The following is a 72,089-nucleotide window of genomic DNA, read 5'->3' on the forward strand; positions in this document are numbered from 1 at the left end:
TTTTGAGGTTTCGGGACTCAGACTGTCTTCCTTGCTCCTCAGCTTGCAGATGATCTATTGTGGGACTTCACCTTGTGATGGTGTGAGTCAATACTCCTTAATAAAATCCCTTTCATATATACATTTATCCTATTAGTTCTGTCCCTCTAGAGAACCTGTCTAATACAAGGTCTTCTTTTTAAAATGCATAAACTGTTGTGCAAACAGCATACTTTCCTACTTCCACATCTCACTTGGGTGTTTCTTTTGCACAGGCTTTGCCCCAGATCTCTGTAACGTGGAGATTAGTGTGGAGTAAGAGTTAACTCTTATCTTCATGCCTAAACTTCAGAGGTGTTCTCTGGCCATCACCTTCCTCCCTAGTTTTGTAAGATGTCCTTTATTTATTATATCATAAACCACATTGTATCATCATTTCCTAATGTCATTTTTATAATGGAAAGTCAGTCTCAGCATATTAAAGAGCTAGTCTTATTCTCTAAAAATGTATTTTAGTTATGAATAATTCTTGCAAAAGAGCACTTGATGCTTATTATTACTTAAAAATTTAACAAACATGAGGATGAAGATAGATATAAACTGATTATCGCCATTTTGACACCAAGTAAATCTCCCTGAAATCAATTAGCTGCTTACTAACTCAGTCAAGACCAAGCCAGAATCTACTCCTTTAGTTTGATCACAAACACAAAAGAAAGTGTGGAGGCATAAATTGTGGATTCATCCTTGATTATAAACTTATCATATAGACAATTTAGACTATACTTATGTTTTATATTTTAAAATAAATCATAAAAGTGAACATCTAACTCAATTTTTTGGAGAGATTTTTCTAACCCATAGAATATGTTTTGGGCCTCCCAAGGGTCTAAAAACCACAGTTTGGGAGATTGTCCTGGAGACTAGGTAGAACAGAGAGTAAGAAAGATAAGATTGGGAACCTGGCCAACAGGTTCATACCTGTTATTCCAGCACTCTGGGAGGCTAAAGTGCGAGGATTATGTGAGGTCAGGAGTTCAAGACCAGCGTAGGCAGCATAGCGAGACCCTGTGCCTACAAAAATTTTAAAAAATAAAAATAAAAAGGGCATAGTGGCATGCACCTGTAGTACTAGCTACTTGGGAAGCTGAGGGGGCAGGATCACTTAAGCCTAACGTTTTGAAGTTACAGTGAGTTATGATGGAGTTTCTGCATTCCAGTCTGAGTGATAGAGAAAGGCCCTGTTTTGTTTTGTATGTTTTTGTTTGTTTTAAAATAAGAAGCTAAGTAACTCTCCTACAGCAAAATATTTTTACAGAATTCTGAACCAGCCCTGTGAAGTGATGATGGTTGGCAGATAATCTGCAGAAGAACTCCGAATATAGTGGACATAAAAAGATTTATTCTGGATTACAAGTAAATGCCATCCAGACAGTCAAGACAGATGTAATTACCGCAAACTGGTGAAGACAGAGGAAGAAAAGTAATTTTTTTTGTTCAAAGATTATTGCTTGAAATTTCCTTACGGCTAGGCAACACTGGACACTGATTTGATTTTTATTGCAATGCAGTGATAACAAAGTCACATATCATTAAGTTTCCACAGAGGACATTGAAAGGAAAAGTCTCTCTTTTTTAGATGTTGTTACTTAAACATTGGTCTTTAGCCAGGGTCAAGAGATTTCTTTGCCAGCTTCCTGGCTTTCCTGAAGCCTCCAGAGTTGGTCTCTCTAAGCAATATGCCTGCAGGACAGGGAGGAGCAAGGTTTGACAAAACTAGCCTGTGTGACTTCCCTAACCTGAGAATACTTTCAGTCTCAAGAAATGCGCAGGACTGGATTTAGAGAGAGAACGGTTGTTATCTCTGAGAATAAAGTGATGGGTGCACCCAAGCATGGGCATGTTTGGTGAGTCTTCTCATCCCTTGGCTTTTTGCACTTATGTTTCTTAATTATGTTTTAATATAACACACATGCAGTACTTTGTAATTAAAGCCAAAACACAAAAGATCACTGCAAAGCAATTCTAAAACTCCTTAATATCCTTCCTCTATTTTCTTGTGGAATGGTAGCAGTCATTCAAATGGAAGAAATGACCTTGTTTAAGCAAGAAGACCCCTTGCCTGTAAAGGACCATATTGCCATTACTTCAAAATCAGCTACTGCTTGACCACTGGGGTAGATTACTTTTGAATACTTTCCCCAAGAGGGCTTCTCATTAAAATGGCTTTGCCTCAAGAGCTAATGTAGAAACACATTTCATTCATTAATTACCTCATGGGTAGAAATTGCTTCCTAAACTTTATTTGGAAGCAATTTTCTCCCCTTAACTTAATTTCCTTTCGTTCACCAGGTTCAATTGCCTGTGATGAATACAAAAAAGAAAAAAAACAGTTTGTGATCCGAAGCTCCCCAGCAACAAAAATTGCATTTCTCAATTAGGCCTGTTATTAACCACCTTTTCTACTTTATGTAAGGATTTACAACCCATCTTGAAATCGCAGACCTTTTATGTTCTCTCCGAGCTTGGACTTTTTTGGACCTATTTTAACACAATGGATGTTAATGTGTCGGCATTCGATAAAGCAATGGGCAAAAATAATCTGAGAGGTGAAATATAAATGTATTCAGGCTGACCTAAACCCATAAAACTTTAAAATCATAAATAGGTTGACATTATAGCTTATCAATTAGCTTATCGCTAATTCCTACTCTAGAGAAACGTGTATTGAATTGGTAGCTCAATTTTGCTACCAACTATTAAGAAATGTCAGATGGAGCTCAGAAAAGTAACCTCATGTGGCATAATTCTATATCTGCCACTTGCATCCCTCTTTGAGGAGGAATACATTCTACCTTTCAGAATAGGTATGAGTATGGATCATTGATTCAAGAAAATCTCTAAACCTCCTCTTGACCTTTAATTTTGACTTAGATCTAGCAAGGTGAAAGAAGCTTATTACTCTGGGTTTTCCAGAAAAACACAAACAAATACGATCTCTCTCTCTCTCTCTCTCTGTTTCTCTCTCTCTCTCTCTGTTTTTCTCTCTCTCTCCCTCTTTTTCTCTCTTTCTCTCTCTCCCTCTCTCTCCCTCTCTCTTTCTTTCTCTCTCTCTCTCTTTCTTTCTCTCTCTCTCTCTCTCTCTTTCTTTCTCTCTCTCTCTCTCTCTCACACACACACACACACACACACACACACACACACAAGCATATCTGGGAGATATTGCAGTTTCAATTTCAGACTATCACAATAAAATGAATATTTCAATAAAGCAAGTCATACAAATGTTTTCATTTCCCACTGCATATAAAAGTTATGTTTATGCTATACTCTCAGTGTGTAATAGCATCATGTCTAAAAGATCAATGTACGTACCTTAATTAAAAAATACTTTTTTGCTAAAAAAATGCTAAAAATCATCTGAGCCTTCAGAGTGTCATAATCCTTTTGCTGGTGGAGGGTTTTGCCTCCATGTTGATTGCTGTTGACTGACCAAGGTGGTTGTTGCAACAGAGTTGGATGGCTGTGGAAATTTCTTAAAATAAGACAATAATGAGGTTTGCCAGATCAATTGACTCTTTCTTTCATAAGATATTTCTCTGTAGCATGTGATACACTTTAATAATGTTTTACTCACAATAGAACTTTTGTCAAAACTAAAGACAATTCTTTTAAACCCTGCCACTGCTTAATCCACTAAGTTATGAAATACTCTAAATCCTTTGTTTTCACTTCATCAATGTTTATAGCGTTTCACAGGAGTAGATCTCATCTCAAGAAACCACTTTCTTTGCTCATCATAAGAAGCACTTCCTCAGCCATTCAAGGTTTATCCTAAGATTGCAGTATTTAGTCACACCTTCAGGCTCCACTTCTAATTCTAGTTCACTTGCTATTCCTACAACATCTACAGTTACTTCCACCCCCGAAGTTTTGAACCCCTTAAAGTCATTCATGAGGGTGAGAATCAATGTCTTCTAAACTCCTATTAATGTTGATACTTTGGCCTCCTCCCATGAGACAAAAATGTTCTTAATGGTATCTAAAATGGTGGATGCTTTCCAGAAGGTTTTCAATTTAATTTGCCCAGATCCATCAGAGAAATTACTATCTATGGCAGTTATAGAGTTATGAAATATATTTCTTAAATAATAACACTTGAAAATTAAAATGACTTCTTGATCCATAGCTTGCAGAATGGATGTTGTATTAGCAAGCAAAGAACAGTGCACTTATCTCCTTGCTCGTCTGCATCAGAGCTTGTGGGTGACTAGATGCATTGTCAATGAGCAGAAATATTTTGAAAGGAATCTTCTTTTCTTAGCAGTAGATCTCAATAGTGGGTTTAATATATTCAATAAACTATGCTGTAAATAGATACGTTGTTACCCAGGCTTTGTAGTTCCATTTATAGAACAGAGATAGAGTAGATTTAGCATAACTTTTAAGGGCTGCTATAGTTTGGCTCTGTGTCCCCACCCAAATTTCATGTCAAATTGTAATTCCCATGTGTCAAGAGAGGGACCTGGTGGGAGGTGATTGGATCATGGGGGTAGATTTCCCTCATTCTGTTCTTGTGATACTGAGTTCTCAGAAGATCTGATGGTTTAGAAGTCTGGCACTTCTCTCTCTCTCTCTCTCTCTCTCTCTCTCTCTCTCTCTGCCTTGTGAAGATGTGCCTTGCTTCCCCTTCACCTTCTGCCATAATTGTAAGTTTCCTGAGGTCTCCCCAGAATTTTCTCTTTCTGCTACATAGTCAGGCTGCAAATTTTCCAAACTTTTGTGCTCTGTTTCCCTTTGAAACATAAGTTCTAATTTCAAACCATCTATTTCTTCATGCATATGAGCATACATTTTTAGAAAAAGCCAGGTTACATTTTGAATGCTTTGCTACTTAGAAATTTCTTCCACCAGATATCCTAAATCATCTCTCTCAAGTTCAAAGTTCCACAGATCTCTCTAAACTTTCCCTCATCCTCCTGCCTTCTTTTGAGCCCTCGAAACCGTTCCAACCTCTGCCTGTTACCCAGTTCCAAAGTCACTTCCACATTTTCAGGTATCTTTGTAACAATATCTCACTCCTGGTACCAACTTTCTGTATTAATTCATTCCCACACTGCTATAAAGAATTACCTCAGAGTGGGTAACTTAATAAAGATTGGCAGAAGGTGAAGGGGAAGCAGGGCATGTCTTCACAAGGCAGCAGGAAAGAATGAGGGGGATTTGCCACACTTTTAAACCACCAGATTTTGTGAGAACTCAGTCACTATCATGGGGGAAATCTGCCCCCATGATTCAATCACCTTTCACCTGTTCCCTCCCCTGACACGTGGGGATTAGAATTCAATATGAGATTTGGGAAGGGCAAGGGATAAAATGATATGGCTTGGCTGCGTAGCCACACAAATGTATATGCACACACACACACACAGGTACTTCATCTCATTGTGTGTCTCATATATATATACACATGTATATACACACACACACACACACATATATATGTCCAAACTGGAACTTACACCATCAGTTCTCTTCGTTCTCAGGTGTTCAGACTCACACTAGTGTTATACTATCAGCTTTTCTGGGTCTGATATATATCAGAGCTGTTATATATCCCAATAATTTCCTCATCTTCATCCAAGACCACCTCAGCCTGAACTTCATTGTCCAAAAACACTGGCAGCTTTTCTGGGTCTGATATATATAAGAACTGAGAAAAGCTGATGGCATAAGTCTAATGTGAGTCTAAAGGCCTGAGAACCAGGAGAGCTGATGGTATAAGTTGACTCTGAATGCAGAAGACCAATGTCCCATTTCAAAGAAAAACAGAGAACCAATTCTACCTTTCTTAGCTTTTTTGTTCTCTGCAGGCCTTCATTGGATTGGATGAGGCCACCCGTAATGGGCAGGTAATCTGCTTTACTCAGTCTGCTGATTGAAATGTGAATCTTATCCAGAAACACCCTCACAAACACACTCAAAATAATCTTTAACCGAATATCTTGGCACCTTGTGTTCCGGTCAATTTGACACATAAGGTAAACCATCACTGAAGCCTTGATCCAACAACTGATCATAGAGAAAAAGGAAAGAATATTTATTTAGATAGAGAGAAAGAACCAAGCAACTGAGGGAGTTGGGTTTTTTTTTTTTAAATAAACTTTCTTATTGACGAGTAATGTTTTTTTCTAATCATATACCAAATGTACATTAATGGTCATTGAAATAAGCAGAAGTTTATACGTACACAAAACCTTTATTATATCCAAAAGTTGACATATAAGGTAAACCATCACTGAAGCTTTGATCCCAATAACTGATTTTAGAGAAAAAGGAAAGAATAACTTATTTAGATAGAGAAAGAGAACCAAGCAATTGAGGGAGCTGAGGGTTTTAAATAAGCTTTCTTGTTGATGAGTAATGCTCTTTCTAATCAAATACCTAATACACATTAATGTTCATGGAAATAAGTGGAAACTTATGTACACAAAAACTTTATTATATCAAAAATTTATATACAAACAGGACATGTACCACATAATAATACCACTAAATTTGCATGTATATTTAGGTATAAACCATTAATTTTTGTAAATAGTATGTTGGTTTCAATTACTTTATGAATGTTATTATTTTAATAAATGTCCTGTCTTTGAAGCTCGTTAAATTCATTCCATTAGCTTGATATGTAATATTGCCACAAATTACTAGATTATAAAAACTCTGATTTTATATTTATAAACAAAATGATAAACTCCTTCAGAAATATATATGGCTTATACATGTATTTAAAATGTTTGACTCACCATGACTCAAGTTTACCTATATATCAAACCTGCACACGTACCCCTGAACTTAAAATAAAAGTTTAAAAATTACATTTGACTCTTTTAATAATGAAAGACACGAAAACTAAATCATTAGCCCTCCATTCCATCCTAAAACACAATGATGTGTTAATAGGAAGGACGACCAAATACTATGGCAAGTAGCAGTGCATTTCTGCTCTTACCAGTTAAGCCCCACACATACTATATGTTTGTTCTCAAACCATTTTATAACAGCAATACTTGTCATTATAATCACATAATTTAATTACATGCTGCTAGAGGAAAAAAAGTGGTATTTCCATGAAAGTTAGTTGAGTGCATAGAAAGTTTTACTAAATGTAAGTCAGGGAAAAAAATGGTTGATATTGAATTACATATAGGTGAGATAAACTGTAAGAGAAAGGGAAACAATAAAAATCTAGAAGGACTATGCATTCACAGTACTTTTGGTTTTCTCTCCCCTTTCACAGAATAGAAAATAAAAATCATAGAAGACGACTTATGGGAGTGGATGACTTCTTGCATAAGTATGACTTATACAAGAAGATCTGATCAGTTATTTAAAAAGAAAAAAAAATTGAAAGATTTCAATCCTGATGGAAATCCAAATTTTGCCATGTAGGGTTTCTAATAACATACTTCAATAATTTATGTTTAGCCTGTATGAAGCAACACTTTGTTGTTTGATGTTTGTATTAATTTGCAGCAAATCTCATTAACTGGCCCATCTTTGATAACAGTTTTTAATTTTTCTAGCTGATAATGAGTATGAGTGATAATGTTACATTCACTATTCACTCACCTCATTTCTCCTCTATATTTCCCCAACTCATTGACATGGTGCCTGCCCGTGTGACTGATTTTAGCCAACGGAACGTGAATAAAAGTGATAGGGCGTCAGTTCTTAGGTAAGGCCTTAAGATGGTTGGCTCATTCCTACAAGCCCTCTTGAGCATCTGACACCCACCAAGAGAAGATCATGCCCCAGACTGACCATCAGCCTGAGTTTTCCTTCAGTCCGAGTCTCAAAATGAGAGACACATGCAGAAAACCTGAATCCAACCAGCAGCCTGTAGTCTGGTGATGAGTCCCACTGAATGGAGTGACACCGAAGCTGAGCTGTAGCTAACATGCAGAGCAGCGATGAGTGAAAATTAACAAAGTGTTGTCAAAGCCATTGAATTTTGTATTGTCACACAATATTTTTGCATCAAAAGCTGATTAATCCAGCTTTTAACCAATTTTGTGACTAGCCTACACTTTTAAATACTTTTTTCATGCTAGCATGTGTATTTAGTACTCCTTTTTTTTTCCCACTAAAGATGTTACTTGCCCTTAAAATTTTTTGAATGGATATTATTTAGAACTACATCTCTTTTTGCAACACCTCCAGAACACTACTTTCAAATGTGTTTGTAATTCACTTGGATTTGCTTTAACAGACACATGTCCAAAATAGGAAAACTGCCCATACATGAAAATATTAGGAATAAAGGCATCTTAATATATTTTAAATAGGTTTAAATGTCTAAGTGACTCATCTATTATTTTTATGACTTCTTGCATTATCCCAACTTTTTAATTTAACCTACAACTAGTCACAATAGTATTTTATATGAATATTATTTATTGTATTAAAATGGCAAAGGATATATACTTGTTATTAGAGAAAGTATGAAGAATTGGGCAGTCTCCATATACTCTAATAGCTGAAGAACAGACCTTTGAAAGTGGTAAGCAATGTGTCTCTGGTCACACTGTAAAACATTTGGAAGGAGCCATTCTGTCCTTTTGTTTGCGATACCCAGCACAGGACTTGGTACATTTTTGACAATTGGTAAATATTTCATGAATGAAAGAATGTACAAGCCTGAATGCTGGCATGGATACAACTCTCTAAGAATGTATTTATTGATGCTTTTTCTCATACTCTTGCTTGCTTTCTCATGGGAGTATAGTTGTTCCTATAAGTATACCAGAGACAAAAAGAAAAGGTATCAGGAATAATAAAAAGAAGAGAGCCGACTGATTCACTGATCGACTAGTTTTTTCATAGTCTATTGATTAAATGTCAAATAATATCCATAAAAATTGAAAATCTGCATGCAATCTGCCTTCCTACAATCAGAACATTTCCAAAAATATTTACTTCTGTCTAGTGTGCCTGAACCCATCTACTTCTATCAGTTGAGTTGTAGGCTTACAAGTATATTCATTGTAAGCTTGATTATACTAGTGAATAATTATAAACAACATAAAATGCCTGACTATAGGGAATTTGTTAAATCTATCATGGTGCATACATGCAATGAAATACAGCATGTCTTGCATTTAGTAAGAGCTCAATAAATATTGTTGACTCACTGACTGCAGTCATTAAAATCAAGGTTGTAAATGTATATTTATTGACATTGAAAAAAATCCGTAACATGTTAAGTCAGGCTAACAGGTTACCAAGCGGCATGTATAACAATTCTATTTCTATGTGAGGAAAAACAACATACATATATTTGTCTGTATACATAAAGAAAGTTGAAGGATTTTTACCTGAATGTTAAGGGTTGTTATTTCAGAGGCAGATATTTGTGTTGTTTTCTCTTTTCAACTTAATGTTCTTCCATTATTTCCTGATTTAGTTTACGATGATCATATATTATTTTATAATTATAAAAACAAAAAGACAACGTAACTTTGAAAAAAGTTCCATATGTAAAGTGTTTGGGAATGGACTATGTATAAAGCCAAGTCAGCTACAAATGGGTAGCTTAAAGATAAGGAAAGAGGGAGTTCTCCAGTGTCTGGTTTGTCATGTTGTTTATGGGTGAATTTATAAGTGACATAGGTGGAAGAGGGGCTGGAAAATTTAGATTTTTCTACTAGATCCACAGTCTATACTGAACTCTACCTTCATACATAGTAATGGTTCATCACTTATCCTACAAACATGGCAAAGAAGGTATTTTTGCACATTATTCCTTAGGCTACTAACAAGAAAATAAAAATCAGAAAGAGACAGGAAAAGTATAATTTTAAAACTGAATCAGTTCTCTATTGCCCAAATCCTCTCCCCAGAAGTCAAATTCCTAGAAAATACACAGCACGCCCAGTGTATGCGATGTGATTTTAATAAACTGTTGTCATTTATCTAAAATTCAAATTTAACTGAGCATCCTGTATTTTTATTTGCTGAATCTGGCAATTGTACTGACCAAGAGTAAGTCTGGCCTCATTTGCTCATTTAGTAGGAAGTAATCAAATCTGCCTGCAGGATTATTGTGAGTGTATCAGAGGTATCTCTTTTACTTCCCTTCTCAACCTCTTAGCTTTTATGTCAACACTGACTCTGCCTTGGTTCATCCAGCCTTAACACTGACAGCTTGTAGTGTAGCAGCTTTGCTTTTCTGTATGAGGTCTATTAGGGCCATTCTCATTCTATCCTCAATAGAAGAAGATAAATACTGGTACTTTTGCTACGTAGAACAAAAAAAAAAATCCTATTTTTTTTTTTTTGTCTTGCTCTACCTTCTGCCCCCAGCCAAGAAGGCACTAATGATATGATTCTAATCAATCCCCATTATTATCTCTTGGTATGAGATGGCGTTTTTCAAAGCGTATGTTTCCTACTGCCACACAGTACTGCATAATCCATCATCCTGAAACATAATGACTGAAAATAATAGGATTAATTTTGCTTACAAGTTTGCAGACTGATGGTTAAGGCTGAACTTGGCTGGGCAGTTCTGGTCTCTGCTGGGGTCACACACATGTCTGGCATTTGGCCGGCTGTTGGCTGGAGCAACAGGGGCCACTCACCCATGCATTTTCCATATTTCATCAGGCCATCCTGGTCATGTTCTCATGGCAGTGGTAAAGGTGCAAGAGTACAAGCGGAAATATTTGAGCACTAGCCTTTACTAAGTACTTGCAACTTGGTCTCTTTGGCACAATATTAAGTCAGTGAGCTATCTTTGCTAATGCTCAAACAACCAAGTGGCTCAATATGGGATTCTTAGAATTGTTCACATTTGAAGAACAACCTATTCTTAGGCATCCCAGATGCACCTAATGAAACCAATAGTCCAGCATCTCCCCAAAGAGGGCCTAGCAATAGTTCTGCTTGGAACTAAATGCGGTTCACATTTTCATACTCACAAATTGATTTTCAGTCTGACCAGGCAACTGTAGCACTGTTTCTTAGTGAGTCCATCAAAATTATAAATCTATTTAACCTTTTTCCCTTAAACTTCTATTAACTACACAATATGCACTGCATAGATAATGTTAACACAGAATGAAATGGAAAATAAGGTCTTCATCCATCCCTAATCTAATTGTAGCAACTTGCTGATAACTAATGAAAAGACCAGAAAGTAATCATTTCCTCTTTTGAATGAGGAAGAGTTTTGCAGCTTGACTGCAACTATCTGAATTGCAAGCTCCATTTGTTGAAACTAACATGAAAGCAGTACATTTGACTCTTCTGAAAATCACTATGTGAAATTGTTTGAAGACTATTGTAGAAATTTATATTCATCTTTACCTTCTCATAATCATTATGTTATATCATACTTTATAACAAAACAAATATCCTGAATTTTATAAAATTAAAGCAGAATAAAATGTTATTATTAAGGTCTTTTTTGGATGTTACCGGCAATTAACATTTAAATGAAGATTTAAATTATCCATAGCACAAGATTGAGGGAAACAATTACATTTAATTAAATTTATAACTCTCAATGATCAAAATAGAAATATAACAAGAATTGCTTACTATTTTTTTCTTACAGAATAAAAGACAATTTTAGTATTTTATTATTTTTCTATATATTTGATACTATATTAAGATTATGCATATAAATCCAGAAAAATGGATAAATTCTTTTTGATTTTTGATTCTGGTTATGTGAGCATATGTGTATCCCATATTACCAAATATACATAATGTAGAGAGTTTTATTGTAGTCAAGTGAAGTGCAATGTTGTCACTGAAGAGACATGTTTAAAAGTATTTTTGAAGGTTTAGCTTGAATTCTGTGAATTACCACCTGTTTATACCAACTAATCATGTAGCACTGTCAGAAAAGATTTTTCTTCTTGTTTAGGCATACCAATTACACTCTAAATACTTTTTGAAAGAAAAGAAAAGCTAGTTGTGACAGTGTAAAAGGAATCTTGGACTTGGTGTCTGTGTCCTGCTTTGAATCTCCAAAACTTGTTAGTTGTATGACCTTGGACAAATGTCACCAGAGCTTTGTTTGTCTGCAGTTTCATGAAACGGTGGAAATAAAACAGTGGCACACTGCAAGAACTCAATAAGCTCTTACTGAACAACTGAAAGAGAAGGCACAGAAAGAAAATAAACAATGAGTTTCCCACCTACATTTTACTATGGAAATACCCTCTGGTTTTCATTGTCAATTGACTTTTTCTGGATTCAGGCATGAACAAGATCAATAATTTCTCCCTTGTTCTATAATATGGATAAGCAACAAATGGTATGGGAGTTAACTGCAAAAATGCATTTGTGAAACTATTAATCTAAACAGAATGAGATTATTGTATCAATGCTGTCTCTAAAATGTAGATGAAGGATTTGTCCTAAAACAGTTTATACAAATACCTTGAATTATTAGAAACAGTCATGGTTACTGATTATTCTAAATTTCTAGGGAGTGATATACACTTTCAAAATCTGCCAGAAGCTTTAGACTTACTTTACAGAACAACAAAAAATGTATACATAAACACACTCCCTTGGACATCCACAGGCCTAAGTGGTCAAGCTTGGTATCTGTGATTTCAGAAATATTGATATTCATTGTCTTCCATGAAATAAAAATGCATTTTGCCTCTTGATGTGTATAACAGTTAGCCAACTATAGAACTTTAGGGGACAGGCGATGATAGTGACAGGGGGCAGACAAATCTTAGGCAGGTGCGGCGGGTCCCCAGTAAAACCCCACCTTCAATCCAAAAACAGCCTGAAGGCTGAAAGACTACACTGCTGGTTCTGGATGAAACCCTCAACCCAGAGTGAGAACATCTGTTCCTGTTTGGCCCCCACTTTCCCAATTGGTTCTTTTTGAATAATGCTTTTTAAGTGATCAAATATTGGCTTTTCTAATACTACCTCTGACCTGCCTCTCCCCTTTATGCTCCAAGGAGGTTTGAAACAAACCAAAAACTCATTCAAAACAACAACATTCAAGATTCATAATATTTTAAAAAATGAATAAGTGAAACATACCTTTTAAACTTTTAAAATCAGTAACATTTTTCTCAATCTAATGGAACCAAAGCAAGAATGGATCTAATGTCAGATAAAAGTAAAAGGCATAGTGTAAAATGCATATTTCTCTAAACAGGATCAGTAGTCCATACAAGAAGGAAAGCATATCCTCTACCTCTTCCTGTGGCAGTTACTCTTGGATACTTGAAAACCAGCCTCATTTTTTTCTTGCCAGAAGATTCCACCTACCACTACAGAGGCTGAAAATACGGCAGGAGATAGAACACTGGCCAGTGAGACAGAAAAGCAGTTTACACCGACTTTTAGGAAATATTTATTTTTCCTTGAATGAAAGCATTAGGAGAGAAGAAATTGCTGCCGCTTCCTTTCTACTTTTGGATATTGTCCTATGAGGATAATAGTTGCACAACTGCAGTCACTTTGTGACCGTGAGTTGAAGACCAAGAGACACTGATACAGAATTCTGATAACTGATATTGCTGAGTCACTTAAGCCACCCTAATTTGCATATCTATAGACTCTTCACTGTGTGGGAAAAATTAGCCCATACTGTTTATAAATTCTTTTTTTGGTGGCTATTTTGTTCCTTGTGGCCAAAAACACACTATTGAACCTCTGATGCAGGATTTTTCTCAGTCACTTGTCAGCTGGTGACCCCTGACTGGTGACGCCCTTGTGCAGGCCTTGCTTGGGCCCAGGTTTGCCACAGGAGACACCCTGTCCACTCAATCTGGTGGACTGTGACCAGTGGCACTCTGGCATTGATCCCACAGCCAACATAACTATACACTCAGCCCCTGGTGGGAGGGGGTGTGTCAGGGAGCAAGTGTGTGGCCCAGCTGGGCACTCCAAGTGCTGGCACAGAAGCAGGCTCCGTGTGGTGCTTGCAGCCGGACCAGGCATATCACAAGCCACTCCTGTGGTATACCCCAGCATCCAGAATAGGGAGACGTGGTGATGCCTAGGCAGGGGTGCCCATGACCCTAAAGCCCCAGAGGAGATGTGATGTTACAGCGTGCTAATTAGCTCTTTTAGTCCTCCCATCCACACCCCAACAGACAGCAGCATGTTAACAGCTCTGTCAGCCCTTTGCCCTGCTCTGGTGTCTACAGCTCCAAGGCTGGCTCAACCCTGCCACTGCTTTCATTGCATGGGGTGGCTACCATCCACTGATAAAGGGCATAGGGCCATGATATTACAGCCTGCTCTGTACCCACGTTTGGTGGGTCCCAAGCTCTTGTCCTGTGTCCAAGAATAATGAGAATATGCTGACAATCGAAGAGTGAGGAAGGGGGAGAAGAATGTTTTTGAGTGACGAAACACCTCTCAGCAGAGAGGGGATGCGCAGGTGGGCAGCCACCTGAAGTCACGTGGTTTCTCTCACAGTGTGGCTGAGAGCGGGGTTTTTATGGACAAAGAAAGGGGAGGAGCAGGCCATAGGTAGTATTAAAAAAGGTGACATTCTGTCATTGAAAAAGCATTATTCAAAAAGAACCAACCAGGAAAGGGCAGGCAAACAGGAACAGACGTTCTCACTCTGGGTTGCGGGTTTCATCCAGAACCAGCAGTCTAACCTTTCAGCCTTCAGGCTGTTCTTGGATTGAAGGTGGGGTTTTACTGGGGACCCACCCTATCTGCCTAGGATTTGTCTGCCTCCTGTCACTATCACCACCTGTTCCCTAAAGTTCTATAATTAGCTGACTGCTATACACATCAAGAGGCAAAATGCATTTTTATTTCATAGAAGACAATGAAGATCAGTATTTCTGAAATCACAAATACCATGATGGAGATTCTTGATGGTAATGACAGAGATAGCCTATGATGCTACTGTTTTGGTTCCAACAGGGAAATTCTTTTTCTGTTTCAGAGACTCTCTAATCCCATCCCTTGGCAGAGGATTTGTTATAAAGCAAGCTTGACCACTTAGGCCTGTGGATGGCTGAGGGAGTGTCTGATTTGTGACGTGATGGAGAAAGGGAGGGAGGGAGGAAGGAAGAGAGAGAGAGAGAGAGAGAAAGAACAGATAATAAAAGCTAGAAATACCAGATCAGAGTAGGTAATACGTGTTGTGATCCGAATGAATTCTGAAGTTTTAATTTTATGTGTTTCTGCAGTGCATGTTTGTGTGGCTATGCTGTTTCTTTAAAAGGTTTGTATAGAAGGAAATAACAATGGTGACAGTAATTTAGCTAAAAACAAAACAAACAAACAAAACCCAGGTGTGCTCTTGCCCAGGAGGAAGTGAGGATAGCCTACATTTTCTTTTTCATTTTATACATCACTTGGAACTTACTGCAGTGATTCCACAAAGTCAGGAGGCTTTAAAAAGTTAATGAGAAATATATAAGAAAAGCCTGTTGTGTGCTATGTTTGAATATCTTGTAACGTCCAGGCTTTGTTACCCAGGGGAGCAAGGTTGTTTTAATGGCTTTCATTTTTATTGCACTAGATTTGCAGAAAGCACTCTAAACCTTCCAAGTTAATAAAGAAAAAGTATTGTGACCCTTGGTAGGCAAACAACATTATTTCAGCACTGGAATTTTTAAAGATTCTTCTTCTATTATTTGACCTCAAGGACTTTACATTCATTGTTGCAAATTCATAATGCTAATTGAGTTAAACCGTGGCATGGATTGTGATATTTTAGTACTATACCCTACTTGATCACAAAGGCCTGGATAATCAGGTTCACCCTTAACCATGACTTCTTGTGACTTCTTTCGTGTTGGTTTCTTGTAAAGTCAGTTGAATTGTATATTCGAGGTTAATTAATATGAATATATTTTTCTCTCCAACTAATTAAAAATCCCTTGAAGGTAGAGACTCTATGTTATATTTTTCTGTTTCCTCCAGAACAGGGTTACCTAAAGAATGTCCCATGGAAAACCACTTCCTTGGGAATGCCAGTAAATTTTTTTTTTAAAGTTATCTTCTTAAATAAGGTAGAAAAAACTGTTTGCTTCTTTTTAAAGCAAATCTTTATAAAGTATAACACTTCAGAACATTTAAAATGCAAACATACCCCACATCCCCGAGCTAGGTACATATATGTGGAATTTCCCAAACATAGCTGGACATAAACTTTTTTTTGGAGAGGGAGGGGCAAGTGGGGTGATAAGATACCTCTTAAGATAAAATATTCATTGTGAAATGTTCCTCTGTAATACTTATAATCTGAAAAATCATCTTTATATAAATAATATCTTGATTTAAGTGTTTAAAGAAATATTTAAATGTATGGTTTTATAAAAGCAAGAAACAAATTTGTTGGAAATAGCTGACTCACATTTAAAGCATTATTTAAAATTTATGTAAAGTGTTCATAGGCAAAGATTTCTAGTGAATAGCCAGTAAATCTTGGGACATCCTGCTTCCAGTATGGTGATTAGCTTATATCATTCAAACTTCTTGCTGTAAGAAAAAAAAAAAGTCTAGACAAGTTGAATAGCATTTGAGTGATACCAGGGAAGAAATGATTTAGAGAGCTAAAATCCTGGGGAGTAGGGGAGGGTAGGTAGATGAACCCGATATTCAATTCTGCTTTCTCCAGCAAGGTATTTGAGAGGCTGGAGAACTTTGGGCAACCTTGTGGTGCTCAGCAGGCTAAAAATTAGAGTTCCGGACTTGCCAAGGAAGAAGGGCATGAGAAAATACTCCAATCTTTCAGCTAGGACCTGTGAAGGGCAGTATTTCCGAGTAATGGCTATCCAAAAAAGACCAGCTCTCATAAAGACTGAAGTTTAGTTTTGAATCAGCTCACTTCCTAAAAGAAAGTACTCTTCCTCTCTGAGGTAACTGCCTGCCAAGGGCAAAGGTAAATCTTTTCTGGAGGAAAGTAACATCATCCCATCCAGCATCTCAAATTACTTCTGCAATTTTTTTCATAAGAAAAGGTCAGACAGACTTTGGGAGGCCGAGACAGGCAGATCAGGAGGTCAGGAGATCGAGACCATCCTGACTAACATGGTGAAACTCCGTCTCTACTATAAATACAAAAAACTAGCCGGGCGTGGCCTGGGGCGCCTGTAGTCCCGGCTACTCCGGAGGCTGAGGCAGGAGAATGGCGGGAATCCGGGAGGCGGAGCTTGCAGTGAGCCGAGATGGCGCCACTGCACTCCAGCCTGGGTGACAGAATGAGACTCCGCCTCAAAAAAAAAAAAGAAAAAAGAAAAGGTCAGATAGATATTCAATAAAAAATAGCAGGGTATACAGAGAAAGAACACTAATGTCTGAAATAATGGACAGTAGAAACAGACCCATAGGAGATCTAGATACTGGAGTTATCAGACAGGTCTATGAGAAAACTGAATAATATGTTCACAAGAACCAGAATCTATATAATGAGTCAAATTGAAATTATAGAAAATTTTCAGGAGAAAATGTTTAACTCTTATCCACTAATTCAACACTATTGACCATCTAATGTGAGCCAAAAAGCACAAAGAGAACAAAAGAGAAAAAAAGGGAAAGAAATTGTGGCCTTGAGGTACTTACATCCTTGTATTAGGTTGGTGCAAAAGTAATTGCAGTTTTTGCATTGTTGAAATTTGCTATTTGATATTGAAACATATTCTTAAATAAACATGGTTATGTTATACATCATTTTAATGCCCATTTCTCAGTTTATTTTATTTTGCTAATGACTTATTACTTGCTATTTATTTTATATTCATTTTAGACTATGGAAATGATGTTAGACAAAGAGCAAATGTGAGTGATTTTCTTATTCAAGTTAAAAATGGATCGTAAATCAGTGGAGATAACGTGCAACATCAACAACATATTTGGCCCAGGAGCTCTAACAAACATACAGTGCAGTGGTGGTTCAAGAATTTTTACAAAGGAGACAAGAGCCTTGAAGATGAGGAGGATGGTGGCCGGCCATCAGAAGTTGACAACGAACAGTCAAGAGCAATCTTTGAAACTGATACTCTTAACAACTACACAAGAAGTTGCCGAAGAACTCAACGTCAACCCTTCTATGGTCATTTAGCATTTGAAGCAAATTGGAAAGGTGATAAAGCTCGATAAGTGGGTGCTTCATGAGCTGAGTGAAAATCAAAAAAATTGTCGTTTTTCGTTTTGAAGTGTCAGCTTCTCTTAATTTACACAAAAACAATGAACCATTTCTCGATCGGATTGTGACGTGCGACAAAAAGTGGATTTTATACAATAACCAGTGATGGACCAGCTCAGTGGCTGGATCGAGAAGAAACTCCAAAGCACTTCTCAAAGCCAAACGTGCACCAAAAAAGGTCATGGTCACTGTTCAGTGGTCTGCTGCTGGTCTGATCCACTATAGCTTTCTGAATCCTGGCAAAACCATTACATCTGAGAAATGTTCTCAGCAAATTGATGAGATGTGCCAAAAACTGCAATGCCTGCAGCCAGCACTGGTCAACAGAAAGGGCCCAATTTTTCTCTATGACAATGCTCGATTGCAGGTCTCACAATCAATGCTTCAAAAGTTGAACGAATTGGGCTATGAAGTTTTGCCTCATCCTCCATATTCACCTGACCTCTCACCAACTGACTACCACTTCTTTAAGCATCTTGACAATGTTTTACAGGGAAAATGCTTCCACAACCAGAAAGATGCAGAAAATGCTTTCCAAGAATTCATCAAATCCCAAAGCATGGATTTTGACACTACAAGAATAAACAAACATATTTCTCATTGGCAAAAATGCGTTGATTGTAATGGTTCCTCTTTTGATTACAAAGCTGTGTTTCAGTTTAATTTAAAATTCATAGTTCAAAACTGCAATTACATTTGCACCAATCTGGTAGCTACAGACAAAAATAAACTACATATAAGTAAATAAATAACATGTTAGAACATTGTAAGTAACAAAGGAGAAAATAAATAGATAAGAAACTTCAGGTAGGGTGGTGCAGTTGGAGTGAGTGGATATAATTTAGATAGAGTTGAAAGGCAGGCCTCATTTAGAGAGTGACATTCATACAAAGCCTTGAAGCTGACATCCTCATAATCCCAATAAGTTAGGCTGATAATTGTGGGGAAAGCATTCTAGACAGAGAGAAAGCCACTGCTAAGACCCTAAAACAGGAAATTAACTCATAAATTCAAAGAATAGTGAGGTTATGAGTGTAGGTGGAGTGGAGTGAACTAGAAGGAGAGAAGTGGTGGTAGGAATCAGGAGGAGGGGGTTAAATAATATTGAAGTTTATTGATCAAAGGGACTTTGACTTTTACTGTAAGTTACATAGGAAGCCTTCAGAGAGTTCTGAAAAGAAAGGGCTATAATCTGTTGTAGTTTTGTGTTTGTTTGTTTGTTTGAGTCAGGGTCTCACTTGCCCAGGCTGGGGTGTAGTGGTGCAATCTCAGCTCACTGCAACCTCCACCTCCCGAGCTCAAGCGATCCTCCCACTTCAGCCTCCTGAGTAGCTGGGACTACAGGTGGGCACCACTGTGCCTGACTAATTTTTGTATTTTTTGTATTTTTGCCATGTTGCCCAAACTGGTCTTGAGCTCCCAAGCTCAAGCTATCCACCTGCCTTGACCTCCGAACGTGCTGGGATTACAGATGTGAGCCACCGCATCCGGTCTGACGTACATTTTAAAAGGACTTGCCTTGCTGCTCAATTGCAAAGACAACAAAAACTGGAGCAGTTAGGGGCTATTGTAGAAAACTAGGAAAGAGCTTAATGGGGTTCAGACAAAGTTGAAATAAGAATAACATGGAAAAATGACTGGATTGGATTCTGTTCACATTTTGAATTTGGAGCAAATACCAGTTTCTTATGGGTTGACTGTTGGATATGAAAGAGTAATTATTAATAGCCACCTCTTTCACTCTAAACGTTCTAGTGTAGCCAATAAATTATATGATCACCTTAGTTAAATCTGAGTAAACCTTTCTAGGTCATGGTGTATCATTATTTTAGTGTACTCGCTGGTCCTAAATTCTAATAATTCATATAGAATCATATAATCAAGAGTGATTTAATTTTCTCAATGATTTGGAAAAGTTTAAACACCATAAGGATAATCTATTTAATAAAGATTTTTAAACATTTAGACTGGACTCAGTGGCTTACGTGTGCAATCCCAGCACTTTGGGAGGCCACAGTGGGAGGATTGCTTGAAGTCAGGAGTTCAAGACTAGCCTTAGTCATATAGCCAGATCCTGTCTCTACAAAAAATACAAAAATTAGCCAGTTGTGGTTGCATAGTCCCACCTACTCGGGAGGCTGAGGCAAGAGGATCATTTGAACCTGGGAAGTCAAGGCTGCAGTGCACCGTGGTGGGGCCACTACATCAACGCTGGGCATCAGAGTGAGACCATGTCTCAAAAAAAAATATATCATTTTTGAATCTTTCTTGGAGTGGTAGTCTTTAAAGAATTAGTTTCTTAGTTTTGAGGGCTTGGTCAACTTTCTCAACATCTTTGACTCATTTTAACCATTCATTTCTTCTGTGAAGATCTCCTTAAACTATTTGAGCTTGTTAGCAATTTTTTTACAAAAGTATTCTTTTATAATTCTTTTAATTTTCTTATATTTATTTTTTCTTAATTAGATTACCTGATAGTTTATCTTATTCTACTATCATTAATTCTTTTCTTGGAGGAGAGTCATATAGCCAGCTCTGGATTTACTTATCAGTCTTTTAATTTACCCATTTATATTACTAATTAATTTTTCTTGCTTTCCTCATATCTTTTACTAAGAGTTCCATGTATAATATTTCCTAGAAATTTTTATTTTCAAGGTCTATATTATTTGATAAAGAGTCTTGAGAGTTATAGCTACATAAAATTGATTCTATTTTATGTAATGCTTTTGCCTGGAATATTTCTTTGTGTAATATTAGTATCATGGCTCTGGCATATTCTTGCTCATTCTTTCACTTTTAGATATTCTGGGTTATTTTATTTTAGAACTGCTTCCTAGATAATACACAGTTGAGTTTTGTTCTTTGACTCAATTTTAAATAATTAATTCCTTTCAATAGCCTATTCTATCTACAAAATGTTAGCTGTTTTTGTCCTCTGGTCTTACTTTGTAGTTTTAGTGCTGTCATACTATTTTCTTTTTATTCTTACCTCTTTGTTATATAATCATATTCATTCATATTTAGGGTGTGCGTGTGTGTGTGTGCTTATTTAACTGTGTTAATTTTGAAAGCAGATATCTGTTTGGAGTTCTGTTTGGGAGTTAGCTGTTTAATTAGCAATAATATGCCTACATTTATATTTTTTAAATTATCAACTCAGAAGTAAAACTATTTCTATTGAAATTATCCCACTTATGCCATTTTTCTTGAGAGCTTTCTGCTACCAATGGACTTTGTTAGAATTATTGTTATTTTAAAATGTTGTCACAGTCTATTAAAAGGGAATTTTATTTTTAACCATCTTATAGTTTTATATACAATATAAGTAATACTTTTATAACTATAATTACATATTTAATTTTATATTTATATTCAAATCAATTAAGTGCTTACATTCCTTTATTTATTTATCAATCAACAAATACTTCTTGAGGGCTTCCTACATGCTAGGCATTGTGCTGGACAAGGGAGATACAATGGAGCCTATGAAGATAAGACATTATCTCTCACCAAGAGAGACAACAATAACAAATATATGCATAAATCGACAAAGTAACCAAAACCCATGGAAGTAAACAAAATGACTAGTGGAGAATAAGCGAAAAGAGGCTATTTTAAATAAAGCGGTCAGATAAGAAGTTTTAGAGGAGATATCACTTAACTCAAAGCATGGGCAAAAGCCCACTATAAAAAAGCAAGGATAATAACATTCCAGGAGATAGGCGAGAAATGTACATGCAGAGTACCTGAGAGTGCAACAGAGCTTGGTATATTTCAATTTATGCCGGAGGTTGCAAATTTTTTGTGTGAAAAGTCAGACCTTGGCGATGACCTTGAGCAGTAGGATATAAATAACTCCCACAAGCTTAGTGTTCCAATAATGGAACACTAGGCATAAATAGGTTAACAAACTGAAAAATGGCCTGTGTGCTGCGGTAAAGTGAGAGACATCAAATGAAGCTGCGATTCAACATACGTCCTTCATTTTTAATTTCTTGTTTTCCTTGAATTCTGGAAAAAATTTAGCTACTGTCTTATGATTTATGGTATCTTACCTATTCTCTCCATTATGTCCTTTCAAAAATACAAACTTTTTTTTTTTTTTTTTTTTTTTTTTTTTTTTTTTTTTCTGACAGAATCTTGCTCTGTGGCCCAGGCTGGAGTGTAGTGGTGGGATCTTGGCTCACTGCAAACTCCATCTCCCGGGTTCACACCATTCTCCTGCCTCAGCCTCCCGAGTAGCTGGGACTACAGGCGCCCGCCACCATGCCCATCTATTATTTTGTATTTTTAGTAGAGATGGGGTTTCACCGTGTTAGCCAGGATGGTCTCGATCTCCTGACCTCGTGATCTGCCCGCCTCGGACTCCCAGAGTGCTGGGATTACAGGCGTGAGCCACCACGCCCGGCCCAAAAATACAAACACTCTTAAGTAAGAATTTCAGACCAAGCAAATCGTATAAATTCATGCTCCACAATGGGGCATGATGCTCTGATTTTCTTCTTCCATGAATTGATAGCAAGCTTCCGTGGAGTTTCCAAGAACAATTAATTATGATTTCTACATCCCCTTTCAACAATTAGGGCAGTTAAGGGCTATTTTCTAGTGGTGTTTGTTAAAACTGTAACTATTGGATATGTATCAATTAACGTCAAGAAGTGTTAAGAATGTAAGATTTTCACTCTACTTGCAAGCTAACAAACTTGGCCTAGTTTTGTGGATTTTAACAAGACATGAGATTATTTGGTCAGAGACAAAGGCCTTTATTGCTCATGTCACAGAAAGCAGTATGAGCTTCATGTTTCCATCAGTTTCTTCTGTAACTCTCATGTCCTGTGAGATGAAGCAGAGGGCCTTGTGTAATGTTCTAAATGAAAAATTATGCAGTAATTTTTGTTTCATGGCTGAGGAGCCCTAAGTTAGGTAACTAGAATCTTTCATAATCGGCAGTAAGCAAACCTGCCTGATGTTTGTTTCAAGAGAAATTACTTTTATTATGTTAAATACTAAGCAAACCTGCTCCTTGCCCCAGAGAGGAACAGTATCTCTAACTTCCAAGGCTGTTTGCTATATAAACATCCTTGGAAAGAAACTTAGGAATAAAAGGGCAGGGCTGGGTACAATGGCTCATGCCTGTAATCCCAGCACTTCGGGGGATTGAGGCGGGTGGATCACAAGGTCAAGAGATTGAGACCATCCTGGCCAACATGGTGAAACCCCATCTCTACTAAAAATACAAAACTTAGCTGGGCGTGGTGGCATGCACCTGTAGTCCCAGCTATTCAGGAGGCTGAGGCAGGAGAATTGCTTGAACCTGGGAGGCGGACATTGCAGTGAGCCGAGATAACTCCACTGCACTCCAGCCTGGTGACAGAGTGAGACTCCATCTCAAAATAAATAAATGAATTAATAAAAATAAGAATAAAAAGGCAGTTAGTGTCCCTTGCTCAACAGACATGCAGAAATGTGAGAGACTTATAAAAAATTGTCCCCCAGTAGTTAATTCCTAGGGAAGATTTTGGTTTTCTGTAATGTGATGTGTTCATACTGGTTTTCTGTTTTGCTCGTATCCTTCTGGAATGGCTGTACATTGCTGAAAACGCTGTATGCTTTTCTCTTAGCAGCCGTACTAGCATTCTCCATGAACTATTACTTCATGCTTAATGTCATGTCAATTACTGTAGAGTTTAAGTTTGATAAATATTTGCTTAACAAATCAATTCCTACCTCTTCTTAAATAACTTACTAAGCTCAGCCCTGCTTACAGAATATCATGCATGCTTATTTCAAAAGACCATTATGATGAAAATAAGAGTGTTAATATGTATTTGGGTTCTCAGTGCAATTTCAGAAACTAACATTTATTAATTAGTGAACAATTCTGAAAAGCCTTCCAGGAGAGATTTACTTCAAAGTAATAAAATTTTTATTTTATTTCAGTATATAGCCAAATAGGAACCAGTTTCACACAGTAGATTGGGTTATTTCATTAACAGGATACAGAATATGAAGGTAAAAAATCTAAAACCAAATAACAAACAAAAACAAACTTAAAGGATCGCTTTTCATCTTAAGCAAGATAGTAAATGAAGTTTCTATAGTCTTGGAGCTCTAATTCCATAGAAATGATTGGCTCTGGGAATATAAGGACATAGAAGTGAAGTTCAGTAATATAGACCATCCAACAAATTTTAAGAACAATCTCCTTGAAGATTAAGAAGGCATGAGTTCTTTTTTTTTTCCAGGAAAAGAGGCAACAGATGGTATAGAAATATAGCAGTATCATTAACCACAAAAGGAACTCACATTTGTTCTTTTCATCAGTCATCTAGACTGTCAACTCCTAAAGAGGGTTGATGCTCAATTCTACTGGTCTAGGACAAAAAAATAGACAATAGACCTGGACAGGTTTTCTAAGTCATAATGGAGAATGTCAAAACAACAGAATTTAGGCTAAAGTTATATTATAATTTTATCCATTTATGATTTTTTTCATGGTGAAAGAATGCTTAAGTTGATCTATTTTCAAAACATACATTCAAAAGGGTGAGGCTAGGCAGGTGAGATACTTACATGCTTTAGAATGAGTAATATGTGTACTGTATGCTAAATGGTATCTTAGAAACTGAAAATAAAAAATAAAAAGTAAATCACAACATTTTTTTCTATTAAAAATTAAAATCTTGATACAAATTTTAACAAGTAATTACAGTAATACAAGCGCCTTTATGATTGAGACATGAAATGATCACATTTCCTATTCCTTTATCAGTGGTTAAAAAACTGATGAATGATCACAATTAGATATATTAGCTACATGTTCTCATATATTACAACTTATTCTAGAAGTTATTAGGGTCATTTCAGGGAACATGAAATTTCGCTTGAAGAGGATATAGGTAGACAAGATTCCTATATTGGCAAATGTTCATTTATAAAATATCATAATGTATCTTATACAATTATTCTCATGCCACACAAAAATAAAATATTATCTGGATAGTATGTGACAAGACCTTTCTAAAAACTGATGTCAAAAAATTTAAATTTCTTTCCTAATTTGAACTCTTTTTCTACCCTATCTATAAATCCTTTTTACAGAATAACGTAGACTGGTCCCTTCCTCTCTCCTTTCCTTTCTTTCTTTATTTCTCAAATAAATGTATCCCCACAAAGTGAACTACTACTAAAATAAACTACTACTGATACTAAACTATGCGTCTCTTGACAAAAGCAATTGTACATTTTCCATATTTGCTTTCTCAGTATGGGTCCAAGGTACCCTCTGCGTGATGTGCCTGACACATAGATAATACTCAACACAAGTTTGCTCTAAGAATGCCATCGACTAAAAAACTTGGATAGCTCCAAATGTACTGTTATTTACTTGCAGTTTAAGTAATTCTGAAATTGAATGTGATGTTACAAAAAATTTTAGGCTTAGATACCAACTGGCTTGTTGCATCCTCATTGACCCTACATATCCTCCCATTAGAATATCCTGAGAAAAATGCAAAATGATAGCCCCTGAAACTAAGATATTATTTACTGATTCATTTCATGTGTTTGATATATATTTATTGAGTTCTTACTATATGAAGTCATTATTCTAGATGTTGAGAATAGAGCAGTCACTAACACACAAATTTCCTGACTTCAAGTTTATATTCTAGGGCAGAATATTTTCTAAATAGGTAAATAAATATGCAATGCAATGTTAGGTAGCAATTGGTACTGTGAAAAAAATATATAAATCATGTAAGGATATAGAAAATTTGGGGGAAGGCCTCTTTGGTGAGATAATATGAGACTTGAATAATGTGAGGGAAACAGCTGTGAAAATAGCTAAGGGAAAAGTATTTGAGGCAGACAGAAGCCAATGCTTTGAGGTGGGATAATGTTTGGCAAGTGAAGAAGGAGTCAGCAGGGCAGTGTGGCTGTTGCTGAGTGGCCACAGTGTGGGAGTCAGAGCGGTACTGGAGAAGTAGTCAGAGGGCAGATCACGTGGGGCCCTGGAGTTCATTGTCAGATCTTTGGACTTTATTCTAACTGAAATTGGAAGCTCTGGAAGGATTTTTGACAAGTGGTTTATGTATTTAGATTTGCTTTAAAAGAATCACCTTGGTTGCTCTGTGCTAAATAGACTGTAATAGATGAAACAAGAGTTGAGCATGGAGAGAAGACTTCAAAAGAAGCTTCTACGAACTAAGGCAGGGAAGGGATTGAATTGAAAAGTTGAAGGCCCTAGAGAAAAAAAGATGGGAAGAGGCTTCCACTTGGTCCCTCCATGTACTCTTCTCTAGAAGGTACCCAACGGTACTTGCTGAAGACATTTCTTTGTCCAGAACTTCTGGGTGATCCAGCAATAAATTAACCTGTGATAATTTAGAAAATTACGCAGCTTGGCTGCAAAGTACTCATCATCGCATTAAAGATGTATGAACAAGCAAACACAAACCAATAGGAGGCAATGACAATATTTCCACAGAACAGAATATATTTTTAAAGGATTTTACTCAAGCAAGCAGTAGGCAATTTGCAAAAACACAAGCTTTCTCTTCTCCATTAAGTACCAGAAACAAGGAATGGGACGTTTGATGGCCTAAGAGTATCCTGTAGTCATGTGGTCAAGTGGACTAGTGATTTCTGTGATCATGTGGGTGTTAGTTATTTTGTTTGTTTGTTTTTAGATTGAAGAAGGCTTTATGATTCAGGCACTTGTAAACTGGGGACTAACTTGCATTCAGTATGGAGTTTTGGAATCAGAAAGACCAGAATATAAATCTCCCGCATCTGCACTTGCTATTTATGTGATCTTGGACAAGTCACTTGACATTTCTGGTCTTCACTTAATCAACTATAAAATAAGAACAACCAAGGCTGGGTGTGGTGGCTCACGCCTGTAATCCCAGCACTTTGGGAGGCCGAGGAGGATGGATCACGAAGTCAGGAGATCGAGACCATCCTAACCAACATTGTGAAACCCCGTCTCTACTAAAAATACAAAAATTAGCCAGGCACGGTGGCACACACCTGTAATCTCAGCTACTCAGGAGGCTGAGGCAAGAGAATCACTTGAACCTGGGAGTCACAGGTTGCAGTGAGCCAAGATTGTACCACTGCATTCCAGCCTGGTGAAAGAGCGAGACTCTGTCTCTAAAAAAATAAATAAATAAATAAATAAATAAATAAATAAATAAATAAATAAAATAAGAAAAACAGTGGCCACTCCACCAGCACATGGATTTTGTGAAGATCAAATGGAATAATGTGACTGAAAGCTTTCTCTACTGTAAAGAAACATTTGATTCTAGTCGTTATTACCATCTTCATCATTATAATTCATTCTAAGAACAACCATGTTAATGGATATAACAAAAAGATGACATTGATGCAAATCATCTAGATGATCTGCCAAGGTAACCAAAGAAACTTTAAATTTTTCTTCCCTTTGGCAATGGATTTTTTTTTTAAAGACATATTTTTAGAAAAGTACTTTAAAAATGAGCTTAGATAAAAATCATTTATGTGTTTCACAAACACAACTGAGTGAATACTGGGTGCTGGGTACTATGGTAGAAAATTAGTAGCCACCAAGAAAAAACAAATTAGGATTCTGCTTTCTGGGAAGGTGTGGTCTGGTAAAAAGGTTGAGAAATATACATTAACCAACATAAGTGAAACTGAAGGGTAATCTCGTTGAGATATGAGATATGGACATCTGAGATATGCAATAAGATCCCAATGAATCGTGGCCAACAGCAGACACTTATACACATAGTGGATTAAATAGTATTTCTTGAAACATGTTATCTTCTTAATTGATATGAAATTATCAGAAGAAAGAACTATTTCTTAGAAAGAACTTCCTTCACAAAGAAGGAAGTCTTATTTTATTGTTGCTATTCACAATTTGGTTTTGCCCACTAATCTCTAGTGCTCTAACAGATGAGAACAGAACAAAATCTGTTTCTTGCTTCCCACCCCCCTGTTTTGTTTTTGGTTTTTTTTTTTTTTTTTTTTTTTTTTGAGACATGATCTCACTTTGTCACCCAGGCTGGAGTGCAGTGGCATGAACAGGGCTCACTGTAGCCTCAACCTCCCAGACTCAAGCCATCCTCCCTCCTCAGCTCCATAAGAAGCTGAGACTACAGGAATAGTTCTGTAAAAAAGAACTAAGAAATAGTTCTTTCTTCTGACACCTGCAGTTTATTAAAATATGTCCAGCAGGAGCAACATAATGAGACCCCTATCTCTACAAAAAATTTAAAAATTAGCCAGGAGAGGCTAATAAGTGGTGGTGCATGGCTATGGTCCCAGGTACTAGGGAGGCTAAGGTGGAAGGATCACTTGAGCCCAGGAGGTCAAGACTGTAGCGAGACTTGATTACACCACTGCACTGTGGCCCAGGGAAGAGAACGAGACCTTGTCTCCAAAAAAAAAAAAAAAAAAAAAAGGATACAGCAATGCTTGTATGAGGTTGTATGAAGAAATTAAGATAGGTATTGAGGACTAAGCTCTGATTTTTTTAACTTGCCCAAATTCCTACCTCAGGGGTCTAGTAAATCATGCCCTACAAACCATGACTTCTCATCAGATGGGTTTTATTTGACCCTATATATCGTGACTTACTTTTTAATCTGACTCTGGCATAGCGTTATGAGACAAGGAAAAAAAAATATTTAACCCCAAAATATATTTCCTTGCCACACCTTGAAATTGCCTTGCAAAGCCTCTTGTGGGAAAAATCTACATCTTATAGAGAATCCCCTTTCCCCTTTTTTTCCTTCTTTTCTTTCCAGATCCAAGAGATCATCAGCTAAGAGACAGGTACCCTTTTAGGTTCAATAAGAAACATTTTACAACATGCTCTCTCTCTGAAGTCTGCTATCTGAGAGATCCCTCTGCACAGTAAAACTTGGTCTCCACAATCTTTTATCTTAACCTGAACATTCCTTTCCATTGATCTCAGGTCTTCAGATAAACTCAACCAATTGTCAACCAGAAAATGTTTAAATTTATCTATAGCCTGGAACCCACCGCTTTAAGTTGTCCCGCCTTTCTGAACCAAACCAGTGTATTTCTTAAATGTATTTGATTGATGTCTCATGTCTCCCTGAAATATATAAAACCAAGCTGTACCCTTACCACCTTGGGCACATCTTTTCCGGACCTCCTGAGGGCTGTGTCATGGGCCATGGTTACTCATATTTGGCTCAGAATAAATCTCTTCGAATATTTTAGAGAGTTTGACTCTTTTTGTCAGGAGTATTTTAACCTACGTTATGCTCCATAATACCATAAGTTAGTGAAGACTCATCAGAATACACATAGAATAAAAGAATAATTAAAAAAAATTAGATACTATGTGAAAATGGACAGTAGCTTCAATAACATATATTTTTGAATGAATATCTAAAAATTATAGCTGCTTTTGCTTTCCCCCAACTTCCTAACATTTTATGAGATTTGTCGTTTTTTTCTACGCTAACTGACATTCTGATCTTATGCTCAATACAAAAAGACTTAATGACTTTCGCATTTAATGGGAAAGAAGGGAACCCTCAGTTAAAGTGAGGAGTGAATTGGGGACTCACTGTTTCTTCACACACATAATAATGCTAATAGCTCCTAAAGTTCCAAACTTTGTTTAATCCCTTTTAATACAAAGACGTATCCCATGAATGGAAGCTTTTTATTTTCCATTAAATTGATCTTTGGGTATGAAAGTCAACAGGAAACACAGAGCACTTTCCTTTCATTATATTTTTGAGCTGATAGGCACATACAGAGCATCCTAGTCTCAGCAGAAATCTCATTTAACAAGGCATCTACTTTAAGTAGTCAGAATGTCAACAATTTCTTTCAGATCCTTTTCTTTCCTTGGATACGGAGACATCCCAGGCATACTGAATTATGCTTTTTTGCTTTGATGGGCAGATTATCTTGTCTAAGGCAGCAACACTTCATTCACACAGTTAGCTTTCATCTTCAGGTTTCCACGCTGTCCCTGTGTTATGCTTTTGTCTCAAGCCATATAAGGAGAAAATCATGATAAGTCTTCTCAAGGCCAGAGATTGTCATCTTGCAAAGGGAGTTAAAGCTTGATTCCTATAGCTCCTTCAGGTGTGTTTTTGTGCAACGTTAAATAGAACAGTAGCATGTAGGGACTTTGAGAAGTGTGTCCTAGTCTTGACCTTTTGTTTATCAGTTCCAGGATCTTGAATCATTGAAATTAAAGTTAGCTGTAAACAAATTGAAAACACTGACATCACAAAGAAGGAAGTCTTCTTATTTTATTGTTGCTATTCACAATTTGGTTACAGATGAGAATAAAACAAAATCTGTTTCTTGCCCCCAACCCCCCCTGCTTTTTTTTTTTTTTTTTTTTTTTTTTTGAGACATGATCTCACTTGGTCACCCAGGCTGGATTGGAGTGCAGTGGCATGAACAGGGCTCACTGTAGCCTCAACCTCCCCAACTCAAGCCATCCTCCTTCCTCAGCCACATAAGAAGCTGAGACTACAGGAATGCATCACCACGCCTGGCTAATTTTTTATTTTGTGTAGAGAGAGGGTCTCATTATGTTGCCCAGGCTGATCTCAAACTCCTGGGCTCAAGTGATCCTCCTGCCTGGGCCTCCCAAAGTGCTGGAATTACAGGTGTGAGCTGCTCCACCGACTGTGATTTAATCCTAACAACAGAATTTAACCCAGTTTTATCTTTTACGTTCTTAGCCATTAAATTTTGGTTCAAGCTTCAGAAACTGGAATTCCCTATTACCTAAAAGTATATGATTTTGATAATGTGCTGAAAGTTGACATTGTTTCTCTTTCTTTACTTTTTAAAATTTCTTTGTTCCCTTGTTTTCCATACACAGCAAATTCAATCTTCTTCTTCTTCTTTTTTTTTTTTTTTTTTGTCAAATGAGTCAATAAATCTAGTTTGCTCTGATGCTAGATTTGAAAGTTAGGATGAAGGTGGTATGGAATAGGAGGTACATGCAACTAAGAGCCTTCTCAGAGAACAAGCATAAGTATAAATCATTTTAATTTACAGAATCACTACTAAATGATTTTAACCCCAAATTTCTGCAAACAAATAGTTTAAATACATCATGAGAAATTGTTATTAAATTTACTACTTTCATAAGATAGAAGGCAAAAATTCCATGTGTATTTCATTTGAATATTTAGGACTTGTGGTTTCAAGATGGTAAAAAGAAAAAAAAAAGACATTTTCACAACTTTCTCCCCAAAATTACCCAAATTCAACAAGAATGATAAATAGGAACAGTGTGTCTTCGTAAAATCAGATAATATTTATAAATCTAAAAGACAATTTATGAAGATGGAAGGACTTAGAAGGCTGGCAAATGATTTAAGAGAAGACATTTGTTAAAAATGCAATGCCTGTAGTTCTGAGAAATTCACATTGGAGCGTCCTAGGAAGAATTTAAGAATTAGACTTACTAGGTATTTCTGAAGACTTGGATGTGGTTGGAACCTGGGCAATAAACAAAAAGATTGCTTAGAAAATCCCTTTCTGGAGCCCAGACTGCCAAGTGACTTTTCTTTCCTCACCAGAGATTGAACCAGAGCCGACCTCTGACAAGGGGGATTTCAGACCCAGCAGAAGGAGAGGTTGCGACACTATACTTAAACAAAGGAATAAGGGAAAATGTGAATTCTGAAAGAAATATCCAGCAGAAATGTTAATTTATAGAGGGTGCTTTTCACCAAATAGTTTGATAGTAATATAGTGAGGAGAAGATATTAACATGTGTTCTCTTTTAGAAAGTTGGTTTCATGTCCTAGAAAAAAATAGGACTCTTTGCATTCAGTTGATATAATGGTTGTTATGGAAACTACTTTGCATTGAATGACAAGGGCAGTAAGCATATGTATCTGGCTTTGGGTAGATGCAGTCACATTTTTTTTTTTTCCCCCAAATGAATGGTTAACTTTCTAAAGTGAGTAAGTACATTTTCAGTAGAAAAAGATGCAAAGTAAACAAATAAAACCCACTGTCAGTTCAAAATTTTTCAGCAGGCCGAGTATGAAAGCCTCCCAGAAGGGACTATTTGGTGAAAGTTGGTTTAAGTAAAAATGAAGTCTTTACAACTTATCAAGCTTAATATTTACCAATATTCACCAATGCCCAGAGGCTTTTTAGTGGTACTGTTTACCTCATCTACTCCACAAACATTTACTGGGAACTTTAGATACGGCATATGCATATTCAGAAAAAAACAAAGAAACAAAAAAACTTAGGCTAGGGGAAAGAAGAGATAATTCATTTTTGTAATATTCAGACTATAGCTATGGATGTCACATAAATCTGCTTAAATTGTCTTCTTTTAATCAGTTTGTCATTACAAATTTCAGACTGATGTTTTCTAAATTAGAAACTAGAGCTTTTTATTAATTTATTTGAAATACTTTATCTGTTTAACATTTAATGAGATTTCAAGCAATTGTATAAGCCAGATGGTATTTTGCAGTCCATGACTTTATCAAAGAAACAACATCTTTGTTCTTTTGTATAAACTTTTGTGTTTCCACAACCTTCAGGATAAGAAAAAATGGCTTATGGACCAGATGTCATTTGACCATAAAAGTTCCTTTTAAAGGAATCCGCAAGACGCTGGACTGGAGATATCTTAATGGTATCATGAATCCTTAAACACTTTCTTCAGATTTCTCTATGACCTTTTCAGATGGTGATAAAATTCTGATGGTTTATTTATTTATAAAGAGGTATTTCTGTCTTGAAAAAAATAAGCAAGAAGAAAGATAACTGATTTCAAGAGCAAATCTTTCATTAAAACCTGGAAATGCATTCTGGCAAGGATAACTCAGAAAAACTGACATGCCACAGCAAAGAGGTTATATCATGGGTTCTGAATGCAAAACAAATGTCAAGAATTGCTGAGCCAAAATGTTAAATTGTCAAAAGAATGGTCTTGCTCTTTATATGTTAACCATGGGGAAAGGAAATGCATCAACAATCCCTGGCTGATAACATTATCTTAAACTGTTAATTATAAGCTACAAGAAACAAGACTTTCAGCAGTTGATGGCTAAGAAGTTTATTATAATTTTGTAGTAGGCACTAAAGAATATTGGCTATAGGTGAATTAGAATAATTTCAGTCCCCGGTTTATTCTAAAACACCTATCATGTGACAGTTAATAAAACATGCTAAATTTCTCCCCTGGCTTCCTACCTCCCCACACAAAGAAACAAACACTGTCAACATTCAGTGGAAATTGAGCTTGCTTGGATCCAAAGAAAACCTAAACCCCTTTTTAAAGTCAGTGGTTATCCCAGAGGGTGGTCCTCAGGTAAACAACAGCCATATCATCTGGAAACTTCTTAGAAGGTCATAGAATCACTTTAGAACTGAGGCCCCACACCAGACTTTCTGAATCAGAATATCTGCGGATGGGGCTCAGCAACCTGTAGTTTAACAAGCCTTTCAGGTGATTCTAATGCTAAAGTCACTGTGTAGGTGATATGGGAGGGGGACAGGGAAGTGCTGGGTAGAGAAGGGGCAGGTCCCTGGCAAGGGCTCCACCCTCGGGCCTGTGCCCATGGATCTAAGTAATAACGGGCACTCTGGGTTTTCGGGCTCAAATGTTGCATTTACCAAGACCACTCTGGCCTGTCATGCCCCCACATCCTGTGCCCAAGAGACCTTAGCAGGCACACATACAAGTTGGCTGGACCTCTAGAGGAGGAGAACACACTGACGGACACCAGCAGACGCTGGCAGACCAGCGACGGCGGAACGACGTGGACACCGAGGGGAATTCGGCCGGGGGCGATCAGAGGAGAGTCTGGCCGCTGGGCAGCCCGACTTCAGGGGAAGATAACCTTCTCATTCCATCCCCCTTCTGACTCCCCAGCCATGTTGCTGAGAGCTACCTCTACCACTCATTAAAACCTTGTACTCATCTTTCAAGCCCAAATGTGATCCGATTTTTCCAGCACACTAGGGCAAGAATCCGGAACACAGAAAGCCCTCTGTCCTTGCTATAAGGCAGAGGGTCTAATTGAGCTGATTAACACAAGCTGCCTGCAGACAGCAAAACTGAAAGAGCACACTGTAACACAGGCTCACTTAGGCTTCAGGAGTTGTAAACACTCACCCCTAGATGCTGCGGTGGGGTCAGAACCCAAAAATGCTCCCCACGACTTCTGCACCTGCCCGTCTGCGTGCTCCCCTAGTGTTGAGCAGTGCAGGCACCAAAGAAGCGAGCCACACCCCTGTCGCACACCCTGCCAGGGGGATAAGGGAATTCTCCCATTTCATAAGATTCTAAAACCATTCTGTGTGTTGAATATGCAGCTGTAAAACTTATCCTTAAATACCCATTGGAAAGGTACAAAAATGTTGTTCAATAGTCCACCTCAAAATATGCCCAGCATAGTCAATTTTTCCTCTAGTATTGGAGAAAAAAGTTTCTGCCTCTTTGGTCACTGGATGATGCATTTGACTTGGGGTCATATTTTATGAAAAATACATATATTTAAATACAATTTAATGTAGTAAGATGCATAGGCTATGAGATTATGGGGAAATTGATGATAACAAACAGACTAGGACATTAGCATTTCCCATCATGTTTGTTTTAGGGAATATATTTATTGAATAGCCTCATGGGAAGAATTCACCATACAATTCAAAATATTTTCTTTCTCTTTCTTTCCCTTTTTTAAACTGAGCGTGTGTAGTTTAATTCAAATAAGTGAATTGCCCATGTGGTAAACTATTTGGGCCATATTATTTGACTATATGTTGTGTTAGAATAAAATCTCTTGTTAAGAACTATTAAAACAAATTAAATTTAGCAGAGTTTATTTGAGCAAGGACAGTTTCATGAACTGGGCAGACTCAGAACAAAAAGAGATTCAGAGAGCTCTACCCAGCAACAGGGGCAGGACAGTATTTATAGACAGCAAAAGGAAGTGATGTACAGAAATAGTTTGATTGGCTACAGATGGGCATTTGCATTTATTGGACATGGTGTGATGAGGCATTTGCTTTCTGTGAACATGGTCTGATCAGTTGGCAGCCTGTGATTGGCTGAAGCTTGGCTATGTAATTGACTGAGACTCAGCTATTTGTTACAAGAATATACTCTTATTAAGGTTGCAGTTTGTTTACATACTAAGTTAGTTTGCAGTTTACCCTGTAGGGATTCAAAGTACAAAGGCAGCCTTAGGACAAATTTAATTTAACAAAATAAATCCATAATTTTTTAAACCCTTGAGATCCAGGAAATTTTGAGTTATTCTCAGTTTGAACAATGTGATTGTTCTATGTGATTATGGATGACACTAAGCCTGTTTTCTCATTTTTTCTTCTTCTACACATAGATTTTAAGAACTGGTTTGGAGGTTATTATTCAGGGTGTGTGTGTGTGTGTGTGTGTGCGTGCATGCATGTGTGGTGTTTGTGCATGTGCTAACAACAAAACACATTCTGATAAACAAGATTTGTCCAAGGAATATAAAGATCTTTAATCTTAGCAAATCTATTTCCATATTAGCATCACATTAAATAGTAGAAAGTAAACAAGAAAACATACTATCTATTTAGATGTAGAAAAATTATTCAATAAAAATTCATAACAAACTGGGAATAGGAAAAAAATAATTTCAGTTTTTAACCTGATAGAGGGTTTCTGTAGGAGGAAAATGATAGCAAATATGGACAAAATAGCAAAACTCTAGTATTTCCCTTTATTCAGGAATAAGACAAATATATCTGCTATAACTTCTAATATTCAATATTGTACTAAAGGTTTAGCTAACTCAAAAGACAAGAAAGATATACAACAAGGAATATGGAAATAACAGAAAGTAATGCCACTCTATTTTTAAATGATGAAAATCTCTGTATAAAAATGCAAGATAATTTGTATATAAGTTATTATAAATCATTGCAAGGTTTTTAGATAATAGATCTACACACAAAAACTAAGAGTGGTTTTAGGGTCCCTAATTCCAGTAAAGTGTATTGATTTTTAAAATTTTCATTCACAGAAGTAATAAAAACTTAAAAAACCCGTGAGAACACTATTAGGAGATCTTATAAATGATTTAAATATGTATAAAATTATAAAATATTGTTAAAAGAGATAAGAAAAAAATTAAATAGAGAGATACTGTGTTCATATATGAGAAACCTCAATATAATAATGATATTAATTATCTCAAAATTAATTCAAAATTTTAATCCACAACAATATTTTGTTGAGATTTTGACAACATGTTCAGTCATGAATATTTTGAAACAGGAAAAATTATACAAAATTGATGTGGCAGATACTGAGATTATTATAAATCTATAGTAATTTAAACAGTGTTTTAAGTGACACAAAAATAGGGTGACACAAAATAAAATAGAAACCCCAGAAAATGACCCAGACATTTATATAAAACTTGATATATGGCAGCAATAGTATTATAATTAGTGGGAAAATGTGGGTTTTTCAGGAAATGGTCTTAGGATTGTATTATTCAGATAAAAAATACAATTAGAATGATACTGCATATTACAAAAAAATGTAAATATAAAGAGCCAAATTGTGTATTCTGGGAAAATATAGCAAAATTTTTATAAGGACAGGTTAAGAAAACACTTCTTGATGCAAATAGAATAAACTATTTAAAAAGGCTGAAATTTTCAAACACATTAAGATTTTAAATTTCTGTACAAAGAATCACAATGTAAAAATATGTCAGACTGGAAAAATATTGTAATGTGTATAATCACCAAAACATAAGTATGAAGAATATACTGTAAAAATGATTCCTAAAACTTAGTTAGAAAAAGTCAGCCCAATAGAAAATTGAGCAAAATGTACGAAGAGAAATGTGATTCCTGTCTACCAACTCCAACAGAAGAGAAAAACTCAAGAGAAATTCACAAGTCATTCCCATTATATTGACAAAATTAAGTGTTCGACAATACCAAGTATTGACAAGATTATGGCATAACAAGAACTCTTCATACGCTGTGGATTGAGATAAACATTGTTACGATCACTTTGGATAACAACTTGGCAATAGTTAATATTTAAATTTTAATATGTGCATGCATTCGACAATCCCACAATGGAATATGTCACAGAAATAAAAATGAGTGGCTGAGAACTGTCAGTACTAACAAGGATGACTCTCACAAATATTAATGTAAACAAAACTGTATTTTATATAGGAATATATAAAATATAGTAATACATACTCGTGGTAAAAATATAAAGAAATGCATAAGCATTAAACAATCTAATGGGCAGATGACATAAAGTTACCTTTTGAAACCCCTCTATGTCATCATCATATTTCTCTGTCTTCAGTATCACTGGTCTCCAAATAATTTGACTTATCATAGTGAGAGTCATTTTTCCCTAAACCACTCTCTTTCCTCCACAATTTCCCTCAGAGTCACAATAATGTCTATCTTAGTTCATTCAGACTGCTGTAACAAAATATAAATGGAGTAGCTAGACAGAAACTTGTGTCTTGCAACCTGGACATTGGGAAATTCAAGATCAAGACACCCACACATTCACTGCCTTGTGATGGCCCACTCTCCGGTTCATAGATGGTGCCTTCTGTCTGCATGTGGCGGAAGAGACAAGGCAGCTCCCTGGGCTTCTTCAATAATGGCACTAATCCCATCCATGAGGGCTCTGCCTTCACGATCCAATCACACTCATTGACCCCCAACTCTTAATACCGTCACAATGGCAATGAAGTTTTCAACATAGGAATTTTGGCCACGAGGGACACAAATATTCAGACCATAACGATGTCTAAACTACGGATTGTAAACTCATCATGTACAGAGATGGTCAACACTTCTCTGTGTGTCCAACCCCCAGGACTGTTCTTTACATACAGTTGTACAGCAAATGCACTAAGATTTAAATAATCCTGAAATGATTTGTTTTTGCTCATATTATTCAGTTTCTGAGTTCTTATAACAATAAATCTAACTTTGAATCTTTTTGCAAATAATGTTGAATGCCTTGGAGAAAAATTGAGGTTACACCATAAGTTTAGACAAATTAGATACAGAACATGAAGTAAGGCTAAAAGTATGATAAAAAAAAATCCATGTTTGTATGAGTATGCAGTCTTATTATGCAATGTATCTTACCCGTAATGACAAAACAGTAGTCAGAGAATTGCCATGGGGCAAAAAATAGAATAAAAGAATGTTTGAATAGCTACAGCAGGCAGACTACATTAATTATAACATCAAGAAAATGCTCTCTCCTGAACAGAATATTTTATGAACTCGGAGGAAATGTATTTTTCTCCTCCAACAGTAAAAAGTAACTTAAATTTTATTAATAGATTATGAAACGCTGAGTGGATTCGTTTTCAGAATTAGACAGATTTGTGGAGAAGTGGCCTGGGTCTTCCAGGTATGTGGGAATTTCATGCCTAAAGTCAAGAGCATCTTGGGTCTCCTCTCTTCTTATCGTCTTGTTAGTCAATTACTTCCATGTTGTGAATCTAATATTCTTTTATTATCCATCTATGAATTGCTAGGCATAAACAGCATCAACATCTGCAGCAACTAGTGTTAAGATGGCTCCACTCTACCAGCTGTCATTTAGCAATAATGCATTCTGTCTTATAATGCTTCCTTTCATTTCACAGTACTCTACAATATAAATAGTTATCTATATATTGCCCTGTTTAAGCTTTAGTGTATCACTTAATAAATGATGAAACTGAGATTTCAAAAATCTAGTGACTCAGGTCTCTAAGACCTAGTAGTACCATGATCCCGAACCTAATTACAAGGCTTTTATCTCCCCAATATACTAAGGTGTTTTTATGTTTGTCTGATTTCCATTGATTTCTCATATCTTTTCCCATTTTTATAAAATAAAAGTCTTAAGTTGTAGCAGGACAAGCCACAGACAAAACTCCTCAGACACTGAGTTACAGAAGGAAGGGGTTTATTTGGCCGGGGACATTGGCAAGACTTCTGTCTCAAGAGCTGAGCTTCCCGTGTGAGCAATTCCTGTACCTTTTAAGGTCTCACAACTCTAAGTGGGTGCATGCGATAGGATCGTGACTGATTGAGCAAGCAGGGGGTACGTGACTCGGGGCTGCGTGCACTGGTAATTAGATCAGAACAAAACAAGATAGGAATTTTCACAGTGCATTTCTATGCAGTGTCTGTAATCTATAGATAACAGAACAAATTAGGTCAGGGGTCAATCTTTAACTACCAGGCCCAGGGTGCGGCGCCAGGCTGTCTGCCTGTGGATTTCATTTCTGCCTGTGGATTTCATTTCTGCCTTTTAGTTTGTACTTCTTCTTTCTTTGGAGTCAGAAATTGGGCATAAGACAATATGAGGGGTGGTCTCCTCTCTTAAAGTAAAGCAAACAGTCTTAAGCTATAATGCTCACATAAAATACAGGTATTTAGTGAAGCCTTGCTTGATGAAGCTGGTAAAAATAAATACACTTTCATTATATGAAGCTTTCTGAACAAGGCAGGATTTTTGTTTTTCAAGATGTTAGGAGGTTTGAGCAGGAAAGAGTTTGTTAGGAAAAAAGAAAGAGGCAACATAAAATAAATTAACAACATAATTCAGATCCTGGAGGTATCTTAAAATGGACTTGGAGACTTGGACACAAACACTTGAAAGAAGATCTGAGAATATTTCAAACAGAATATTAAACAATGATAATTAATGCTATAGGACAGTATCACTAAGATGTAATTGGTGATAGGAAAATAAGAAGATCTGAAGTGTTTTCCCAGGAGTAGTATGCATTTACATAAAATCTATGTCTTTCCAGATTAAAAAAAAATCAGCTCTGTACATACTCATGAGCAGAGAAAAGGAAAGAAAAATATATTGCCAGGTTGGGAAGTTATTAGAATACCATTTGCTAAACTAGTTTATATAAAATTTTAACCTCAAAGTATAGCTTTGAGCTTTTTCCACGTAGAATACTGTATAATCAATGTTTTTTTCAGTGCATTTACTTAAATTATATATTCCTTTTTTAAAATTCACTGCTTTTTGACAACTTTATATATCATTTGATTATTAAACTAGCATACAGTATGCAATAGAAAGATATTGTGCTCTCCATCACTTGTTAATTTCTACTATGCAACTTGGGTAAATTTAAACTCTTTTTGCCTGAGGGAGGAATCTTCTTGGTTCTCAGTGTTACCTAGGCATTTGAATAAAAATATAAAACCTTTTAGGTTTTCAGAAAGCAGATATGTCAGAAGATAATATGCTGTCCAGAAGTACTTTAAATCACCCATCAGCTTAGTCTTTTAAAATGTGCTATACCTTTACCTACACTGGAATGTTTTATGATCGAAAACAGTAGCTTTAATATTTTAAATGTACTTTTTGACTCGGGGAAGCCTAATCTAGCACAATTGTGTTACTTCTCATTGCAGTGTTTCAAATTATGTGTGCTTAGAAGACTGAATTTTCAGTTTTGATTTATCATCTTGTGAGTCAAGTACTTTTAATTGCTTTCCTATAAGATAAAGGTTTACTCATTTCAATTTCGCAAATAATTCATGAGGGCTCATGAATATGCATATCCTATCTCATGTAGAATAACATTATTAATCAGGTTTTTCTGAGAGTAGAGTAATAGATTAAATAAAATGGGATTTAGAATGAAAAATAGATTATAAACAAAAGGATTTATAGAAAATAACTTTTTCTTGGTTGTTTTAGAAAATGCATTCCAATTGTCAAAATATAAGGTCAGTTCTCTAACATTTGGCACACTATGTTATTATTCACCATTTTCCCCAACAATATGTTTTGTGTTGTGTACATTGTCACATGCATCCGTGTGAAGAGACCACTAAACAGGCTTTGTGTGAGCAATAAAGCTTTTTAATCAGCTGGCTGCATGCCGGCTTAGTCCGAAAAAAGAGTCAGCGAAGGGAGATAAGGTGGGGCCGTTTTATAGGATTTGGGTAGGTAAAGGAAATTACTGTCCAAGGGGGCTTGTTCTCCGGTGGGCAGGAGTGAGGGTCACAAGATACTCAGTGGGGGAGCCTTTTGAGCCAGGATGAGCCAGGAAAGGGAACTTCACAAGGTAATGTCATCACTTAAGGCAAGAACCGGCCATTTTCACTTCTTTTGTGGTGGAATGTCATCAGTTAAGGCAGGAGTAGGGCATTTTCTCTTCTTTTGTGATTCTTCAGTTACTTTGGGCCATCTGGGTGTGTACCTGCAAGTCGCAGGGGATGCGATGGCTTGGCCTGGGCTCACAGGCTTGACATACATGACGGTACTAAAGATATAAAATGGACAAATATGTGAACCTAGAAGAAAATGAACATATTTTAAAAGTATGGAATTACTTACATATACATTTACATTATTTAAAGTATTCTATTACTTTCTAAGACAACTGTATACATTATAAACTTAACATAAGATTGTACTTCTAAAATGCATATTTGGGACTCAAAATTCACTTTTCATGGTTAGAAATGAGATTTCTATTGACATCTATAATTATGGGATAGGATTCTTATTAAGGGTTAAGACATGAATAACTTTCCATGGAAAAACAGAGTAATTTGGTTTTGTCTTCTACCATTAGCTGTTCAGAGGTAAGTAACAGTGGAAGTCATTTTAGTTATTTGCTTATCATTAGTCTTAGATATACCAACTCCAATGCACACAGTAACATAAACTGATATGTTTAACAGCATGGTTATATTATACTTTAATAATCAAAAGCATTTAAAAAATTTTTCATCTAACTTTCTCAGCTGATGATTACATAAAGCTTATTTTATTTATATTGTTGACCTTAATTTATTATTTTCTTGAAAGAACACTACATTAATATCTTCTGTTCTGTGGTAGAATAATGTATTTGTACTGTTTACAAGAAAATCCAATACCAGTTTGCTTCTTAGTTTGCTCTTACTAATTGGCAAAATTAGAATTACGTGGCTCAAAGGAGCTATCTCCCTAGTGTTTGTTATAACAAAGAGAGAAATTTACCAGCTAACTTCAGCCATTTGGCCCCTATACTTACTTTGGACAGCAAAGAAAATAAATTTTCCCAGTATATAACCCCTCCCTCTGCAATGGTTAATAAGAAGTTTGAAGCCAAAACGCTGCCTGAGATTTTACACGGCTAAAACTCTCAGGATACTTCAGAGAGAAAGATAAATAGTAGCATATAAATTTTGTTTACATAACTAGTGAAATAAGGACCCTTGGAGATAAATGCATACACGCAGCTTTCTTTTGCTTTCTCCCTTCCTCCCTTCCCTGCTTTCAGTTTTGTTTTTTGTTTTTTTTGGAAATTTCTCAAGAAAAAATTAAAGGATTACACATAAAAAATTGTTGCTTAGTAATGGTTTTTAGGATTCATTTTTTTCCCTGAACTTCTGCGGAATCCTCTTACTCAGTTCTAAGATACAAGTAATGATTAGGCAAGTAGCTACCGGTTTTAGAAAACTTTGAATACTAAATGGTCTGCTTCAGAATTTTAAAAATCTGTAGTGATTTCTCAATCATTTCAAGTGTTAAAGAATCTGTCTGGGGATTTGCATTGGAGGGCAGAGATGGGGAGCAAAGAATTAAAACCAGAAATGAATTCTTGTATTCCAAGAAAATCATGCTATTAATTGCATATAATAGAATTTTAGAAGTAAAGGAGAAATTAAGGATTATTTGACCCCCAATTCTGTTTCTTGGAACATAAGTTTTGCAAGGATTTTTTATTCAATTTAAAAATAATGGCTTAAGGAAAGGCTAGATTGTTTTATTTTATTTTGTTTTATTCAAACTGCAAGACTCCATAGTGCCTGTAATTTGCTCAAAAACATTGTGAATTAGCAAAGTAAATACCACATTAGCTGAAAATAAATATTTTTGGAAACATCTCATAGGTCTTAAGTTTGCCTCCCACAGAACACCATTTGGGCTAGCATTAATCAAGTCTGAATTCTTCTTTTTTCCAGATAGTATGGAGATAATAAATAATATCCTGACCAAGATGCCCTTAATATTTCCCTCAGGTTGACTAAACTTTAGACAGGTTTATCTTTGACTGTAGGCCCCTGATTTCCCTTTTCTTAGACCATTTACTTTAGAAAATTTGCATTTGCAAATTCTTTCTCTGTCCCTTTGAGATGTAAATCTTCCTGCAGCCTCTTACCAGCTATATAATCCAGGAAACTTTTTTCTCAAGGACCTGAGAGCCATCCTTTTGAAATATAATCATCAAGGTATACAGTGCCCCTCTGTCTTAGTCTCTGTGCCAAGATAGGAGTCTGATTTCCATAAGCTACTAGTAGCAAAGACAGGTGGCCTAATTATATTGACCAACCTCTGCCCTCACTTTCAACTACATCACTCAAGCACTGACATGGTTTGGCTGTGTTCCCACCCAAATCTCATCTTGAATTGTAGTTTCCATAATCCCCACGTGTCCTGGGAGGTACCCAGTGGGAGGTAACTGAATCATGGGGAGAGTTTCCCCCATGCTCTTCTCACGATAGTAGTGAGTAAGTTCTCACAAGATCTGATGATTTTACGAGGAGCTTCCCCCTTTGCTCAGCTCTCATTCTTCTCCTTCCTGCCACCTTGTGAAGAAGCATGTGTTTGCTTTTCCTTCTACCATGACTGTAAGTTTCCTGAGGCCTCCCCAGCTCTGTGGAAATGTGAGTCAATTAAACCTGTTTCCTTTATAAACTACCCAGTCTCAGGCAGTTCTTTACAGCAGCCTACGAATGGACTAATACAGGCACTTAAAAACTTTCCCACCTTTTGTTCCAGTTCAGTCTCTTCCCTATTTTTGTTTCAGTTCAATCTCTCTCCTACTGCAACTGTCTTGACTAAAAAATCTCCTTAGCCTGTTTAACTTGTCCAGTGTGATTTATCTTTGACAATCCTCAGATCACACAACTTACACAGCCAAGACTAGATAATACTTCTGAATATCAAGTGTATACTTATAAAATGGGTTAATATTTGATATACAAGTGTGGTAAGCAACATTAAAGATGGTTTGTCACACCTTACATTTGAGAACATTTGTTCTCTTTATTTGTTTCTTATGGTAGTTATTTGAGAGAGAGGTATACTAGATACAATCTGAATGCTTTATTTTTATAATTATATTCATTAGAACTGTTTTAAAACTCAGTGTTAGAGAGGTTTTCTCATGCCTACTGAAGTAGAAAAAAGCTTATTTCATTTCGTTTCTCAGTATATGGTCTGTTGAGAAACAGAAACAATTTTAAAGTAATCCTCCAATTAAAGTCAGAAACAAACCCTGAAGACACACATCCATACATTAGATTTCAATAAATGGTTTTCTCTAGTTTAACAAGCAACTTCAAGTTTCCTGCAGTTGTTTCATTTTTATGACCTAATTTGTGTTGGGCTATCTACTCAGATTCATTCTTCCTAAATCAGAGTTTCATTCTAAGCTGTTTGAAGTGTTCTAGACACTTATATGGAAAGACATTGGACTTTATCCTGATCATATTATTTTAGAACTTCTGCAGACAAGAAACCTAAGGAATGGTGATCACTAGGTGCTTATGATGAGTTATATAGTAACATGAATATATTTAAAATTAATAAATTTTACTGTGTTTTACTTTTATTATTATGCTCTTACAAAACTATGTTGATATTCTGCCACTTATGTTAAAAGCTATATTCTAGGATTTAAAAATTGATCATTCTTAGACAGACAATTAAAAATTGGATTTCTCTCCTTTCTGACACACTAAGCACCTAATTGTTGAGCATAGATTGTGTGAAATTTGATTATCCTGTTATTATGCTTATTAAACTTGGTTTACTTGTTGCTTTCCACTTAATGGGACATTGAAGCATTCATAATCCATAAGAAGGGACAGATGTTTGTTTCCATTTTGTAAATGCAGAAATTAAATCTTCATAGAGGTGAATTTCTTAGGATTACTTAGTCAGTGGCATAATTAGGATGCAGCTGTCAACTCTGGATTCTTTCTATGTTGTACTACTTCTATTTGAAGCTCTATGGCAATTAAATAATGCAATTCTATAAATTTTTAAAAATTGCTAAGAACCTTCTTCAAATTGCAGGATGGGGAAAGATAACAGAATGATTCTTCTCACTCTCATCACTTTGGTATTAATACATGTATTATTTATCCTTTCACTTAATAAGCCTTTGCTACCACTTAAGGTTTTCAAATGTAAGTGGAATAAGAATCAAATACATGGGGTAAAAAGAAATTGGAAATGGGAAACTTTTGATGTGTGAGAGGAAGAATAAACTTATATGTTCTGAGGTTTTATGCTCCAAAATAAATATATTTAAAACTAAGACAACAAAGAAAATGAGGGGAATTTCTGTTCCTGTCCAAAATAAGTAATAGGTGATGGAAATTCCCTCAAATCTGTGGTCAAATCCCCATACATGCCAACAAAGGCAGTATGAAGAACCTTGACTTCTACCCATGCAAGACTGTAAGGAGGTATCTACCCCAACACCCTTGCAACAATTGTGTCAGAGAAGGTCAAGTAGGGACTTGAGACTGCCCAGTAATTAGGCTCCCTGCTTAGAGTGTCAATGAAGACCACATGAGGAGCCTGAACTTTTATCCCCACTCAGCAGTAATAAGGTGCCCTTCTCCTTTCCTGCTAGAGTGGTGTTGAAGGAGACCAAGTGGAGAGTGAGGCCTTTACCACTGTATAGTTCTAAAAAGACCACCTCCACAATAATGGAAACTACATAGACAGCACAGGGCAGTAAAAAGGAATGGCCAAGTCTCAGGGTTAAGAGAGGCCAAATGGTGAATCTGAACTTCTGTCTCCACCTGATAGTAAAAAGGTAGTGTTCTAATTTTCCTGATAGAATGGTGTCAGAGAAAGTCAGTGAAAACAAAAGGTTTAAATAAAATCCAGAACCTCATAACATAAGGCAAATATGACTAGGTTTCACTGAAATCACATTTCATACCAAGAACCAGGATCTCAAATTGAATGAAAGAACATAGTCATTGGATGATGATATGGTTTGGCTGTGTCCCCACCCAAATCTCGTCTTGAATTGTAACTCCCAAATTGTGTTCCTCCCACATGTCATGGGAGGAACCTGGTGGGAGGTGATTGAATCATGGGAGTGTGTCTTTCCTGCACTGCTGTCATGATAGCGAATGAGTCTCCCGATGCCTGATGATTTTAAAAATGGGAGTTTCCCTGCACAAGCTCTCTCTTTGCCTGTTGCTATTCATATAAGACGTGACTTGCTCCTCCTTGCCTTCTGACATAATTGTGAGGTCTCCCCAACCATGTGGAACTGTAAGTCCATTAAACCTCTTTTTCTTCCCAGTCTTGAGTATGTCTTTATCAGCAGCGTGAAAATGGACTAATATAGTGAATTGGTACCAGTAGAGTGGGGCATTGCTGAAAAGATACCTGAACATGTGAAAGCGACTTTGGAACTGGGTAACAGGCAGAGGTTGGAACAGTTTGGAAGGCTAAGAAGAAGATAGAAAGATGTGGGAAAGTTTAGAACTTCCTAGAGACTTGTTGAATGGCTTTGCCCAAAATGTTGATAAGCAATATGGACAACAAAGTCCAGGCTGAGGTGGTCTCAGATGGAAATGAGGAATTTGTTGGGAACTGGATCAAGGGTGACTCTTATTATGCTTTGGTAAAGAGACTGGTGGCATTTTGCCCCGTCCTAGAGATTTGTTGAACTTTGAACTTGAGAGAGATGATTTAGGGTATCTGGCAGAAGAAATTTCTAAGCAGAAAAGCATTCAAGAGATGACTTGGGTGCTGTTAAAAGCATTCAGTTTCATAAGGAAAACAGCATAAAAGTTTGGAAAATTTGCAGCCTGATAATGCAATAGAAAATCCCATTTTCTGAGGAGAAATTCAAACTGGCTGCATAAATTTGCATAAATTAATCCCTAAGACAATGGGAAAAATGTCTCCAGGGCATATCAGAGGTCTTCATGGCAGCTCCTCCCATCACAGGCCTAGAGGCCTAGAAGGAAAAAGTAGTTTCGTGGGCCAGGCCTGCAGTCCCCAGGTTGTGTGCAATCTAAGGACTTGGTACCCTGCGTTCCCAGTTCCTTCTGCCATGTCTAAAAGGGTCCAGGGTACAGCTCAGGCCATGGCTTCAGACGGTGCAAGCCACAATCTTTGGCAGCTTTCACATGGTCTGCAGGTGCAAGGAAGTCAAGAATTGAGGTTTGGGAATCTCCACCTAGATTTCAGAAGATGTATGGAAACGCCTGGATACCTAGGTAGAAGCATGCTGCAGGGGTGGGGCTGTCATGGAGAACCTCTGCTAGGGCAGTGTGAAAGGAAATGTGGGGTTGGAGCCCCCACACAGAGTCCCTACTGGGGCACCACCTAATGGAGCTGCGTGAAGAGGGCCACCATCCTCCAGTCCCCAGAATGGTAGATCCATTGACAGCTTGCACTGGGTGCCTGGAAAAACCTCAGACACTCAACATCAGCCTATGAAAGCAGCTGGGAGGGAGGCTGTACCCTGCAGAACCACAGAGGTGGAGCTGCCCAAGACCTTGAAAACCCACCTCTTGCATCAGCGTGAACCAGATGTGAAACATGGAGTCAAAAGAGATCATTTTGGAACTTTAAGGTTCGACTGCCTTGCTGGATTTTGGACTTGCATGGGGCCTGCAGTCCCTTTGTTTTGTCCAATTTCTCCCATTCAGAATGGCTGTATTTACCCAGTGCCTGTACCCCCATTGTATCTAGGAAGTAACTAACTTGCTTTTGATTTTACAGGCTTGTAAGTGGAAGGGACTTGCATTGTCTCAAATGAGATGTTGGACTATCAATTTTCAAGTTAGTGCTGAAATGAATTAAGATTTTGGGAGTCCTGTTGGGAAGGCATGATTGGTTTTGAAATATGAGCACATGAGATTTGGAAGGGGCCAGGGGAGGAATGAAATGGTTTGGGTATGTCCCCACCCAAATTTCATCTTGAACTGTAGCTCCCACAATTTCCAAGTGTTTTTGGGAGGAACCTGGTAGGAGGTGCTTGAATTATGGGGGTGGGTCTTTTCTTGGCTGTTCTTATGATAGCAAATTACTTTTACAAGATCTGGTGTTTTTAAAAATGGGAGTTTCCCTGCACAAGCTCTCTTTACCTGCCGCCATCCAAGTAAGATGTGACTTCCTCCTCCTTGCTTTCCACCATGATTGTGAGGCCTCCCCAACCATGTGGAACTGTAAGTTCATTAAACCTCTTTTCCTTCACAGTCTCATGTATGTCTTTATCAGCAGCATGAAAACGGACTAATATAGATGAAAACACTAAGGTGGCAGAGTTATCAGAATTGTCTGTCATACACTGTAAGGCAGTCATCATGACAGCGCTATAGGATGCAGTTACAAACATGGTTGAGACAAATAAAAAAACAGAATGTCTCAGAAAAGAGGTAGAGAATATAAAAAAGAATCCAATGGAAATTTTAGAATAAAAAATTAGGTAACCAAAATAAAAAGCTCAGTGGGTCATCTCAATAACAGAATGGAGAAGTCAGAGGAAAGAATTAGTGAACTGGAAAATGGAACAATTGTAATTCTTAATATAAACAATGGAAAGAAAATAGACTGAAAGAAAAGGAGAATAGGACCTTAGAGACCTGCAAGACTGTAACAATAGGTCTAACATGTCATCAGAATCTAAGAAAAAGAGAAAAGGAGGGCAGCTCTCAAAAAGTATGCTAAAAAATAATGAATGAATATTTTTCCAAATTGGAAAAACACATAAACATATACATTCAAGAATCCATGTAAATCCTAAACAAGGTAAGCTCAGAGAAATTCATGCTGAGAACAACATCATTAGACATAAAACTAAAGAAAAAAATATCTTAAAATTAGCCAGAGGAAAAAAGGCTCTTTATCCACAGGGGAAGACAATTCAAATGACAATGAATTTCTCATCAAAAATAATGGAGGCCGGAAGGAAGTGGCACAATACTTTTTAAGTGTTGAGAGAAAAGAACTGTCAACTCAGAGCCCCATACGAAGTAAAATCAATAAAATCATGAAGACAATATGAAGACATTCTGGAATGAAAGAAATCTAAGCTACTTTGTCCATCATCCGGCGACTCTGAAATAATATATAAGGGAACTTCTCTAAACAGAATGGACATGATCAAAGAAGGATCACTGGAGCATCAAGAAAAAAGAAATAATATACTAAGCAAAAACATGGGTAAATAGGTGTCTCTTCTCCTCTTGTATTTTTCTGAATTATGCCCGATGGTTGAAACAAAATCATAACACTGACTGCCTGTAAATGTACACAGAGAAAATATTTAAAACAACTATATAGTAAATGTGTGAGAATAAAGGAACCTAGACAGAGTTAAGGTTTCTACGTTTCACTAGAACTAGTAGAGTGATTACAGCATGCATGGTAAATTATGTATATATGATGTATTATTTAGAAAAACCACTGAAAGAAAAAACTATATAAAGAAATATACATAAAAACACTACAAAAAAGTAAAAATGAAATTTCTCAGGTAACCCATAGGAAAGCAAGAAAAGAAAACAGAAATAATAAACAGAGAACAAACAGGAAAGTAAAATACAATAGCAGAATTCAGCTCTATTAGATCAAAAATTAAATTAAATATAAATGGCCTAAATATACCAAATAAAGACAGAGATCATAAGAGTAAATTTTTTAAATTATCTGATATATACTGTCTCCAGGAAATTCACTCCAAATAGAACAATATAAGCAAATAGAAAATAAGAGGATAGAAAAAGATATATCATGTAAACATCAATCAAGAGAAAGCAGGCTATGTTAATATTAAATAGTCTTCATAGCCTAGAAAATTATCAGAGACAGAGCGTGACATTATATAATGATAAATTTATCAATCACCAAAATGATATAGTAAGTTTTTATGTTTCTGTACCAAGCAACAGAGCTGCAAATTACATAAAGCATAAACTGATAGCACTGGAAGAGGAAATAGATGAATACACAATTATTGTTGGACACTACAACAACCTTCTCTCAACATTTGACAGAATAACTAGACAAGAAATTATCAGGAATACAAAGCATTCAGCAACACCATCAATAATATGATCTAATCAGAATGTATGGAACATTCTGCCCAACAACATCAGAATATACATTATTTTCAAGGATCCACAGGACATACCCAAATACAGACCATACACTGGGTAATAAAACAAATCTTTTTTTACTCTCTGGCCCAGGCTGGAGTGCAGTGGTGCGATCTCGGCTAACTGCAAGCTCCGCCTCCCAGGTTCATGCCATTCTCCTGTCTCAGCCTCCTGAGTAGCTGGGACTACAGGCACCCACCACCACGCCTGGCTAATTTTTTTGTATTTTTAGTAGAGACGGGGTTTCACCGTGTTAGCCAAGATGGTCTTGATCTCCTGACCTTGTAATCTGCCCACCTCGGCCTCCCAAAGTGCTGGGATTACAGGCATGAGCCACTGCACTCAGCCTATAAAACAAATCTTATAAAATTTTAAAAGAATTGAAATCATGTAGGATATGTTCTCCAAGCACCGTGGAATTAAATTAGAAATCAATAACTTAAAATTAACAGAAAAATCTGCTAACACTTAAAAACTAAATAGCACACTTGCATTTCATAAGTTCACAAGGAAGTTTCAAAGAATAGTTTTTAAAAAAGAATACTTTGAACTAAATGAAAATGGAAGTAAAGCGTATTAAAAACTATGGGGTGCAACTGAAGCTTTGCTGAACCTAAATGCATGCGTGAGAAAACGGGAATCCCTCAAATCAATAATTTAAGCTTCCACCTTAATAATCTAGGAAAAAATAGCAAAATAAAACTAAAGCAAACAGAAGGCCAGATACAATAAAAATAAGAGCAAAAATTAGTGAAATTGAAGACAAATATTATAAAGCAAATTAATGAAATAAAGATCTGGGTCTTTGAAAAGACCAGTACAATTGATGAGCATCTAAGATGAATGACAAAAAGAGAAAAGACAGAAATTATAGTATCAGGAATGAAACAGGAGCTATAACTACAGATCATGTATATATTAAAAGGAAAACAAGAGAACACTATGAACAACCTACACATCTAAACACATAATTTGATGACTTAAAGTTCCTCAAAAATCATGAATTGCCACAATTTACCAAAAGTGAAATAAAAAATGTAATAGCCCTCTGACTATTATGAAAATTGAATGCCTAATTTAAAACTCACAAAAAAGAAACCAAGAAACCCAGATGGTCTCACAGGAGAATTTTGCCAAATGTTTAAAGAAGAATTAACACCAATTCTATACAATCTCTTCCAGAAAATAGAAGAAAAGGAAACAATTCCTAATTTATTTTTTGAGGCTAGTGTTAATCTTATTCCCAAACCAGGCAAACATAATACAAAGAATAAAAATTACAACAAATATCCCTCATGAATATAGATGTATGTCCATAAAAAATCAGCAAATAGGGATTCAGATTATGTAAAAAAGAGCTATACACTGCGACAAAGTAAAATTTATTCCAAGCATTTAAGTATGGTTTAATATTCAAAAATTAGTCAATGTAATTCACCTTTAAAAGAAGCTATAGAAGAAAAATCATTTGATTATATAAATTGACGCAGAAATAGCATTTGACAAAACTCCAGGTGGGCGCAGTGCCTCACGCCTGCAATCCCAGCAGTTTGGGAGGCTGAGGTAGATGGATCACTTGAGGTCAGAGTTTGAGACCAACCTGGTCAACACGGTGAAACCCCATCTCTACTAAAAATACAAAATTTTGCCAGACGTGATGGTGCATACCTGTAATCCCAGCAACTTGGCAGGCTGAGGCAAGAGAATCATTTTAACCGGGGAGGCGGAGGTTTCAGTGAGCTGAGATCACGCCACTGCACTCCAGCCGGGGCAACACAGCGAAACTCCATCTCAAAACATATTCATAATTAAGATTCTCAAAAAATAGAAATTGCCTCAGTTTGATAAAGCACATCTATAAGAAGCCTACATATAAAATTATACTTAACAGTGAGCACTCAATAGTTTTCCCTGAAGATCATGAATCAGGCAAGGATGTTCACTCTTGCTAATCTTATTCAGCATTGTGCTGCAAGTCTTAGGCAGCGCAATTAAGTGCAAATACCTTTTTTTTTTTTTTTTATCAGGTTAAAGACTTTTCTTTTTATTTCAAGCTTGTTAAGAGTTCTTATTGTAAGTAGATATTAATTGTATTGAACAATCTGTCTCCATTTAATGAAACAATCAAATGTTTTTTTTTAATCTGTGAATGTGGTGAATCCTATCAATGGATCTTCTGGTCATAAACCATCCTTGCATTTATGGGTGTTACAGGTTAGGTTCCAAAGGGAGCAGACTCTGAGAAGTTTCAGTTTGCAGGATATTATTAGGGATATTCTTAAGACCAATACCAATGGAAGGGATGGGGAAATAGTAGGATTAGGCTAATGGGGAGGTCTGGCTTTCATGCAGACCTTATAGCTTCAGCTGCCCATGAGGTGTAATGCCATTCCTGTAAGGGTGTGACCTTGGAAGAGTTATCTCTCTGAAGCTGGAACAGTCCCTGAAGGGGCTTCTGCTGAAAGATGTCTTTTCACAATATTCCAAACAGATCTTAAACAAGGATTTTCTTTAAGGGCAATTTGGGCTTCACACCTATAGGTCTACCATGCTGAGATATACTGGTTATTATAGATTTCTTCTTAAAAATATATGACTAAATTAATTTGCTAATATTTTATTTATCTATATTCATGAGTGAACCTGGTTAGTAATTTTTATTTCCTATCCTATATTTGGTTTTAGTAGTTAAGGTCATACTATTCTCATAAAACAATTTGCAGAGTATTTATGTTTTTCATATTCTCTGAGATAATTTGCATAAAACTGAAGTGATCAGTTTATCAACCATTTGCTAAAACTTACCTATCAATATGTGGCAGAGACTGCAGTTGTACTCTCATTCTCTCCCCTTTTAAATGAATCTAATTCCTGTGATATTTAAGTAACTACATTTTCCAGATTCCCTTGCTTCTAGAAGTGGCAATATCACTCAATTATAGCCAAACATTGAGTGAAAGTATTATGTGGAATTTTATGAAAGCCATTTTATAAAAGCAAGACTTTTTGGGCCCTTTTTTCCCCCTTGTTGTCTGGAATTTGGATGTATTGGCAGCCAGAAGCCTGGTATTTCAGAGCAGAATGACAGTGACTAAGTCTTTCACATGACAGAATAGGCCATTGTGAGGTTAAGACCACTGTAGCTGAATTTTCTAAGACATATCAACGTTGGCTTTATATTTATCTTCATGTTCAACAACTTCTTTGTTCCTCCTATTTGTCTCCCAGACACTGTGTTGGAGTCTGTTTCTTTAGTCTTCAAATTCATCCTTTAGAAGTTGCTTTAATGAGAGTTTGCTGTTAGTATAGTCTCAGTGTTTATTTAAAAATGTCTTTCTCCTTTTTTCTTTTGTTTTTCTTTAAAGTCTTGGCCAGGCACAATGGCTCATGCCTGTAACCCCAGCACTTTGGGAGGTCGAGGTGGGTAGGTCATCTAAGGTCAGGAGTTTGAGACCAGCCCGGCTAACATGGCAAAACCTCATCTCTACTAACACAAATAGAAAATTTAGCCAGCTGTGGTGGTGCATGCCTGTAGTCCCAGGCTACTCAGGAGGCTGAGGCACAAGAATCACTTGAATCTGGGAGGCAGAGATTGCAATAAGTGGACGTGGCGCCACTGCACTCCAGCCTGGGCAACAAAGCAAGACTCTGTCTCAAAAAAGAAAGCCTCATTAACTAGGTATGTAATTCTAAGTTGGTGGTTATTTTATTTTATTTTATTTTATTTTATTTTATTTTTTGAGACAGAGTCTCGCTCTATCTCCCAGGCTGGAGTGTAGTGGTCGGATCTCAGCTCACTGCAAGCTCCGCCTCCCGGGTTCACACCATTCTCCTGCCTCAGCCTCCGGAGTAGCTGGGACTACAGGCGCCGGCCACCTTGCCCAGCTAGTTTTTTGTATTTTTTAGTAGCGACGGGGTTTCACCATGTTAGCCAGGGTGGTCTCGATCTCCTGACCTCGTGATCTGCCCACCTCGGCCTCCCAAAGTGCTGGTATTACAGGCTTGAGGCAGTTGGTGGTTATGTTTTTCTCAGCACTTCAAAGATATCATTCCATTCTCTTTACTCTTTGGATTCCTTCGTTGCCTTTCAGAAGACTATCAATCGTTTTATAGGGAAAATTTGCTTTTTCCTAGCTTCTTTAACATCTCAACATTATCTCTGGTATCCTCAGATTTATATGATAGATGTGGGTATAGATTTCTTTTTATGTGTTCTGCTTGATATTTATTACATTCCTGAATCTGGGATTCATGTTTGCTAATAATTTTAGAAAATTCTTAGCCATTGCCTCTTCCAACACTGTGTTTGCCATACTCTCTCATCTCTCCTCTGGAACCCAAAATAGAGGTGTGTGAGAAATCCTCAGTCAATCCTCCATGTCTTTGATCTCTCATATGTGGAAGAAGATACCTCTTTGTTTCTCTGGATAGTTTTTGGATGATATCTTTGTATCTATCCCCAGTTTACTAATTCTCTCCTCAGCTCTGTTATTTGATTCAATCAGTGTGTGTGTGTTTTTGTGTGTGTGTGTGTGTGTGTGTGTTTTCATTTTAGCAATAACATTTTTTGTTTGAGGAAGTCCTATTTGGTTTTCTTTCATATCTCCCTGGCTATTTTGTATTCTTTTGTATTTGCAGCTCATTTTATTTCTATACATCTAAGAATATGCTTACTTAATAGTCTGTGTCCTACCATACTTCCAACTCATGTAATAGTATGCATGCCAGCTCTGGAAACATTGTTATATTTGTGACCACCCAGTGGGTTCTCCTTGCCTGCTGATTAGGCAGAGCCAATTTTTCAAGACAGGGGAATCGCAATAGAGAAGTTCAATTCATCAGAAGCAGCTGTAAGGGAGACCTGAGTTTTATTATTACTCAAATCAGTCTCCCTGAAAATTCAGAGATCAGAGTTTTTAAGGATAATTTGTAGGATATGGGGTTGGAAAGTTGGGAGTGCTAACTGGCCAGGTCAAAGATGAATTCATAGGAAGCAGAAGCTGTCCTCCTGCACTGTGTCAGTTCCTGGGTGGGGAGCACAGGACGAGATGAGACAGTGTATCATTCTGGGTGGCATCAGCTGGTGCATTGAAAGGTAGGGTCTGCAAAATATCTCAAGCACTTATCTCATGTCTTATAACAGTGACTCCTGAAACATAATTTCTCACCCTTGGCTAATTTGTTACTCCTGCAAAAGCAGTCTAGTGCTCAGTCAAGAACGGGGCTGTTATCATCTCTGTCTCAAAGTCAAACTATAAACTATGTTCCTCCCAAAGTTAGTTTGGCTTATGCCCAGGAATGAGCTAGACAACCTGGATGTTAGAAGCGAGATGGAGTCAGTTAGGTCAGATCTCTTTCACTGTCATAATTTTCTCAGTTATAATTTTTGCAAGGGTGGTTTCATATTCAGTGTGATATAGCACACTGCAAAATGGAGCAAGGGTTAAAAAAAAGTGTACATTTATTAGGTAAATTTTATTTCTACCTGACTTGCTGGGCTCTTCCCTGCTCCTGTGTCTCCAGTCAACTTTGTTCTTTTGCTCTCTGATAAGGTTGGTCCCCAAAATTGTGAAAAGATATGGAAAAAAACCATGTGCATCCAACTGAATAATGAAACACTATTTTCTCCGGCAGGATAACTAGAGTTTGTGAGGGCTTTAAAAAAAGCCATGCCTCAAAATGGTCACAGAGTATACTAACAGACCTAAGTTAGCCCTGGTGATCATCGTATACTCCTGAGTATCTAACAAATCTTTGAATTCTTATTTTAAAAATTATTTTAAATCTTAGTTTTTGAAAACAAATCTGGATTACCATCAGCCTTTATCCATTTTCAGAATTGATTTTTTTTTTTTTTTTTGAGATGGAGTCTCGCTCTGTCCCCCTGGCTGGAGTGCAGTGGCGTGACCTCGGGTCACTGCAAGCTCCGCCTCCCCGGTTCCCGCCATTCTCCTGCCTCAGCCTCCCCAGTAGCTGGGACTACAGGCGCCCGCGACTGTGCCCGGCTAATTTTTTTGTATTTTTCATCGTGGTCTCTATCTCCTGACCTTGTGATCAGCCCACCTCGGCCTCCCAAAGTGCTGGGATTACAGGCGTGAGCCACCACACCCGGCCCAGAATTGTTTTAAGTGATGATAAAAGAAAAACTTCAGTCAAATTAAGTTTAAGGGAGTTTAATTGAGCAATGAAGAACTCACAAATTGGGCAGCCTCCTGAGCCAGGGCAGTGGAAGAAGATTTATTGACAGAAAAAGGAAAGTTATGTACATAAAACAGAAGTGAGGTACAGAAACAGCTGGATTGGTTACAGCTCAGCATTTGCATTATTTGAACATGATTCGAACAGTTGGCTACATTTGATTGGCAAAACTCAGTGACTGGCACAAGGGTAGGCTAAGGTCTGTTTACACCTCCACTTGTTATAGTTCACGGTGTACAGAAAAACCTTTAGAACAAACTTAAAATATATAAGGAGGCAACTTTAGGCTAATCTTGATTTAATAGTGACTACTGTAGACTATCAAGAGACATAATTCAATTGAAACGGAAAGGAAAGACTTAAAATTTTTGAGTGCTTGGTATGTGCTCATACTCTACTAAGTATTTTATATACTTTACCTTAATACCGTAAAAGGACAATTTTTAAAAAATCCTAGCACCTCCATCCCACCACCAAGCTTTGTATGCAAAAGGCAGGGTCATTGCAACACCCTCTTTCAAATGAATAGCTGTTACTAACACTGTATGAGCCAGATTCCCATGGAGAGGAAAAAGGCCTCAGGTGTCAGGGAAGGACAGCCTCCACAGACCATTCATAAGTACAAGTTTTGCTAATCTCCCCTAAAAGAGGACAAGCCAATTGTAACTGTAGGTCTACAATGTAAATCTAGCTTTTAACATTCCAAACTGATAACATCCATTACAAGCTTACCTTCCTAGGGGCATAGCAAAGTCAAGACCTTTTCCTTCATCTACTTAGAGACAGCTGCATAACTGACTCTTCCTTTACTTCCTTTTCCTCTTCAGATATTCACCCTATGTAAAATGTAGTGCTTGCCTAACCATCTACCTGTCCCTCTTCCTACAAACCTTCCCCCCATTAAGGAAATGTATAAATACTAAACTTCCTAAAAATCTCTTCAGAAAAACAGATGCAGATGTGTGTGTGTGGCTTGTGTTTTCCTTAGATGCACCCTAAGGTGACTTAATAAACCTCAATGATCATGATCGAGATGTATGTCTCAGTCACTCATTTTCATTGTCAATACCTTCACTACTCCATCAGTTGCTATGTGTTATTATCTTATTATAAGGTGTGGAAAGTGAAAATCTGAGACCCTAAGTAACTATCTAGGGTCACATGCCTTATATTTGACTTTTTTGATTCCGAAATCCATTATGCAGATTCCTACTTGTTGTTACAGGAAATCCCTTTTTCATGAACTTGGACAATTCTTTTTGGATCCTCCTAATGAGAGTCATACACAACAACATGGAAAATCATAGTCAACAAAATTGGCCTCCTCTGTGCTATCATTCCTTCTTCTCATACCCATCCTCCCTTAGGCTTCCCTATCCCTATCTTTAGAAAACATATGAGAACAACCTAGTTGTTGTCCTTTCCAATTTTTGTTCAATTTGTAAACCAAAAATAAAATCCTAAGTCTCCCAATTGATTGAACAGACCCTCTCTTGTCTAAGAGGACCCCAGAGAAACCTGAAAAACTGAATTTCCACCACGACAGGAAAGGAGGTTGGACCTACCTTCTTCATTCTACCTCCTCCCTTTTGAGGTTTAGGCACAACTGACCAAAATTAAAGTTAAAATAGAGATTATAAGACTGAAAAAACACACTATTTGTGGCAATAAGATACCAAATTCCCACCTGATTTTGGTATAGCATTACATGACACATAGCAGACCATAAAGGAAATAAAAGTATTTTGCTCCAAAATATATTTTCTTAGACAAATTTTGAAATAGCCCCGCAAAGCCGTCTTTCATGGGGGAAATTTTCACCTATAGAGAATCTGCATTAATGTAACCAGGCCTTTCCTGGATCTAAGAGAGATAACTGAGTCTGATATTTTTTTAAACCTGAAAAGAAACACTTACCATTTATTCTGTCGAAAGCTGCTACCTGGAGGATTCATCTACATAAGAAGAACCTTGGCTTCCACAACTCCCCTTATCTTAATGCAAGCATTTCTTTCTACTGACTTAAAGTCTTAGAAAAAGTATAACTCTTTGAACCAATTACCAATCAGAAAAATATTGAATCTACCTATGACTTGTAAGCTACCCCTTCTCCCCACTTCAGGATATTCCACCTCTTTATGCTGAACCAGTGTATACCTTACTGTGTTGACTTATGTCTTTGCCTGTAATGTCTGTCTCTTTAAAATGTACAAAACTTGACTGTGACCTGACTACCTAGGGCACACTTTCTCAGGATCCCTTGAGACTCTTCCCAGGGCCATGGTCACTCATATTGGTTTAGAAACCGGTTTCAGTCATCCGTGCATCTATTTTTATGCTAATGATATGTTGGTTCAGTTATAGGAGATTTTTGTCATATCCTGATATATGTTAAGCCAAATTCCTCTTCATTATTATCACTTCTTTAAATATTTTAAAGAGTTTGTTTTTTCATCAACTTATTTATATACAATAGAAGTGTTAAGTATAAATATATAAATACACACATATGGAGCTTATTCTTTCCTTTCAATATGAGATTATATGCAAATGTTCTGCATTCTGCTTTTCTCACTTAAGAATACCTTGTGGAAATTTATTTTCAACAGGTATAATTCTATTTTATTTATTTTAATTGCTGCATAGTGTTTCATGGTATTGTTTTTGCAAAAGGGTCCTGATCCAGATCCCAAGAGATTGGACCTCATGCAAGAAAGAATTCTGGGCGGGTCCATAGAGTATAGTGAAAGCAAGTTTATTAAAGAAGTAAAGAAACAAAAGAATGGCTCCTCTATAGGCAGAGGAGTGTCATGGGCTGCTTGACTGAGTATACTTATACTTATTAAATAGTTATTAATATTTCTTGATTATATGCTAAATAAAGGGTGGATTATTAATGAGTTTTCCAGGAAAGGGGTGAACAATTCCCAGAACTGAGGGTACCTCCCCTTTATAGAGTTCATGGAATAACTTCCTGTTGTTGCCATGGCATTTGTAAACTGTCATAGTGCTGGCAGGAGTGTCTTTTTAGCAGTTAATGCATTATAATTAGCATATAATGAGCAGTGAGGATGACCAGAGGTCACTTTCATTGCCATCTTGGTTTTGTTGGGTTTTGGCCGACTTTTTAATGGATCCTGTTTTAGCAGCAAGGCCTTCGTGACCTGTATCTTGTGCTGACCTCCTTTCTTATCTTGTGAAAATGAATGCCTAGCCTCCTGGGCATAACCCAATAGGTCTCAGCCTTATTTTACTCAGCCCCTGTTCAAGGTGGAGTCACTGTGGTTCAAGCGACTCTGACAGTATGAATGTACCTTATTTTTCTACCATTCTCACTATGACCAATGCTCTAATAAAATCTGTGTGCATATATACTTTAATAGCTGTGATTTTATTTCTGTAAATATCCAAAAACGAGGATTGTGAATTGATAGCTCGAATGATACATTGACTAATTTCAGTAGATGTTGCCTGATTAATTTCCCAAAATGTTTTAAACCATTACCGTTTTGTTTCTTCCTCTGAAGGCATCCTGTATCAGCATTCCCACCAACAGTAAGTGCTATTGCTCCTTTTAAAGCTGTAGGAAGGTGATATCTCAGTGTTACTTTAATTTTTAATTTGCATTTTCCTGATTCCCAGTGAGTTTGAGCATATATTTCTTTCTTTCTTTCTTTCTTTTTTTTTTTTTTTTTTGAAAGAGTCTTTCTTTCTTCATTGCCCAGGCTAGAGTGCAGTGGCACAATTTCAGCTTACTGAAACCTCTGCCTCCTGGGTCCAAGAGATTCTTGTGCCTCAGCCTCCTTAGTAGCTGTGACTGCATTTCGTATTTTTTGTAGAGATGGGGTTTCACCATGTTGGTCAGGCTGCTCTTGAACTCCTGACCTCAGGTGATCTGCCCACCTCAGCCTCCCAAAGTACTGGGATTACAGGTGTGAGCCACTGTGTCCAACCTGAGCATGTATTTTTGACTTAGGATTTACGTTTAAGAAATGTATTTTCTGATATCTCTTTCCCATTTTTATTGAGTTATTTGCCCTTTTTCTTGTCAAAATTTCAGAGCTTTGCATTTTGTTAAGGAAAAGTTTAAACACAAAAAGTTTTTACATGTTAAAACACTTTACATAGAGGCCACTCACAATATTTACTCTGCATGAATCTTTGGGAAATAATGTTTATATAAAAGAAAAAAATAACATTGAAGTTTTAACCAAAGTATAGGATTGTCTGCTTTATTAGTAATTAAATATTGTCTTTACCTAACTGACCATGGGCTTTGTGTTGAGACTCTAAAGGCATAGTTTACATTTACATTGTTCAGTGGTTTGTCATTTAGAAATTGTTAGTTAAGTATATATGAAGTATGAATTATGGAAAATTGTTTTATTGTTTGCAAAATTATTTCTCAATTTTATAAATAGCAAACTATTTTTGGTTGAATGTTTTACAATTTTCTTTCCAAATCCATTGTTTGTCTATTACTTTGATTTATATCACTTTTTGCCATTCAAAGTTTTAACATTTTTTTAGACAGAAATGTCTATCTTTTATTTATAGAATCTGGTTTTACCTTCCCTTCAGCTCACCATTAAGGCATTGGACATGTTTCCCAGGTTGTTTAAAGCTTTACAAAGATTTAAACTTTAAATTCATTTAAGTCTTTATTTCCTGTGTAATTTTATTTAGTATATGGTATAATATCAGGAAAAATTATATTGTTTTCTATATAAATGGCCAATCATGACACAATCTTATAATTTATTTTCTCCATTAAATTGAAATACTAGTATTAGTGTGTAGAAAATTCTCATATATGCTAATACCCATTTATTTTTTCTACATCTTGTTTCGCCCATCCATGCATCTATTTTTATGCTAATGACATATTGATTCAAGTACAGGGGATTTTTGGTGTAGCCTGATTTATGTTAAGGCAAGTCTTTCTTTACTATCATCACTGTCCTCTTCTTTTTGCTTAATCTTAGATGTTATTTTCTTCCATATGAACTTCGAGATCCATTTATAAAATTTGACTTACATCTCTATTATTCTAATTAGAGGCACATTACACTTATACTAATTTAGAGAGAATAGTGGTTTATGAAAGTAATCCTTCCCATAAAGAGAATGGTATATGTTTGTATGTGTTCAGATTTAGTTTTATATTCTACAATAAGATTTTATTGTTTATCTCATATATTTTCTGTTTCTTTCTTGTTACTTTTTTTTTTTTTTTTTTTTTTTTGAGACGGAGTCTCGCTCTGTCGCCCAGGCTGGAGTGCAGTGGCGCGATCTCGGCTCACTGCAAGCTCCGCCTCCCGGGTTCACACCATTCTCCTGCCTCAGCCTCCGGAGTAGCTGGGACTACAGGCGCCCACAACCGCGCCCGGCTAATTTTTTGTATTTTTAGTAGAGACGGGGTTTCACCGTGGTCTCGATCTCCTGACCTTGTGATCCGCCCGCCTCGGCCTCCCAAAGTGCTGGGATTACAGGCGTGAGCCACCGCGCCCGGCCTCTTGTTACTTTTATTTGTAAGTATTTATAATTTTCAGTATGTAGTGAATGGGATGTGTTTTACATTTCCATTTTAAAATTTACATTTACTTTGTTGCCAATATACATGTTTCTATGATGAGTTTGTGAACATAATATATTTTCTCCTTTTTGAAACATATCAAAAGAGAAAAGCAAGAATGAAAGGAAGAATGCTTTTGTTTTTAAAACTAAGGCATTTTTAAGAGTTTATTTTAATTTTTCTACTAAAGGACAATCCCCACAATTTTAACTTGGTAATGTAAGCAAGCGTGAAAACCTTTACAGTGTCTCTCATACATGCTTTTTTCCCCCCATGTTCACCTGGCAGCTGCTATAACAAAGCACCATAAACTAGGTAGCTTACAAACAATGGAAGTTTATTTCTCATAGTTCTGGAGTCTGGGTAGTTCAAGATCAAGGTGCCAGCAGATTTGGTGTCTGTTGAGGGCTCCTTTCTCATAGGTGGCACCTTCTGGCTATGTTCTCACATGGTGAAAGGAGATAGCTATCTCTCTGCAGTCTTTTATAAGGCCACCAGTTCCATTTATGAAGGCTCCACATTCATGATCTAATCACCTGCTAAAGCCCCACTTCCTAATATTGTCCCTTGGAGGGTTAGAATTTCAACATATGAATTTTAGGGAAACACAAACATTCAGATAACAGCACATACTGAAATACAAGGAAACACACCTCTACAAAATTGTTATTGTATTGATATAAAATATTTCATTTAAAGATAAATTATGGACATTTTTCTTTGCCAAGAACTATAGATCTTTATCATGATTTTTAAATGGTAATGTAGTTTAAAACTATCAACAATATAGAGGATACTGTAAATAAAATCTTTAAATGTATCTCTCTGCACACTTTTCCATGTATTTGTATAGGATAACTTTGAAAAGTAGAATTCTTGGGACAAAAGGAATGCAATAATATTAATAGCTACATGTAATGTATGATTCCCACCTGTGAGAATGAGAGTCCTAGTGTTCATGCATATTTGCTTTTTCTTTCCGTTCTGGACATGAAAATGGGTATATTTTCCACCATCCTTGCAGGTACATAGAGCCATGTAAGATGGTAAAGCCATGAGATACTTGAGTCATCCTTTGTCAGGAAAGCTAAAGCTTGGAGAGATGCTGAAAACATGGTGGCTTCGCAAGTGTCTAAACTACCAAAAGGTTAAACCACTTGCCCAAGTGTAAACAGCTTGTGAACTGACATACTGTGATTCAGACCTAGGGAGCTTTCTCCAAAACCCATCCTGGAAATCCCTACCTTATTCTTTTTCATATTATGTTTTTTCATTCATATTTAGGATATCCTTTACAAATATTATAGCAACCTATAATCCCACCACTATTTCCTGACAGTGCACATTTCTCCACTTGAACTCTGATACTAGGTATTACTAAACCCTAAATTCTGTTTTAGGCTAATGGAGTAAAGCTAAAATTAATTGCCATTTAATTTGTATTTTAAACACTTCAGGTAAGGCTGAATACCATGTAATTTCTATTTCGTCTTCTGAAAATGACCCGTACATATATTTTGCCTATATTTCTAATCTATTTGGGTATTCTTGTTTCATAATAGCTCATTATATAATCAAGAATAGAAACATTATTATAGTGCCCTGACTAAATTGTGAAAATTTTATATCGTTTGGATTTATTCTTTTATTCCTCTACCTTTTTTCCCTAAGAGAAAGTATATAGAACATTTTACTTTTTCATCTGACTTTGTTTTCATGCTTAGAAACCTTTGCTCTCATACTAAGATTATAAAATAATAACTAATATATTTTTTTCTATTTTGATATAAAATAGTTTGTCAGGATAAAACATTTATTTATTTTTTCCAAATGACTAGTGATTTTGTTTGTTCTGACAAATTTGTTCAGTAATTCTCTTTCCTTAATGATCTGTTTTTGGTCTGTTTTTGTCTTCTTTCTTTTTCATTTCTCCTCTGGCATTATACTTTAAAAATTAGTTTGAGTTTGGCCAGAGAGAAGGAGAGACCCTTGTATCCTGGCTTATTCCTTAAGTTTGAAGCGCAGGAAAGTGGGGAGAGGATGCCAGAAGCAGTCGAAGAACTTAAGAGTCTAAGAGATCAGATGTTTAGGGAGTTCCTGAATGGTGAATCTTGGGTTCCCTTCACTGAAGCTGAATAGAGGGATGATGATTTAGCATAGAACTAATTCAAAGGAAAAGATCAAGGTGTTATCAGTCTACTGGCACTTTATGCATTTTTTGCTCTAGAGCATACATTTGATTTTTTTTTAGTTATAGATCTCAGGTACCTGTTGAAGTTCGCTTGGTCCTCTGTTTCTGAACATACCAATCAAAATTATTTTAAAGTCTGTGTTTGAAAACTTTAATTTCTGCATTACCTGCAAATCTGCTTTTATTGTCTCATTTTCTTTTGGTCCATTCTCATTATATCCTTAAATTTTTTTGATTAAATAAACATTTTGTATATACAAAATTATAAAAGCTCTGGATTAGTTTCTGTTAGCAAATTAAGGTCAAAAAACCTTAGTCCTAATGGGAACTGAGATGTTTTGGGGTGTTCATTTAGTCTTTCTTATTTATGCTTTTATTTATTCATTTTTTCCTTTCCTCTTTGGGGGTAGTCCTTCAAGATTCCAAACTGAAATCCCAGAGTCCTTCTTCCTTGGCAAGTCATAAACTCCAATTTAAATCTCTTAAGCATAATGAGATTGCCAAAAGCTCAGTTAGGTCTTCATTTTTTTCACTGCCATTTCTCTCTCGGCTTCACTTTGCCCTCATTGCTTACTTTTATGAATCATGAATACCTTGACAGTAAAAGCAGCTCACATCATTGGGCTCACAACTCTCCACTTTTCTTCTCCATGAAATGTTGGCTTCGCAAATCCTTCCTATGATTAGCCCTGAAATCTAAATTTTATCATGATCCTACAATAATGATAACAGCACTGCTCATCTTCTCTGCCTCTTTTAAGTCACTTTCTGCTGGCTTCCCGTCTTTGTTATCTACAGCAGTCAGGGATTGGTGAATGTTTTAAGGAAAACAGCCACAATAGACCAGCTTACCTCAATAGGACTTTCATCTGTCCATGACTTTGGTTCTTCAAGTCTCAGCCATCTTTGTAATTCTATTTAGTCTTCAAAATCTTTTATATTTTTGTTTTTATTTAATTCAGACTGTCTACTTGTTCTCTGTAGAAGATTCAGTCTGTTACAAGCTATTTTGCCATTATCAGAAAGGAAACTCCTATTCAATGACATTTAAAACAAAATTTCCAACAAATCCAGTGAGCCAGGCTCTGTGTTTCAAAAGGATTATTTGGATCCCTGATAGCTTCCTTTTTAACAAAGATTGGATATGAGGTCTGGTCCAAAATTTTATATAAGTTAGGTTCAGACAAGAGGAGGAAAAAGTAATTCAGGCTCTTTTCTGGCTAATTGGTGACGGGAAGGGAAGGAAAGAGTTTGAGAGTAAGGCCAGAGAAGCTATAAGTAATTTCTCCCAGCTTCCCATACTGCTTTTACAGGAGCACTGAGAAGAAGGAACTCTCCCTTACTCCCCATTTATGACTGTAAAAAACCCCGACACCTTGCAGGGTATTGTCACTGCAAAGTTAGCTTAAAGGTATGGTGTTTCCGGCCAGGCACAGTGGCTCATGCCTGTAATCACAGCACTTTTGGAGGGCGAGGAGAGCGGATCATGAGGTCAGGAGTTCGAGACCTGGCCAACTTAGTGAAACCCTGTTTCTGCTAAAAATACAAAAAAAAAAAAAAAATTAGCCAGGCGTGGTGGCAGGCACCTGTAATCCCAGCTACTCAGGAGGCTGAGGTAGGAGAATCATTTGAACCTGGGAGGTGGAGGTTGCAGTGAACCAAGATCGCACCATTGCACTCCAGCCTGGGCAACAAGAGTGAGACTTCATCTCAAAAAAAAAAAAAAAAAAAAAAAAAAATAATTGGTATGGTGTTTCCAGGAAGAGAGAAATCTCAAGACATGCACTTTCCTAGAAGCCCCTTTAAGCCTCTGTATATTCTATACAGAACTTCAAAGTAATCAAGGAGCTTGCCAAATAATATTATGTAATGAGGGCTGAAGAAATAATTAGGAGTCAAAGTAGGACCTCATAAAGGTTCATAGTACCAGTGGGAAACAACCACCGTCAGGGCAGCTCAGACAGGGAGCCACTGCAAACATGGATTGATGCAGCAGAGACCAGATAAAGAATAATACCCACCAGAAACAATCTCTCAGTGGCAGCAGGGCAGCCAGCAACCAGGTAAATAAGAAACAGTGCCTCAGGGACAAGAGGATATCAGCACACACGCAACACCAGCCCACACCAGGAAGTCCCTTCTAATGCCACAAGAATGGGTCAACCAGAACCTTCCTTCACATACAAATAGATTATATTTTTGAAAGAGAAGCAATGGGAGGGGAAGGTTTCCTAAGAGACTAAGCATTATTATCCAAAGTAAAGCTCAAATGTTGCCTAAAGGAACTGTGTACATTATCAGTTCAGGTTATGTTTAAAATCCTATTGGACTTTTAATGAAAAATTACACCTATTGACTGTGCATGAAGGCTCAAGAGAAAGACCAGAGGAGCTACACATTTCCTGGACAGTTGAATGCTCAGTCCATAGAATGAATGCCTAAATGAATAAATTGAATGAAGACAAATATTCTCATTAAGGTACACAATGCAGAAAGTTTGAGCTGGGTCTAAGGCAGAGAGGAAAGATTATTCAGAAGAGTTTTTGAAATCTGTGTGGCCTTTCTCCAGTAACCTTCAGGATCAGGTTGGTACTTCAGTTTCTTCCTTCCACACAATTGTGTGTCATACCCCTTTACTTTACCTTTAGCTTCTTAATGAAGGGGGAAATGAAAGTGCCTATATGGATTTGGATTATGGTGGCGTATAATGCATATTGCCTATGAAAACCAATGAGATTCCTAATTTGGGGCCCCCATCCTTGTGCTTAGCCTTATTGTGTTATGGCAAAAAAAAATTCTCTGAAGTTCTTATTAATAAGTTGCTGCCTATGACATATAGCCAGTGTATATTTGGAAATCATGATGTACTACTTAAGATGACATGCCTGTTAGCTATTTTGAAATTTACACTGAAATGATGAAAACAGAAAACTCCTTCAACTCTGAGCAAAATGCTTGTAATGATGTTCCTAAATAGGTAAGAAATCAGAAGCTTCTGTATTATGACTCTGCCTTGGGTCTTGTAGGAGCAGACTGGCTACCAAAAATGGTGCAATGACTGACTCCACCTGACTCAGAAAGCTACAGTAGCAAGAACCAGCACAGACTAGGCAGAAACAAAGTAGATCAGAGCCTTCTTTGAAGACCTGTGCATTCAGCAGCATGCCAAGCCATATCTCTGAAATGTTTCTGCAATGCTGTAGGAAGAAATCTCCCGCTGGCACTTAGCGGATCGCTTAATAAATGTAATTTAAATTTATTTTCCTTGGAACTATTTCAGAGGGTTCCCCCTAACTGTTTTTCCCCAAAACACTATATATATAGTGTGTGTGTATATATAGTATATATATAGTGTGTATATATAGAGATAATATATAATATATATTCTCCAGCCTCAGCCTCCTGAGTAGCTAGGACTGCAGGCATGTACCACCATGTCTGACTAATTTTGTATTTTTAGTAGAGACAGGGTTTCTCCATGTTGGTCAGGCTGGTCTCGAACTCCCGACCTCAGGTCATCTGCCAACCCTGGCCTCCCAAAGTCTTGGGATGCCAGGAGTGAGCCATGGTGCCCAACCCAAACACAATATATATTTTAAGGTACCAGGTAATTAGATCTCTGTATTAATTATTTAGGGGTCGGGGAGTTTGATATGTTTCTTTGGGCCTTACAAGATTGATTACAAAGGCAAAGAGTTTGGAAAGAAGGATGCAATGACAATGGCTCTGCCCCTGTGCACAGTTCAGTTAAGTCCATTAGAATCATATAGTTATACAGCCTAAGAAAAATGTCATTAAAGCAAGAGGACAAGAATACATAGTGATGCTGATAGAAAATTGGTGCCGTAAATTTTACCACGTTGACTGGTTATAGTGGAAGAGCAAAGTAATTCCAGAAACAAATATTTAATTATAAGAACACAACTGTGCCAGCAATTGCACAACCTCTTTCAATATGATATTGACAAAAGGGGAACTAATGTCCGTGTGGCAGAAACTCCAACAAAGTAACCCAAAAATCTAGGCCAGTTGCCTTTTATTCTGTAGCTTAGGTGTCAGCATTTTCTCACCCAAGTGAAGTTCAATTCTCAGGATTCTGTGTTTACCCCATGATTGGAATGCTGAATTAAGCACTTGGTTATGTTCTGCAATGAAAAATCCTTCTCTTTCCTTCTTTTCTCTTTCCCTCCATCCATTCTTACTGTATTAGTCATTTTCCACACTGCTGATAAAGACATACCCAAGACTGGGCAATTTACAAAAGGAAGAGGTTTGTTTAACTTATGGTTCCACATGGCTGGGGAGGCCTCACAATCATGGTGGAAGGCCAGGAGGAGCAAGTCACATCTTACGTGGATGGCAGTGAAGAGAGAGCTTGTGGAGAGAAACTCCTGTTTTTAAAACCATCAAATCTCATGAAACCCATTAACTATCACAAGAAGAGTGTAGGAAAGACCTGCCCCCATGATTCAGTCGTCTCCCATCAGGTCCCTTCCCCAACATGTGGGAATTATGGGAGCTACAATATGAGATTTGGGTGGGGACACAAAGCCAAACCATATCACCTACCACTCTCTCTCCTTTTCCTTCTCTCTCCTTCTCTCCTTCCTCCTTTTTTTTCCTTTCTTTCCTCTTTATTTTCAATACATAAAGCATATAAATGCTAAAAAAATTAAAGTCATAGTGATGTCATAGAAGATGGTAGAGTAGGAAGCTCCAGGAATTGGTCTCTCCACTGAAACAACTACTGAGCTGGCAAGAAACGTCAGAATCAAGTATTTCAGAACTCTAGAGTCTTGTGTAATACTTATAGCATCCAGAGGAGTGCTTGTGTGAAGAAAAAGCCTGGTAAATTTTATTGAATTTCAGTATTTTATGAAGTGACCCAAATTCACTATCTCCCAGCCTGACAGCACATAGCCACAAGGATGGTGGCTTATATTTCCAGTGTAGCTTGCTGGTGCCACAGTGAGAAATACAGATTTTGTTCCCCCAAAATCGAGATTGCATCTTTTGATCTGCTTGACAGATTACTGAGGGACTGGCAAAAGAGCTGACCATGGTTTCAGTTCTCAAACACAATTAACTTCCCCGAACAGTTGGTTGTGGGAATTTAAAGAGATAGAACATCATTTCTCTTCTTTTCTTATGGAATCTATGCATTTGAGGACATTTCTCTCAGGTCACTGCCTGACATCATAAATCACAAAACAGAGACTTCAGTAACCACATGTGACCAGGAATATATTTTTTGAAAAATTATTCTGGAAAAGTCAATAAATAAATGAATATCTGGAGCTTTCATCAAGCAACAGAAATCACTGGGGAGAGGGAAGAATCCGATGTCCTGAGTTAACAAATTTACAGTATTTAAAATGATCTGTTCTCGAGGAAAAAAAAAATTCAGAAATCACACACAAAAATGAGAAAGTATGACCCATTTACAGGGGAAAAAGGTGGCGGGGGGGTGAGGGGTGCAGATTTGACCAAAACCATCACTGAAGAAGCCCTAGACATTGGATTTATGAGACACAGACTTTGAATTAACTACAAAATATGCTCAAAGAGCTCAACAAAATCATAGATAAAGAACTTAAGAACTTGGGAAAATGGTGAACAAACAAGTAGAGGATACCAATAAAGAGATAGAAATAGGAAGCAAATAGAAATTCTAGAGCTGAAAATTATAACAGCTGAAATTGTTCGGGGTGGGGTGGGGAATCTAATAGTGGGTACGCTATAGTTTGAACATTCTCTCCAAAACTCATGTTAAAATGTAATTACCATGATGATGGTGTTAAGAGGTGGGATGTTTAAGGGGTGATTAGTTCATGAAGGCTTTGCTGTTATCTCAGGGGTGGGTTATTTTGTAGGAGTTTGGTCCCTTCCCTCTCTGTCTTGAGTGCACGGTTCCTCACCATGTGATACCTTCCACCATCAGGTGCCTCTTACCAGATGCTGATGCCATGCTTTTAGACTTCCCAGCCTCCAGAACTGTGAGTCTAGTAAATCCCTTTAAAAATAAATTTCCCTGTCTGTAGTTATTTTGTTATAGCAGTAGGGAATAGACTAAAACAGGGTAAAACAGTAGAATTGGACAGGCACAAAAAAGAATTAGCAACTTAAAAATAGGACACTTGAAATTACCCAGTCTAAGGAGCAGGAAAAAAAAAAGAATGAAGAAAAGTGGACAGAACCTAAGGGATCTATGGGACACTGCCAAGCATGCCCACATATACATTATGGAAGTCTCCAGAAAGAGAAGAGAAGGATAAAGGTTTAGAAAGAAATAAAGAACACTTGAAAAAATAATAGCAGGAAACTTCCCAAACTTGAAGGAAAACATGAATCTACACAACCAAGAAGCTCAACAAACTCCAAGCAGGATTAAAATAAAGGGATTGAGATCTATGCTGATATACGTTATATATAAGCAAGCTGCCAGAAGCTAAAAACAAAGAGAGAATCTTAAAATCAACTGAGGAGAGTGAAAATTATCTGGTGACTACTGACAGGCCCTGGAGACAAAAACTTTTCATCTGAGGAATTTAGAAGGGAACAAAGACAACCTGGTAACCATCAAACAGGCCATGTGGTGGCAAAACCCCGTATCTGGGGAATTTAGAAGTAATTAAACTTCCCTAGTATCTAAAGTCAGCATCTGGACCAGGCGTGGTGGCTCACACCTATAATTCCAGCACTTTGAGAGGCCGAGGCAGGTGGATCACCTGAGGTCAGGAGTTTGAGACCACCATGGCCAACATGGCAAAAACCTGTCTCTACTAAAAATACAAAAATTAGCTGGGTGTGGTGGTGCATTCCTGTAATCCCAGCTTCTCTTGAGGCTGAGACAGGAGAATGGCTTGAACCCAGGAGCAAAGGTTGCAGTGAGCTGAGATCTCACCATTGTGCTTCAGCCTGGGCAACAGGCTCAAAATAAATAGCTAAATAATAATAATAATAATAATAATAATAATAATAATAATAATAAATAAAGTCAGCATCTGGTTCCAGATCTAGAATTTCTATACATCTCCAGAATGCCATGCTGAAACTCATCTTGCAACTCTTGCTGATGTTAAGGTATCAAAGTGTAATCATTTATCATGGCCTACATGGCTAATATGGCCCAAATTATCCTTAAGTTCCTGCCATAAGGTTCATAAAATCTCCTAAGAAAAATTCACCGTTGTGCACTCAATCCTTTCACTGAGGAGGCCCCACTGCACCCTTTGCAGTGTTCTTCCTTTCTAATAAACTTTCACTGTGCAAATCCATACTATTGTTGGTAAATTATTCTTAGTAAACTGTGAATTGACAGTAAACTTCTTAGTAAACTGTGACTTCCTGATGCCAGGCTCTGATACCTTACCTGGCAACAACAAGAAAGAAGCAACACGTAACATACAAGGGACCCTAAAAAGGATTAACAACCAATTTCTCATCATCAATAATAACAACAAAACCAAAGGAAGATTTTTACTAGTGACTTGTCATACAAGAAATGCTAAAGGAAAAAAAAAAGAAAATAATAAATGCTAATGGGGGTCCTTCAGCTGAAATGAAAGAAAAGTAGATGGTAACTTGAAGCCATAAAAACAAAGATTATTGGTAAGGGTAGCCGCTAAGGTAAATATAAAGTCTAACATTATTGATGTTTTGACTTGTAACTCCTCTTTTTTGTTTTCCATATGATTTAAAGGAACAAATGCATGTAACAATAATCATAAATCTATAGTGAGCATACATTGAATAAAGCTGTAATCTGTGACAATAACAAC

Source organism: Macaca nemestrina, chromosome 17, assembly GCF_043159975.1.
Source record: "Macaca nemestrina isolate mMacNem1 chromosome 17, mMacNem.hap1, whole genome shotgun sequence".
Lineage (NCBI taxonomy): Eukaryota > Metazoa > Chordata > Mammalia > Primates > Cercopithecidae > Macaca > Macaca nemestrina.